A 53,538-nucleotide genomic window follows, 5' to 3' on the forward strand; every position below is an offset into this window, starting at 1 on the left:
CAAAGAAAAGACAAAAGTTATAACAACAAAAATTATAACTAGAAATGAGATTATTCAATTAATTTCTGAAAATCTTATAAACCTAAAGAGTATCTGGGAAGAAGGTAAACTATTTTTAAATCTTGAAGAAATAGAACAAAAACTTGATACTGTATGTTCAGAAGATCCTTTGGATAATCTGAAAAATACAAATCATGAACTTGTTACCATCAAATTACGAGATCCTAATAAGGAGATTAATGTAAAATATAAAATGCCTTATTCAGTGCAAGATAAATTAGAATTTCAAAAGGATATAAAAGAACTTCAAGAAAAGAAGTTAATTACTCCATCTGCAAGTCCACATTCAGCACCCGCTTTTTATGTGACAAATCACAATGAAATAAAAAGAGGAAAAGCTAGAATGGTGATAAATTATAAGAAACTCAATGATGCTACAATCGGAGATTCTTATAAATTACCACGAAAGGATTATATTTTGCAAAAAATAAAAGGATGTGATTGGTTTTCATCTTTTGATGCAAAATCAGGATACTATCAAATCAGACTTTCAGAAGGAACTAAACCTTTAACAGCTTTTTCATGTCCACAAGGACACTACCAATGGAATGTTCTTCCATTTGGACTAAAACAAGCACCATCTATATACCAAAGATTTATGGATAATGCTCTTAGAGGATTAGAACATATATGTTTGGCATATATTGATGACATTTTAGTTTTTACAAAAGGAACTAAAGAACAACATCTTAAAGATGTAGAAATTGTTTTAAATAGAATTTCAGAAAAGGGAATTGTTATTTCAAAAAAGAAATCACAATTAGCCAAAAAGGAAATCGAGTATTTAGGCCTTATTTTTAAAGAAAATGGCACCCTCGATCTATCTCCACATGTTCAGGAAAAGATTCAAGCTTTCCCTGATGAATTGAAAGATCGAAAACAAATTCAAAGATTTTTAGGATGTTTGAATTATATTGCCAATGAAGGATTTTTCAAAAACTTGGCAACTGAAAGAAAGATTTTACAGAAAAAGATATCTGAGAAAGTTCCATGGTCATGGACTGAAAAAGATACTCTAACTGTAAAAACTATTAAAAGGAAAATTAAAGTTTTACCCAGCTTATACAATCCAACAGAAAATGATTTTTTAATTGTTGAGATTGATGCTGATAAAACAACCTGGGCAGGTTGTATGAGAGCTCTACCTAATGGTAAAGCGATACTGAATCTTGATGATTCGGGAAACTATGTTGGTGATGTAACCCATCAACAAGGAATGAAAGATACTGGAGCAACCCAGTACGCTAAGTCTAGTAGCTCGAAAGAGAAATTGGACAAACTCTCTGATTCATCAGAAAAATTAGTATCAAAAGATACTAAGATTGATTATTCTTATGAAAATATTAAAAATAAGATAAAAGATGAAGATCTTTTACTTTGTAAATATGTTTCAGGATCATTTACAGATACCGAAACAAGATATCCAATTCATGAATTAGAAACATTGAGTTGTGTTAAAGTTTTAACAAAATGGCAAATGGAATTAATTCCAACCAGATTTTTACTAAGAACAGATTCCAAATATGTAACTGGATTTTGGAAATATGACCTTCGCGTCAATTATAAATATGGAAGACTTGTAAGATGGCAGATGAAACTCCAACCGTTTCACCCATATATTGAATATATAAAATCTGAAAAGAATTGCTTTGCAGATGCATTGACAAGAGAATGGAAGCAGCTATAAAGACATTACAGAATTCTCTCAGGCAAAAGCAGGAGCAAATTGCCTCTGCAAAAAATCGTCTAGAAACTCTTCTTTCTGAAGAGGGGGAGATGATATTAACAATTCAAAATCTTGAAAAACTTTGTAAAAAAGAAACATCAACAGTTTCAGAATCAAAAAACAGTGAAAACTGGGATCTGCTAGGTCAAGACTCTGGAAAATTCAACTACTATGTAAAATACTCAGCTCCAAAAGAGTCAAACATTCCAATTGAGTCAATAGAACCAAAAGGATGGAAATCTTCAACTACACCAACAACTGTTCTTGCAGATTTACCAAAAACATCTTGGGCTGATAAAGTCGAAGAAGATGAAAGAAAAAATGGAAAAGAAAAAGAATCCATTGATCAACAAACAAGCCAAAAGATTGACAGCCAACTTGGAGGCAAAAAGAAAGCTTATGTAATTTTTGATGGACCTATGAAAGGTATCTACCAAAACTGGGAAACCACAAAGTTACATACAAATGGCAAAAATGTCAGATACAAAGGGTATGAGACCCTTGAAGAAGCAAAAACAGCCTACAACGCTGTTTACAAGGAAGTTGCAACAGCAAACAATATAGTTCAGCCATCAAAAATGGAGACTAAGAAGAAAATATCTGTAGATAGAATTATCTATGGAGAAAGCAAATTTGTTAAAGAAGTCACCATTGGAGACTACTACAAAAACTGGAGATGGTTAACCAACTACTCAGAAGAGTTAAAAACAGAATGTTTTTATCCTAGCAACAACGGGATAGAAGTAAAAGCTGTAACAGTCCCAGGCGTGGGCAAAGAGTTAGTCAGGTCATTCTATGATTGTGGAATGATTAAAACAATGTATCTTCAAGAAGATGCAGGAAGAAAAATCCATGAACTAGAACTTCTTCCAAAAGATATAGGCGAAATCGCTTATAAGTTCAATAATAGCTTCGCAAAAGGTAAAGAGTTCTTTTTATCTTTTACTTCAACCTATCCATGGTTTGAAGATGATGAAGTTATTAAAGCCAGACACTTAATCAAGATTGGCATTTCAAATCATTCATATCCAACAAATGATGGAAGAAACGTAGACCCAAGACCAGAATGTTTTCTGCATCAAATGGAAAAATTCTACGATACTCTCATCAGATTTGGAGTAAAATTACCAAATTTCAGGGTAATAACTGCAAAAGAAAGTTTTCTAGTCTACAGTGACTCAAGAAAACAAGCAAGAGAAGAACACCTTCAGCAAATTCTAAAGTTCGAAGAAAACTTTAGTGGGCTTGAAGCAGACTTGGGCCGTCTACCCGACCCAATCCAACAAGAGTGCTGCCGACACTTTCAAAAATACAAGGGACACCAATGCAAGTGGTGTGCAAAAGACATAAATAACGTGGCAGACAAAGAATCGTTGTATGACAGTGACGTTTCACCAAACAACGAAGAAAATGTAGAAAATTAGTGGGCATGGGACCCATTTAGAGATAAGCCTTATCTCTAAGGCAATTATGTAATATAATTTTCTTTGTCGTTTTCTTTCTCTGTCATGTCATTTCTTTTCCGTGTGCTGTAAAGGAAAGAGACGTTGTGCCAACTATGAAGGCCAACTTGTGAGTCTCTCATCCTATAAATAAGAGCCTCGAAGCTCATTTGTAATCACCATGTTTTGAAGCAATATAAGTTATATCATTTGATATGAGCTTGCCTCTTAGTTTTTAAAACTAGTGGTCCTATAGTGGTAAAACACTATAGCTGAGAATTCTTGAGGTAATACTCTGGAGGAATTCGCCCTGAGTTGGGATAAACTCAACACAAGCAGAAAAAACTGCTGAAGAAGATCAGATTGCTGAAGCAAAACAACCCATATTTCTGAAGAAAAATCAGGTATGAATTTATCAAGAATTATTATAAAATATGTCTGAAGTTTCATATTTTGAAGGAACATCTAGTTATTATGCTGATAGCATAATAGATAATAAAATTGAAGAAGCAGATTTGTCTTTAACTGCTGAAGAAAATTTCAAAAGAAAGTTTAGTAAACTTAAGGAATTTCTGTCAAGAAAAAATATTCTAAAATTCGGAATAATGGTAGGAGAGGAAGCAATTCCTATTGAAACAACTAATGGAAAAATAGTTATATCAACTATAGATAAACAACAAATCGATAAAAGACTTGGAAAATTTTCTGAGAACGAGAGAAAAAAGATTGGTTATATTCATATATCAACCATTCAAATTCTAATCAAAAGTACCTTCATGAAAGGTATTGATTCACCTCTAGAAATAGCTCTAGAAGATTCTAGAATTAGAAATAAAAAACAAGCAGTAATTGCGAAAGGAAATTGTAACCTAAAATATGGAAAGATAAAATTTGATATAAATTTACAGATGGGATTATCCCTAAAAGATATAGATTTGAATAAATCTATAGTTTTTCATTATAAGCTAAAAGATTCAACATTTATGAAAGAAGGTAATCATCCTTTTACAATTTACTACAGAATTAATTATGCTTTGAGTAATTCACATCATAGCATAGAATTCATAGGAAAAGAAACAATTCATATTGATGAATTATTTACACCATTAATTACTTTGGAAACACCAATATTTAAAGATATCACGAGAAATAGTTTTTCTCTGATAGAAGCAGAAAAGAATATGTTTGAAGAAACAGAAAAACCGTTGTTTAGAAGCCAAAGTCTTCGAATAACATCACCGAACAAAGATCAAAAAGATTTTAGCAAATCATTAAGTTCTCAGACTATATTTGAAAATGATACTTCATCCTCATTCGAACCACCTAGAAAGGATTTCGAAATAAGCAGAGAAAAAGAGCTTAAGGATCTGCATGATTCTATAAAAACTCTATCAATACAGGTTAATAAGATTAATCAAAGACTATAAAAGTCAAAATGCCTGGATTAAATCTAAAAACAGAGTTACAACTCTATAAGCAAAGACTAGAAGAAATAATTTCTGAAATAAATTATCAAAATACAAGAATTATATTAAAACAAATTCTTTTTGCTTCACAAGATTTAATAATCTACCATGTAGGTTATATTTCTAATTTATTAGAAGAAATAGAAGACTCAAATACTCTTACAAATATTCAGCAAGAAAAAGCAAAAAGACTTTTAGAACCCTTTCAAGGTTTAGAAAAAATCGAAAAAATGTTAAAACAAATAAAAACTGATCAAATGTTAGAACAAGAAAACCTCCGCTGGAGAATCAACAATTAGATATGCCTGGATTAGATCTTATAACAGAATTAAGACTCTTCAAGAAAAGGCTAGAAGACATAGTCTCTGAAATAGAATTGTATTATGAAAAAATTGTTTTTAAACAAACTCTTTACAATTCTAGAGAATTTGTTATATATCATATAGAATATATTGAAGATTTATTAAGAGATACAGAAGATTTAGAAAATCTTACTCAGATACAAAAACAAAGAGCTAAAACACTCTTAAAACCTTTTCAAGGATTATTTAAAATCGAACAAATGTTAAAAGAAGTTCGAGAAAATTCCGCAGAAAACCCCACTTCAAACCTGGTATCAGAGCAGGAAACACAATCCTAAGGGATAAACATGAAAATAAAAATAAAAAAGAAATTAAAAAATATTTTTTATATAAAACAAAAGCTTTTTAAAATCGTTTTTCCAAATAACCGATTTAAAAAGACATCCACGTGGCACTCTCCTATTAAGTCACATAAGCGACTTTTCCAGAAAAGTCATAAAAACAACTGCACCATAGCAGTCCCCATTTTACAATCACATAAATGGTTTCACTAACCCAATCGTGATGGGTACAGGGGTACCATAACTCATAAAAAACCACTTCTAGAAGGAGAATTTAATCATATCCATCACTTGTTCAACATCCATAGCCTTCCCTATATACATTCATTCACTAAAGAAATCATATAGTATAATTGTATAAATTTAATTGGCTAAAATATGTTTTTGGTCCCTGCAAATATAGCGAGTTTGGGTTTTGATCCCTGGTAAATTTTTTTTTGAAATCCATCCCCACAAAATTTTTTGTTTTTTAAAATGGTCCTTGGGCCTATTTAAAGTGATAGGTGGCAGTCTGATGCTTACGTGGCACACACTGACTATGTACTAGTGTCCACGTGGCATTTTTTTAAATTAAAAATTACAAAAGAATTCAATTTTTTAAATTATTTTAAATATTTTATAAATCACTTTAATAAAAGTAAAATTAGTTTTTCAAAATAAAAAAAACATATAATTTTATTTAAATTAACAAAACTAGGAGAGAGAGGCACGTGACCCTATCTTCTCCCATCCCAGACCTGCATTTTTTCCATTTTTTCTTCAACCCATTTGATAAACACGTCACTCCACAAGTCAGTCTTAACAGCCAACGTATGAATTTGTTTAACCTCTGCAATACCAGAAAATCTAGCACATGATTTCAAAACTGTTGGGACAGTGTACACATCAAGGCACAAACCCGTTACCAACAACCCATCTATAAATCCGAATTGCAGCCCAAGGTAAGGGGTCAGTCAGCTCCATAGCCAGAAATTTTAAAATTGCAAGGGAAAGAGCTCAAGCTGCTTCAAGAAATTGCAAGGGTAACGAATATCAGTGACATGTTTCCCAAAAACGTTTGCCGCTTTGGTTACAACCAAGTCATATTGGCAACAAGGGTAGATCTCAAAAGTTGTGCGTGGATTTGTTTGAAGTATCTCAAATCATTGCACTTCTGAATGAAATCCAAAAGAACTAACAAATTCTGGAAAATCAACCTATTTGGGTTTGAAGAAGAAAACTAACAGAACGGACCACCAGGATGCTCATAACCACTTTCAATTACTCTACCTATGTTTAGATCTGGAGCTTTTGAGAACAAAGAATAAATTTTCGTTTGCTTTTGTCTCAGATTATGAGATTTGGGTTTGTGTGAATTTCGGTTAGGGTTGTGTGAATGAGTGATAAATATAGAGGCAGTTAAGATAGTGGAGGATGAAGGTGGTGGTCGTGGCAGCAGTGGCGGTTGTTTGAAGTTGATGAAGTGGGTTGAGGCCGGATTCTGTGATATGTGTTTGAGACCGGTAAACTGCTAAGTTCTTTAATTCTCTTCTTTGAATTTATGGGTTTGAGTCATTGAATTGATTGTTGAAGATGAAGATTGGGGTTTGAAGGGATGAAGATGATATAAACCTTAATTTTCAATTGAAAATTATAATTAAATAAAACAAAAAGTATTTTCTGTAATTTTAATTTTTTTAAAATCCATGTAAATGACACGTCAGCGCCACATGACAAAAGTTGCACAGTCAGCAACTACCACATCAACTTCAAACGGCCACATAAGTCTTTAAATGGGCTCAGGGACCATTTTAAAAAACAAAAAAATTTGCAGGGATGAATTTCAAAAAATTTATTACCAGGGACAAAAACCCAAACTCACTATATTTGCATGGACCAAAATCATATTTTTATCCAATTTAATTTTGAGCATGTCATCGTCATCCATCACAAAGATGATGCTTGAAATGCCAAAACACGCTATCCATTTTATTGCTCGAAGAAGACCCCAATTACGCCTCTCCTTCCATGCACGGGCGATTGCTTGTGTAATGAAGGGGTAGCTTTGGCTACCCCAAAATTTTTATTTTTATTGAATGGTTAGATATATTAATATAGTTAGCTACCCCAATAATATATTTTTAGCTACCTCAAATAAATTTATTTGCAAAAAAAATTAACAAATTATTACTTGATCAATAAACTTATTTGTCATATATTGACATTTCGGTCTCTTTTTTGGTGGTGGCCGGGGTTTGAACCCCGAACCTTGCATATATTATGCATTTTCTTTACCAATTGAGCTTAGATCACGAGGACAGACATTTCGGTCTCTACAACAACCATAGAGAGAACATTTTTAGTAATAAAAATTATCAATAGTCAAATATAATGGGCAATAGTTTAATGGAAATAGCTTCTTTGTTTACATTGAAAAAGAATTTGTTAGTCTATTTAGAAAATATTCATATGAATATATATTTGACTCTTTAAAGCTTAATTTTATAGATATTAAACATATTTGTTGGGTATTTGTGTTGGCTGCATTATTGCTAAAACAAATATCATTGTTCTGTAAGTTGGAACCAAAGTTCCAACATGTGGTTAGGCAACTCTGTAAGATGTTGGATACAATGTTCCAACATCCTGGCACGGTTCAGTGTGCCTGGGTTCATGCCTATATGTACGCGCGCCCTTTATTGTTTAAGGAAACAATATTTCCTTAACTTATTGATCAAGCAACGCGCATATCATTTAAGAATCAGCTGTGGAATATTTCTAAAGTAGATATTATATTTTAGGAAATATTTATTATTGTTTGGAACGCTCCTATAAATGTTCCGACATTTTAGGACTTTCCAGAACTGTTTCTGATTCTTGTTTTGCAGATTAGCTGAACCAATCTGCAGTGTGCTGAAGCCCAACGAATTATTTAGCCCAAGCTGCTTCAGTATAAAAGGAAGACTTCAAGACCTAATTGTTCATTCAAGTCGTCATTCTAAAAGTTTAGATTTTTAGGGTTTGAGTCTTTATGTATTCTGCTCTTGTATCGTTTGTGATGCAAATTTAGAATCTCTTATTGTGTGCCTTTCTTGTATCGCCTGCGATACTTGTTTAGGACTGTGTGTGTGAGTTTGATACTCTTGTGCACTACACCGAAGTTGTGAAACAATGTGCTAGTTGTTTGTGTTGGAAGGTAACTTCTACTTTTGTTTTGGTTTAGGTCTGATAGGTCACAGGGGCTGTGACTGACCATTAGGATAGTGAGATCGGATCTCAGATCTAGGAGTTCCTAGGTTGAAGTCTATACGGGTAGGTCCTAGGTCATATAGTGTAAACGAGGAGTTTGCTGAGAGCTATTGAATAAGTTTGCTGGTAGCCCCCAGATGTAGGTGAGTTGTGCCGAACTGGGTTAACAAATTCATTGTGTTCTTTACTTTCCTGTCATTTATTTTCTTGTTTTTTATTTCTGTTAATCACGAGATGATGGAACATTAAACGGAACATTGCAAACGTTAAAACATCTGCCAGAACATATTAAAACAAGTGCGCTAGAATTTCAATATTTAACCCTTAAATTTAATCTATAAAGTTTAAAAAAAGTTAATTTTTCTTTACTTCAAAAAATTCTTTGTATTTGGCCCCTTCATAAAAATTACGCTAGCTTCGCCGCTGCTTCCATGTGTTTCATATTTCATTTCCGCTATTCCGTTCCGTTGCAGCTACCAACACTTGAAGCAGCAGGTGGAAGAGTGATTGATTGGAATGGGAATCGTGTTTTAGGAGTACTCGCAACTTTCAGATCAATAGGTACGTACTGCATGCATACCAATAAAATTTATTCATGGATTTGATTCCACAAATTTTGAATAATACAATGCATGCATTTGATGAGATACTTAATATTGTCGATGATAGATTAATCATTTTATCTTAATGAGTAAAATCCTATATATGAATGCATGCATGATCCTACGAAATCATGAACAAAGGAAAATTATCAACATCACAAAACACTTATCTCACGATGAGAAGCAAAGATGTATAATTTGGCTAAACACTCCGTGATTTCCATCAAATATAGATGAAATAGTTTCCTATTTCTCCAAAAAAAAATTGCATGTTATTCTATTTCAATTTTTTACGGTGCATATATACTAGCAAATAACCATTTATTTCTCGTTACAAGGAGTTAAAATTTCTTGAAAAATTTTACAAAAAGTTTGTGAATGAAAAAACAAATATCAGCATTGTTATTTTAAGTCAAAACAAAACCTATGACCAATCAAAAACCGAGTGACAATACACAATAATTTGGATAAAAAGACAACCAATCAGATACATTCCCTCAAAAGAAAAGAAAAACTAATCAGATACATTTGCTTGTTTGTGTTGTATTAAACATTTTTCTATTTATTCACCAAAAAAAAAAAAACTTTTTTCTATTTACCAAAAAGAAGAGGACAACATTTTACTCACTTGCATAAGTCTTTTTTCAAAGTGACTTAGATCGAGAGTTCAGAATACATGGCGTAGATTGTGATAGACACAATTTTAAAAAATCAATATGTCAACTTTGATTAAGACTCAATTTTAACCAGCAATTACGCTGAGCGAGCATCTACAGACTATGGCGCTAGAACAAAATTTTTGTTCTTAGAGCATTTATATTCATGTCATCCATATGAGTGATATAAATGGGTCCCACATAATACATTATAGGTCAAATGCATCTAAAGGTCCTTTAAGTTTTTCGTTTTTCCCAAAGTGGTTATTTAAGTTTCAAAAGTCCCAAACAAGTCCTTTTAGTTTTTGAATCGTTTCAAACAAGTCCTATTGTAGATAGCATAGTTGGTAATTGCTTCCTTGAACTCATCTTTGGTACCAAATCTGGCTCCTAACACCCACTTAAAATTAGTCATCTTTTTAGGCATGGCAAATGGTGGATAATGCTCTTTGTTGCTATCATCTGAATCATCACCATCATCCTCTAAAAGGACTTGTTTGAAACGATTCAAAAACTAAAAGGACTTGTTTGGGACTTTTGAAACTTAAAGGACTTGTTTGGGACTTTTAAAACTTAAAGGACCACTCTGGGAAAAACGAAAAAACTTAAAGGACTTTTAGATACATTTGACCTACATTATATTATTTCACAGTATCTAATTAGTTAAACCACTCCTTTAAAAAAAATTATTTAAACCACTCAACTACATTTTCTAAATATACATATACAATTGTTCCAAAATTCTAAAATGGATCCCTTTTTTGTGGCATTATACTATAAAGGGGTCCCACTCATTCAAAAAGCTGTTGTACAAAAGAATAAAAAGCAAGCAAAGCACCTGTGCCTCATTTGGCAAATGTAGTTGTGCAATAATTGAAACCAATTATCGGGGATAGCAATTAGGTGACATTGTGGTTGGTAATATTGGCCAACTGTTACAAGTGGCTTTCTTCTTTCTCTCTTACAATGATGTTTTGTTTTTTTTATACACTTATGACATTGTGGTTGACCAATGTCACCAATATACCCAATTATCAGTTGACACTGAGACACAATGGCTTTAAACTTGAAATGCCACCCGCGATAATGGTGCTCTTAGCTGCTAAATTGTTGGTCCAAATATATCATGTAGGATTTAACAACCACTAAGGTTTTTTTTCTCCAGTACTAGAACTCAACACACTTCCTATTTTACTTTACTTAGGCCCCTCTATTTTTTCTCTCATTTTCCATGATAGCTCTTCTCTCTCTCCTTTTCTTACTTTTTTCCAATGCATGCATCCACTGCTAGAACGTGATCTAGTGGAGAACTGTTCTCCACAGTGTCATCCACCTTGTTGATCTCCAATGCATAGAACATAAAGATATTTTCTTGTTTGCTATGAACACTAAGAAAGAACAGGCGCCGGAGATGCTAACACCCTACCCGGACACTCCATCGACTTTTCAAAGTCAAAACTAATATTCTCTTACACCACCGACACTTAACTGCATTTAAAGTCTCATCTACTCTTTCCATTTAAAATTTCTCATTCTCCGCTTAACTTAACCATTTTTCTCATCGATCGATCGTTTAGCCATGGCGCAGAAAAGATTCATCATTGAGGTTGAAAAAGCGAAGGAAGCAACGGAAGATAAACCTTCAAGAGGACCTGCGTATCGTAGCATCTTCGCTAAAGATGGTTTTCCTCCTCCTATTCCTGGTCTTGATAGTTGCTGGGATGTTTTTCGGTTAGTTTCGATGCAAATCAATATTCATTTCAATTTTCCATGTCGATTTCATACTGTCATGACTTGAGTTGAATTTAATCTTCATTTCATTGTTTTTTATGTTCGTAATTAGTAGATTTAATTACACTAGATCAGATTCTGTTCATTTTATTTTAATTTAAATTTAATTTTCGTTGAACTTTGATGCTAATTTGCAAATCAGAGCTCTCTGATCTGAATCATAATATCATAACTAGTTGTAACATTTATAGTGAATAAATCAGATTTTGCTATTCAGTTTCTCGAATCAGAGCTCTCTGATCTGAATCATAATATCATAACTAGTTGTAACATTTATAGTGAATAAATCAGATTTTGCTATTCAGTTTCTCGAATTTTCTTTCTAACATTGGAGAAATATTGTTTACTTTTCTTTTTTTTTTGTGCGCATAGAGGACTTGAATATTTGAGTTAATTTTTGGCTCGATTTTGGACTATGTATGAGTCATGTATTACTTCACTTTAAGTTAATGTTAAAAGAAAATAAGTGTTGTTAATCGCAGATCACGACAAATGGAGGTTTGTTTAAATTCTGTCATAGCGTAGTATAGCCGCTATTTGACAAGATTTTGTAATAAATAGCTTATCATGGAATGATAACTATTTCTTCGAATTCTGTTATACTATAGTTTCGCTTTTTAACAACACTAGCAAAAATTTGGACCTGTATTGATAAGACATTAGCCGTTTCAGTTCTGATTGTATTAGTGCTTTTACAGATTGTCCGTTGAGAAATATCCAAATAATCCTATGCTTGGTAGCCGAGAGATTGTGGACGGGAAGGTAAAGTATTGGTTACTGTATAAATCTTTTGTTTTTTTGAAAATTTTCTTGCCATAGCTTGACCGGTCATGGATTTTGACTTATTTAACTGCTCGCATGTTATTATGAAACTTAACAGCATGGCAAGTACAAGTGGCAAACTTACAAAGAAGTATATGACATGGTGATCAAAGTCGGAAATTCTATCCGCAGCTGTGGTTATGGAGAAGTAAGTCTTATGTCTCTTCTCTTGATTACCAGAAAATGAAACCTTGTTTTGTTTTTGGTTATTTTGATAGCATTTTCTTCTATGTATGATATTCAAATTCTTGGATTTTCTGTACATGATGGGTTGTTCATTATTTAATAGCTACAATCAGCGCGGCGAAGCTAGCGTAATTTTTATGAAGGGGCCAAATACAAATAATTTTTTGAAGTAAAGAAAAATTAACTTTTTTTAAACTTTATATATTAAATTTAAGGGTTAAATATTGAAATTCTAGCACACTTGTTTTAATATGTTCTGGCAGATGTTTTAACGTTTGCAATGTTCCGTTTAATGTTCCAACATCTCGTGATTAACAGAAATAAAAAACAAGAAAATAAATGACAAGAAAGTAAAGAACACAATGAATTTGTTAACCCAGTTCGGCACAACTCACCTACATCTGGGGGCTACCAGCAAACTTATTCAATAACTCTCAGCAAACTCCTCGTTTACACTATATGACCTAGGACCTACCTGTATAGACTTCAACCTAGGAACTCCTAGATCTGAGATCCGATCTCACTATCCTAATGGTCAGTCACAGCCCATGTGACCTATCAGACCTAAACCAAAACAAAAGTAGAAGTTACCTTCCAACACAAACAACTAGCACCTTGTTTCACAACTTCGGTGTAGTGCACAAGAGTATCAAACTCACATGCACAGTCCTAAACAAGTATCACAGGCGATACAAGAAAGGCACACGGTAAGAGATTCTAAATTTGCATCACAAACGATACAAGAGCAGAATACATGAAGACTCAAACCCTAAAAATCTAAACTTTTAGAATGACGGCTTGAATGAACAATTAGGTCTTGAAGTCTTCCTTTTATACTGAAGCAGCTTGGGCTAAATAATTCGTTGGGCTTCAGCACACTGCAGATTGGTTCAGCTAATCTGCAAAACAAGAATCAGAAACAGTTCTGGAAAGTCCTAAAATGTCGGAACATTTATAGGAGCGTTCCAAACAATAATAAATATTTTCTAAAATATAATATCTACTTTAGAAATATTCCACAGCTGATTCTTAGATGATATGCGCGTTGCTTGATCAATAAGTTAAGGAAATATTGTTTCCTTAAACAATAAAGGGCGCGCATACATATAGGCATGAACCCAGGCACACTGAACCGTGCCAGGATGTTGGAACATTGTATCCAACATCTTACAGAGTTGCCTAACCACATGTTGGAACTTTGGTTCCAACTTACAAAACAAGGATATTTTTTTTTGCAATAATGCAGCCAACACAAATACCCAACAAATATGTTTAATCTCTATAAAATTAAGCTTTAAAGAGTCAAATATATATTCATATGAATATTTTCTAAAAAGACTAACAAATTCTTTTTCAATGTAAACAAAGAAGCTATTTCCATTAAACTATTTCCCATTATATTTGACTATTGATAATTTTTATTACTAAAAATGTTCTCTCTATAGCTGTTGTAGAGACCGAAATGTCTGTCCTCGTGATCTAAGCTCAATTGGTAAAGAAAATACATAATATATGCAAGGTTCGGGGTTCAAACCCCGGCCACCACCAAAAAAGAGACCGAAATGTCAATATATGACAAATGACAAATAAGTTTATTAATCAAGTAATAATTTGTTAATTTTTTTTGCAAATAAATTTATTTGAGGTAGCTAAAAATATATTATTGAGGTAGCTAACTATATTAATATGCCTAACCATTCAATAAAAATAAAAATTTTGGGGTAGCCAAAGCTACCCCTTCATTACACAAGCAATCGCCCCTGGGCTACAATGAGCATTGACGTGCAATTGGTAGCTTCAAATAAATACCTCTTACTTAATTTCTTTGAACATATATTATTGATAATGTTACTATCTGCATCATAAATAGTTCAATAGTTATTCACTTACCAAGAACATGTTCATGTGAGTTCAATTGCTTAACTCTTTGTCACATATTTTCCTGGTGAACTTAAGCTGGCAAAATTTGCGTGATATGATTTTGACATTTCACTTTCGCATGTAATAATTATTTATATTGATTAGTTTTTTTGAGCTTAATTCATATATTGCTGGTTTGCAGGGTGTAAAATGTGGTATTTATGGTGCCAATTCTGCAGAGTGGATTATGAGCATGGAGGTACATTTTATTTTGAATTTCTTTCGTCTTGGTTTTCTTTTAAACTTTTCTAATTCTAAGCCCTGTTTTGTTCCCCAATCTCTCTCTTGCCGCCTGATTGACTCATGCCTCCCATTGAAGGTCTTGTTTTGTGGTTTCAATCCCTTACGAGGCAGCAGGAAATTAGGTTTCAATCCCATCTGTGAGGCATTGTGATTTTTTCTTCCAAATATTGAGTCAGTTCAATGGACCCCAAGAGTCGAGACGTCATCCATGTTATGCACTCTCATTTGGAACCTTATTTCCGATTTAAGTCCCCCAAAAAGTATCCTAAGAGTTGTTCCTCTTGAACGACTCCATCTTGCACTTCGAAGTTCTACACATGCTCCTCCGCTGAGTCCGTCCAATCCAATGTGTCCAACTTTTTCCCTCTTGTTTCTCCCTAAACCTTCTAATCAAAGTCATTGTAGAGGCTTTGCAACCAGTTATAGGCTTTAATTGAGGAGCCAAAACTGAAATTAATTGTTGTCGCACTTCCCATTTTCTAGATATTAATTTGTAAGGCAAGTGCAGTTTCTCTGCCAAACTTTGCACCTCGAAGATTTTCTCCAACTCTGCAATCAACTCAATGGAATCTTTCCTTCTCCAAGGCTCCAACTTTGTCCACACCTTCCAGGATCCGATTTGTACTCTTCTAACCTCCTTTTCATTTATCTATCCTATTAACCGGTTCCTACACCATACATCTGTTTTTCAACTGTCCTTCCCTTACCTCTCCTAGAATACACTTTTAATCCCCTCTCTCCTTAATACAATACATTCATTCTGTTTGTTGCAGATTATGGTAATATTTGTTTTTTTTTTTTTTAGTTTTATACCCGTTCTTATTTATTTCTTTGTCTCCTATGTTTTCTTTTAGTTGTTCTTGTCTGTAAGTAGTCCTTGTTGAATATAAAGGGCAATAAGTTGTTTCCTTATTGAAACTCTGTTTCATCTTTTGAATGTCTACTTTCTACAGTGTTCTGCTTCTATTATTTATTGCTCTTATGCTTTCATGGTGCTGTTAGTGGCCATCCCTGGTCACCTTCTATAATATTCCTTTACTAGCTTCTTCCACTCGATTGTTATTAAGTTTTAAAATATATTCAAATAATTGCAGGCTTGCAATGCTCATGGACTTCATTGTGTTCCTTTATATGATACCTTAGGTATGCGTAAACGTTTAGCATGTTTGTACACAGTGATGGTGCTTTGACTGCAATTGGATTTTGGTTTCCAAACCTATTGTACATGAGATTTTACACTTTGATGTTGTTAGAAAAGTTGCAACGTTTTTGTCAATATGGCATTTTTTGCTAAATTTCACCCAAGCTTGCCAATTTATGCGAAAAACTTACCTGTTTTATTAACAAAGTTCCTTATATTTGATAAAAAAAAATATGCAAGTTCTAAATTCACACATTATTGAAAACTTTGATGTCTATCTAGTATATTTTTGTTTTTATCCCTTGTGATTTTATAAAAAAAAAAGTGATTTCATTGATCAATTTTTTGAAAATCTTACCTACTTTATGAGCAAAGTTTTTATTTTTTTTTTTACTGCTGAAAAATTACTAAACCTTCACTGAATTTTGTCAGTTGCCTAAAATTGTGATAAACTATCTCACAGCAATAATAACTTGTTTGAAATTTATTACTATGTAGGAAATTAGTGGTGCTCACACTTTGGAAATGAGTTATACATAAAGTGGTGGGACCCATGTGGATTTGACCCGATAAAAAGTGGGTGTTAAAAGAGAGTGTTTTTAGCATTTAATACTGGTTGAATGTCCCATAGTGTAGATATTGATAATCAGTACTCCCTCCGTTTCAAAATGAGTGTCGCTTTAGCAAAAATAATTTATTTTAAAATGAATGTCATTCTCACTTTTCAATGTACTATTAATTACTTTTTTCCAATAGTACCCTTAATTATTATTATCCACACAACTTCCAAAATATCATTTGTACTTTAATTTATAATGATGACAAATGCACCAATAACTAGCGAGACTATTTTAGTAAAAGTATCATATCTTTAGACAACATTACTCCATTCCTTAATATATGTGCAGTCAGCTAAAGCGACACTCATTTTGAAACGGAGAGAGTATTTTGGTAGGTTATTTTTCCACTTCGTCGAAAATAAATGCCATTCTAATACTTTCACATTCAGTTTTCTAATTTTGAATTTCCAATTATCATTGGTTTTGACACTCTCATACATATATGACTTAGGTTTTGGGGCAATAGAATTTATTATATGCCATGCAGAGGTCTCAATTGCATTTGCAGAAGAAAAGAAGATACCTGAGGTTCATCTATTGAAATAATCTATTTCTTAGTAGTTTATTTTTGGGAAGGATCAGAGAGTTAAGTACACTTTTCTTTGAACAGTCTGTCTGATCCCTATCTTTATTTTAAAAACTTTTCAGCTATTGAAGACTTTTCCAAATGCAACCAAATATCTCAAGAGTAAGTGTTTTTTATTATCTTCTTTCTTTGCTAAAATACATGTGCTTTAGAGAGAAGCAATGTCTTTTATGTTTCTATACAGCAATTGTGAGCTTCGGAAAGGTTACCCCTGAACAAAAGCAAGAAGTTGAAAAGCTTGGATTGGCAATATATTCATGGACTGAATTTTTACAATTGGTGAGTTATTCATTTCATGTATTATTACTCTTTCTACTCTTGTAAATTGGACATGAAAGCTGCTCCTCGTATAATTAATTGGCATTGCCTACAATTGCTCTGAGTCCCCTTTGCAGCATAAATAGTTGGTTGAGTTGTATCACTGTCTCGGTCCACCGGAAGTTAGTCTAAGTAATAGCGGAATGTGTGGAAAGAAATAAGTTGATATAATTGTTATGCAATTCAAATAAGAAAAATAAGGATGATATCAGGTCAATGGAAACTAATGCATTGTTTGAATAGTTGACTTGGGTCAATTTTTGTAGATACATATGCATTAGAAGTTATTTTTCTAAACCTCATTACCTAGCAGAAATTAATGTCTCTTTTGCATTCCTAATTTGGTTTTTTATACTTGCCACAGGGTGAAAGTCAGAGTTTTGATTTACCTGTAAAGAAAAGAAGCGATATCTGTACAATAATGTATACTAGCGGAACTACTGGTGACCCCAAGGGAGTATTGATATCCAATGAGAGTATTATTACCCTCTTAGCTGGGGTGAAGCGGCTATTGGAGAATGTCAATGATAAAGTAAGTATTTATGTTTATATTTCACTTGTAACTACATGAAATTGAATGCACTGAGCACTTCGTATGCACAATTTCTTTTCATTTAATTTATGCATATTATTATATATCTAATTTCAAAGCTCTGGATGTAGTTTTTTTTCTTTTTCTTTTCAGGTTTAAGATACTAAACGCTCAAGTGTCCTTTCTTTGACTTACAAAATCTCCCCTCTTTTTTCTTTGTTTACAGTTGACCGAGAAGGATGTGTACTTATCATACCTTCCTCTCGCACATACCTTTGATAGAGTCATTGAGGAGACATTTATATGGCATGGTGGTTCAATAGGCTTCTGGCGCGGGGTGAGTATATGTACTAAACTTGTCGTTAATTCATAGTGATAATTGAACTTCAGATTTAATTTTATCACCCCAACAAGTCAAAAATTGGAATTTTTTTTTTATTTGAATATGACCTTGTCCATCATTTGCACTATGGCTGCAGGATGTTAAGTTGTTAATTGAAGATCTCGGCGAGCTAAAACCAACATTTTTCTGTGCAGTACCTCGTGTACTTGATAGAGTGTACTCAGGTATGCTCTTCTGATTGTTGTACGACTGTTTTACCTTTGTAAATCATTTCTTGATAATTGGAGTGGGATTTTCCCCCCACATTTCTTACCTATATTAAGATTCTCAACTTCTGTATGCAGGTTTGACACAGAAAATTTCTTCTGGAGGCTTCCTGAAGAAGACATTATTCAACTTTGCTTATTCATAGTAAGTACTAATTAACTGTCATGAATCCTCTGTAAGATATTAGGAAACTGTGAGTGTTCCTTTGTCAAAGCACGCAGAAATTATCTTTTAGATTAGTTTTAATTTTCTTAATTAGGTTGTTAAATTTAACTATTGTTCGTCCCAGTAAGCATTGCAATATTCTAAACATAAGCTCTGAGAATTTATTGCAGTAAGTTGAATAACATGAAGATAGGACAAAACCATGCAGTAGCATCTCCACTTCTTGACAAAATTGTGTTCGATAAGGTAGTAAAGTTTACAAATATTAATTAATTACCAGCCGCAGTTTGACAGCAATGTATTTTCTCCTTTTGGCTGATTTGGTTTTGCAATTTTATTAGGTGAAGCAAGGTTTAGGGGGTAGTGTACGTCTTATTTTGTCTGGAGCAGCACCTCTATCTTTGCATGTGGAAAGTTACTTACGGGTGGTGACTTGTGCTCATGTCCTACAAGGATATGGTATGCTCTTTCTGTATTTGAAAACCAAAATTCACCCATGCAATTGTAAGAGAATGGAATCGTCGTTGTTCTCATTACTGAATAGTATGTATATATACAAGTGTAGGTCAACTATCTAATTATGTTACAGCATAATTACAGGGAAATCATTAAGACTAATTATGGCAAATATTCTATTCTATCACACCCCCGCAGTCGAAGCGGGAGGTTCACGGACGCTTAGACTGGTCCGAAAATCATCAAAAAGAATACGAGGGAGCCCTTTTGTGAAGATGTCTGCAATCTGATGTCTGGAGGGAACATGAAGTACGCGTGCCTGACCACGAGCTACTTTTTCCCGAACAAAATGAATGTCCATCTCAATATGTTTGGTACGCTGATGCTGCACAGGATTACCAGATAGATAGATGGCACTAACATTGTCACAGTATACCAGAGTGGCATGAGGAATAGGAAAATGGAGCTCCAGAAGAAGGTTGCGGATCCAACAGGATTCAGAGACAACATTAGCAACACCTCTATATTCAGCTTCAGCACTAGAACGAGAGAGAGTAGGCTGCCTTTTGGAAGACCAAGAGATAAGATTGTCACCGAGAAAAACACAGTACCCAGATGTGGAGCGTCTAGTATCAGGACATCCACCCCAATCAGCGTCGGTGTAAGAGATCAGCTTAGTAATGGGGGACGGTGATAAATGTAGACCAAGGTGTATGGTACCCTGTACATAACGAAGAATGCGCTTAAGAGCAATCATGTGTTCTGTGCTGGGTGCATGCATGTGAAGACAAATTTGTTGAACTGCATAGGAGATGTCAGGTCTAGTGAACGTGAGGTACTGTAAGGCTCCTGCAAGACTGCGATATAAAGAAGGATTCTCATAAGGTGTGCCGGAGGAGGTGCTGAGTTTCTGTTTGGTATCCACAGGTGTGGCAGACGGTTTACAGGATGTCATGCCAGCACGCTCGATGATCTCAGAAGCATAGGTGCTTTGACTAAGAAAAAGTCCATCAGGATGACGAGATACAGCAATACCCAAAAAATAACTCAGGGGGCCTAAGTCCTTCATCGCGAATTCAGATGCTAAGAGTGACATAATTGACTTGCGAAGGGCATGAGTAGAGGTGATAAGTATGATGTCGTCCACATAAAGAAGAATGTAGGCCATGTCAGACTGTTGTCGATATATGAAGAGAGAGTGGTCTGATGTGCTATGTTGGAAACCAATGGTGGATACATAGTCAGCAAAGCGTTGGTACCATGCTCTGGGTGCTTGCTTGAGACCATAAAGTGACTTCTTCAAGCGACACACATAATCTGGATGATGAAAATCACGGAAACCCAATGGCTGATGCATGTAAACAGTCTCATTAAGATCACCATGTAAAAAGGCATTCTGGACATCCAGTTGATGAATGGGCCAGGATTTGGAGAGAGCAATGGTGAGCACTGTTCTGATGGTAGCAGGTTTAACCACCGGGCTGAAAGTCTCATCACAGTCCACACCTGCAACCTGTGACCTGCCATCACCTACAAGACGAGCCTTATATCGCTCAAATGAGCCATCAGAATTTTTCTTATGTCTAAAAATCCACATACATCGAATAAGATTAGCATCACAAGGACGAGGAACTAAATCCCACGTCTTATTTCTAATAAGTGCATCAAATTCAGATTGCATTGCGGATTTCCAATTCGGATCGGATAAGGCTAGTTTGGGGTTTTTAGGTATGGGAGAGATGATGTGGTCGGAGTGAGAGATTGATAAGTTAAAAATCTTGCGGGGTTTTACAATGCCTTTCATGCTACGGGTAGTGATGGTTCGTGTAGGTGGAGGTGGATTCGGTTGGATTGGTGATGGTGGGGTAGAGGAAGGTGTAGTAGACGAGCTGGTCAGAGAGGCAGTATATGGGGACTGTTGGTTTATTGATGAGGTTGGTTGATCAATTGTGGTTGTTGGTGTTGATTGGTTGTGTGTGACAGGTGGTAATATTTGATTTTGCCACTGGTGTATAATGTACGGGTGTAGGTCATTATCTAGGAAGTGATAAGAGTTCGGCGAGTGGGAATGCATCTTGGTAAAGGGAAATTGAGTTTCATCAAAGATAACATGCCTCGAAATTATTAATTTTCTGTTTGACAAATCATAACACTTGTAACCTCTATGATTCAAGGGATAACCCAAGAAGACACACGGAGTAGAGCGGGGTTGTAACTTATGAATGGTGGATGACGGAAATAAGGGATAACATAGACAACCAAAAGCTCGTAGATGTGTGTAAGTGGGATCACGGCGATATAAGAGTTGTGTTGGTGACTGATTTTTAAGTGTTTTACATGGAAGTATGTTTAACAGATAAGTTGCCATGTGAAGAGCATGATGCCAAAATGACGGGGGAACAGAAGAATGAGCTAGCATAGTGCGTATCATATTATTAATGGTTCTTATTTTTCGTTCCGCTTTCCCATTTTGCGAGGATGTGTGGGGACAAGAGAAACGAAAAACAAGGCCATGATCAGTGCAATATTTTTGAAAAAGCTCATTGTTATATTCACCGCCATTGTCGCATTGAAATGTTTTGACTTTTTGCAAAAATTGAGTTTGAATGAGTTGAGTAAGTGACTTGAACGTTTCAAACACATGAGATTTTCTGCTAATAGGAAAAGTCCACAAGAAGTTTGTAAAATCATCTAAAAATAAGACATAATATTTATGACCAGCAGAACTTAAAATTGGAGACGTCCATAAATCACTATGTAAAATGTCAAAAGGCATCAATGTCGTAGTTTGAGAATTAAAAAATGGCAATTTAACATGTTTGCCTAAAACACAAGAGTCACAAACAACAGAAGAATTAAAAGGTTCACAACATATGAACTTATTTTTGCGAAGTGAATTCAAAACAGACATGCCAGGATGACCAAGACGACTATGCCAAAGACTGGATGTGAGACCGGCAAAACTGGAAGAAGTGGTAACTGGATAAAGATCTCCACGACTGTCACATCTGAGAAGGGTGATCCCCGTCTGAAAATCAGAGACAGTAAAACCAAAAGGGTCAAAGGAAACAGAAACATTGTTGTCAGTGGTGAGTCGTCTCACAGAAATTAAATTTTTAATAATTTTCGGGGCATGCAAGACATGGTTAAGGTGAAGGGGTTGGTGAGATGTGGTTATTTGTGTGTGTCCGGTGCCGTGAATTGGAATTCCATGGCCACTGCCAACAATAACTTTCTGATTTGAATTACTTACTGGAGAATAAGACGAGAGATTACCTTGTGATGCGGCTGTGTGAGATGTCGCGCCAGTATCCATGTACCATTGATTATCAGGAGTGTGGAGTGACATGGTGTGCATTGCTGTCTCAATGTCTGTCGGTATCTGAGATGAGGTAGATGCTGCATACACCTGAGGACGCTGTCCTAGAATGCCTGGCTGCTTAGGAGGACCGGTAGGACGTGTCCATTGAGACGTGGGATATGGACACGGAGGCATAGTCCATGGTGGTGGAGTCCAACCCCATTGTTGCCAGGTTGGATACTGTTGTTGCTGCTGCTGCCAAGGAGGAGCGGACCAAGGTGGGGGGACGTTGGGAGCTCCAGACTGAGGTGCACTGCGGTTACCACGTCCCCCTCCACGACCCTGGTTGCCACGAGAGCGAGAACGGTTGCCGGGGCGGCGGTTGCCACGCTGAGAGGTGTCTTCAGTAGGTTTCGGTTGACTGGTGTGCATGGCAGCATGAGAGCCTGTGTTTGCCATCTTAGCCATACCGGCTTCTTCCAAAGTGAGCATGGAGCGAGCTTGATAGAATGCAGGAAGAGGATTACTCTGGCGAATCAAGGTGGCAACACTGCGGTAAGCTTCTGGAAGACCAGATATCAGTTGAAGAACCAAACGGTGATTGTTGACAGGAGAGCCGACATTTCTTAACTGGTCAGATAGCATCTTAAGACGCTGGCAGTAAGCAGAGACATTGGGAAAATCCTCCATGCGAGTGTTGGAGAACTCTTGCTCAAGAGTCACAGCACGAGCATTTTGATTATCCTGAAAAATGTCCTCCAAACGATTCCATGCTTCCATTGCAGTGGAGTTGGGTTCCAGAATAGTGGTCAACAAATCAGTAGAAATAGTGGAATAAATCCACTGAAGGACGGTGGCATCAAGAGTGGTCCATTGTTCATGTTCTGCGTCGGTAGGGGCTGGTGGTTCTTTTCCTGTAGAGGGAACAATATGATGAAGGACTCGATGCGAGCGAGCATGAATGCGGAACAATTCAGCCCATGTTCCATATTGATCCTTTTCCATCTCAAGAATAATAGGAATGTGGTTCCTAATATTGGAGACGGCAAGGGCAGGATGAAATTCTGATTTTGAACCTTTGAGCATGGTGACCTTGGGCTGGCCGGAACCACCGGTGGCAGCGGCTGAACTGGCATCGTCGGAATCAGACATGATTGGCAGCAAAATCAATTAGGAACAGTAAACCTGGTGCAGAGACAAATTGAACACAAATAACAAAAACTGTTACGAACAGAATTTCGAAACAGTAACTGTCACGGCACGAAGCAGAATTTCGAAACAACAAGAGTTTGGTTCCGAATCAGAGAAGCTACGGCGTGGAGGAAGGAAGGCACGGCGTGGTGGTTTCGTCGGAAGTGTCGAAACAGAGGCCGGAGTCGCGAACGGTGATCGGAAACGCGTGGGTCGCGGCGGCGGCGGCGCGAACAGGACAGATGGTGAGAGACACAATTGTCTTCGTGTTCGGCGGCGGCGGACGGTGAGGACAGAGGTCCTGTTGCGGCAAGGATTGCTTCAAGGAAGGAGAAGAAGCACGCGTTTCTGGTTTTGGTATTTTTTTTTTTTTAGAGAGAGGGATCGATTAGGGTTGATACCATGTAAGAGAATGGAATCGTCGTTGTTCTCATTACTGAATAGTATGTATATATACAAGTGTAGGTCAACTATCTAATTATGTTACAGCATAATTACAGGGAAATCATTAAGACTAATTATGGCAAATATTCTATTCTATCAGCAATAAGCACATATATATATAGTTGAATCTTTATCTGTGTTTAGCCAAGTCTAGTTTTGTATTTCAATTGCTGAGTATATGGATATAAACTGTTGATTAATTTGAGATGAGCTGTGACAATTAGCAAATTAATTTTAGTTTTAATGTATGTTTATAAAAATATAAATAGTCTAACTGAAATCTATGTGGAAATTATTCTGATGCTTCTTCACTCCAATGCAGCATATGTAATAATGTAGATATCAGCATATGTACTATGGACTTCACTAATGTGTCTTTGTTGAAATGAAAACAGGTCTGACTGAAACTTGTGCGGGAACCTTTGTCTCATTACCAAATGAACTAGATATGCTTGGAACAGTGGGTCCTCCTGTACCAAATGTGGATGCGTGCCTGGAATCTGTTCCTGAAATGGGTTACGATGCCCTTGCAAGCACACCAAGAGGAGAAATTTGTGTAAAGGGCGATACCTTGTTTTCGGGGTACTACAAACGTGAAGACCTCACAAAAGAGGTTCTGGTTGATGGATGGTTCCATACAGGTTATTGGTGTTTTCCAAAATTGAACTATATAGATACTATTTAAATTGGCTTTTGGATCACATTTTGAAGTTTATACTCTTTCAAATTGCGTGATTTATTCAACAGGGGACATTGGAGAGTGGCAACCTAATGGAAGTATGAAGATTATTGATCGGAAGAAGAATATATTCAAGCTTTCACAAGGAGAATATGTTGCTGTTGAAAACCTGGAGAATATTTATAGCCAAGTTCCTTCTGTTGAATCTGTATGTCTTGAGAGCCCTTCCGATGGTTTTAGTGTCCTAGCTTGTAGTGAAATTATTCCCCATATAAAGTTGAAAAAAATATCTTTTTACTCATTCTACGTGAATTGATGAACTCATTGGTTCATTATAGAACTATAGAAACCGTGCCCTTGATGGGCTTGGGACAAATGGGGCCAATCATGAGCAGCTAATATTTTTAGTTCAGTTTGATAATTTTTAATTACGGAATTCAAAATATAAGCAGACTTTAGACTGATACACCTATCTCTAGGCTGGGATATTTTTCTCGCTTGCCTTAACATAATCCAAATTGCATTCTTATTTCTAGCTGGACATATAGTTCTATAACTGTACTGAGCTTTAAATTTTCACCAGTAGCATGTGTATGTTGCCCATAGTCCTATGTGCTGTTGTGCACAGATTGTGGTCCATATTGGTATACTTTACATTAGTGTCCACATTCTATATTTCATTATGATCGTTTGTCTAATAGACAGGGCCATTCTTGTTGCATGTAGTAGATGTACATTATTCATTGTGACATCCATATGTGTCAGCTCATAAACACACAAAAAAAGTCTACTTTCAGTTTCAGCTTCATTTCATGAGTTAAAATTGTTCTGTTCCGTGCTGATTTGAACTTTTATTCTTCCTGTCTCAGATATGGGTTTATGGAAACAGTTTTGAGGCCTTCCTTGTTGCTGTTGTTAACCCCAGCAAACCAGTACTTGAACATTGGGCAGAAGAAAATGGTATATCTGTGGACTTCAATTCTCTCTGTGGAGATTCTAGGGCAAAAAGTTACATACTTGAAGAGCTCTCAAAGATTGGAAAGGAAAAGAAGGTTCTATCTAATTTAAATTTCTTATTTTTGTTCTAATTTGTTATGTATGGAGTGTATGTATGCGTATATCATGCTGATAAAATTTCACATTAATTTAAAGGGGGTTTTCTACAATTATCACGACTATTAATAATTCCCACACAACATACTTTTTTAGAAAGTAGCCTTTTCAACGTAATATAAAAACCAGCCATCTAATCATATACTTTTAGTTTCAAATACTAGTAAAAAAAAGTTTGTATTAATATTTAACACGAATTATTAGCTTAGTTAATTAAGATTCAATGACTGGATTGCCCAAAATAATTTTGTTCAGAGAATATTTTAAGTGGTCTGTGTACGGTCTTATGCTTGCACCAATTGATTCTATTCTACATGTACTTGTGTTTGCATGCATTAGTACATCTCCTGAAAATTTATGTGATGATGGATATGTTTTTGACAGTTGAAAGGATTTGAGTTCATAAAAGCGGTCCATCTTGACCCAGTTCCATTTGATATGGAACGTGACCTTATCACTCCGACATACAAGAAGAAGAGGCCTCAGTTGCTCAAATACTATCAGGTAAAAGTTGTCAAATTCTCAGGATTTAATTTCTGCTTCAAAATAAAATTCTGCTTTATTATATGAATGATAGAATGAGCTGTATTTGTATATAGAACTTTTTTTTTTTTCTTCCCGGATATTTTCTTTCCACTGAGCGTATAACTGAAAACAGGTATAGATGTGAATAATAGTGCAACTGATGTGCCCTGTTTCTCTGCTTTAATATCATATTAGTTATGAATTAGTTACTAAACACTCGACATGGTAGTTGAATCCTAAGTAATTTGGAATACCTAAGGTGAATGTGTAAGTAAATGTGTAAAATGTTTTCAAGTGATTATACTCTAATTAATAGTTGTGAGCATACAATTCTTTTTCCACTTCACTTTCAACTGCATTTTTCCATTGCACTTTTAACGTTTCAAAGCCTGTTTTATGGACTTGATAATTTCTGTATTCTGAAAGCACTGACACTGCAATTCTATTTGTGTGCTCAGAATGTGGTCGATGACATGTACAAAAGTGGAAATAAACCCCGTGCCTGAGAAATGCATTTGGAGTTGGTGTCATGTCATGTAGATAATTTATTTTCTGCATGTGATTGTATTGTACTTGCCTTTGCTCATTTATTTCCTTTTGGTTACTGTCTGTACATATGATTATGAAGAGACGGCAGATCATCTGCCTCACTCAACTGTGAAAGATACGATAATACAAAGTTTAAACAAATTGTTTTCTTCACCTCTGACAATATTCGTTGCAAACTTTTGTGGAAAATAAAATATTATTCCATTCCTGGGCAAAATTAACAATGGTGTAGTTCTTGTTTTTTTACTTAGAGATGTTTTCAAAGATTTATTCAATAAGCTGTGAATGTGAATTATAACTGTTTGTTTTAATGTTTACAATTGATTAGTTGGACACTCCTTAGTCCTTACTCTTTCTTGTTAGTCAATTCTTTTGAAAGCTGTTCTAAATCTCACCATTCATATATAATGGAGATTATGTTTTTAAAACTAGAGTATCTCAATCATCTTATAATGGCAGTGGAGTTGTATTCTTCGTAGTGAGCAGTGATAATTTTTCTCGCGTTACTCATTTGTGGGATTTTCTCTTTTGTAGTAACGCGATAAAAAAAGACGAAATGCCTCGTGGGCCACAGTGACGTATCAAACAGGTTACTGGACAAAATCATCTATTAGGGAATAAAGGAAAAAGATTCATGAACACCCCTTTTCATACCACTCCTCTATACACCTCCTAGCTGGCAGGTATTTTTGTAATATCAAAAAAGAAAAATCTTTTAAACCAGTTCTTCAAAAAACCAGTTTAAAAAGTCTAAAACAAAAACACAACAATAGAAGGAAAAAAACACAGCAACATTCTTTCTCTTTCCCTTCTCTCATCTCTATCCCCACATATCACTCACCAGCGCTACCGCCCCCATTCTCAAGCCTTCTCCGTCCTCTTGCTCGCGCCTCTGACCCACTCTCACACCCGTCTCCGACCTTAACACCACCACAATCACCACCTCTTCTCTTCAAAACGATTTGACTGCAACACAACCTCACCGCCTCCTCTTCTTCTTCACAACCGCCTTCCTCGTCAATATCGTCGTTGTCTCTTGAAATCTGTTCAGATCTAAAAACTACGGCGTCGACAACCCGACCTCCCGCCGCCGTGTCCCTCACTCCCTCCGCCGGCATCTCCTTCAAATCTAACAGACATTCAGATTCGCTTTTAAAACAATCACCGTTTCTGCTTAGATCCGGCTCCGACGTCGATGAGAGAGTAACGGTGGTGAGAGATGATTTCTTTGAATTTGGGTAGATTTGAGAGGAGGATGAGGAAGAGTAACAGTTTCACTCTGCCCCCACCTCCGTCGCGTCCTCTTTGAATTTTGAATGCAGGGAAAAAATGGTTACGCCTTTGACAAATTATGGTTATATTGTTCGTTTATTTGGTTATCTGTAACTTACATGTGCAAAAAAAAAAAATCAATTCAAGCCAATTGTCACTGAGACAGTATATGTAAAAATGTGGTCATACAGACCATATATTTGGCTAGTTTTTCTTTCCCAGATGTAAATAATATCGTTTTAGGCGAATCGAACGCATGATCTATTTGATCACTGCACTAAAAGCATTTCCAACCATAAATAACCTGTTTTACAATCGGCAAGTTTGTCACGCCTAAGGACGGACAAGTTCAAATTTATGAAAAAATAGTGGTCACGTATTTGTAAAAATGTGGTCATACAGACCATATATTTGGTTAGTTTTTCTTTCCCAGATGTAAATAATATCGTTTTAGGCGAATCGAACGCATGATCTCATTTGATCACTGCACTAAAAGCATTTCCAACCATAAATAACCTGTTTTACAATCGGCAAGTTTGTCACGCCTAAGGACGGACAAGTTCTAATTTATGAAAAAATAGTGGTCACGTATTTGTAAAAATGTGGTCATACAGACCATATATTTGGCTAGTTTTTCTTTTCCAGATGTAAATAATATCGTTTTAGGCGAATCGAACGCATGATCTCATTTGATCACTGCACTAAAAGCATTTCCAATCATAAATAACCTGTTTTACGATCGGCAAGTTTGTCACGCCTAAGGACGGACAAGTTCTAATTTATGGAAAAATAGTGGTCACGTATTTGTAAAACTGTGGTCATACAGACCATATATTTGGCTAGTTTTTCTTTCCCAGATGTAAATAATATCGTTTTAGGCGAATCGAACGCATGATCTCATTTGATCACTGCACTAAAAGCATTTCCAACCATAAATAACCTGTTTTACAATCGGCAAGTTTATCACGCCTAAGGACGGACAAGTTCTAATTTATGAAAAAATAGTGGTCACGTATTTGTAAAAATGTGGTCATACAAAACATATTCATATTTATACTCTGTCAATATCTATCTTAAGAACCATAAAACCATACATAGTGCGATTAGAAGGAATAGTACATTACAAGCTTAGTGAGGACCATACTATAGTATTGTTCAAGAAAGTTAGTAAAAGAAGGAATAGTACATTACAAGCTTAAAAGAGCATAAAAAAATTTACATTAAATTTTGATTACGCCACTACATTATTTTTATTCTTCCTCGTATCACTCTTCACCCACGGTGTTCCAAAAACCCCGCTCTTGACACGATTTCTTGACTTGTCTTTTATTCGAGTGAACACGGTTGATGCTTGGTGATCTTCATCGTCTGATACATTTGATGATCTTCATCGTGTGGATACCCGAACCTTTGCTTGGTATTATATTGTAGAATTCCCAAGCTTCACATTTGGTATTCTTGCACCCATCTTGTTCAAGTTATCATCAATTTTCTTTGGCATGTTAGCATGTTAAAAATCCAGCCATAAAAGGCCATCGTACTCTGGCCAAATAGAAGAATCACAACACCAACCATATACTCTAGCCAATTAACTCTCTCCCAAGCTCAATATGACAACATTAGAGGCCATCATTTCAACACTAACACCTGCATAACAGTCCCACAATACAACACCAGAAACTGAACCAGAACACAAGCTTACTGAACCACAACATTCGGATCACGCAAATGTGTCCATGACAGAGTTTTCAGACAACAATTCAGCTTCAAAATTCAGCTCATTGTTCATTAATGATCAAGGGAAAGAAAGCAATTCAAGCAATAGCTCAAATATGAGTTTAAATGAACTATTATAACTTAATAATATATAGGAAAATCAATTTTTACAACCTTATAAAATAATGAAAATGGTAAATGAAACAAAATAGCATTAAATTTGAAATAATATGCTTATTCAGCTATGATTTTTTTTTTAAAGATCTGAAATGTATCGGTGCTACATTAGCATGTTGAAGATGCAATTATTGATGAAATTTTGTTATTTGAATTCTCCTCAATATTGGAGGATTGATATTCATTAAGTTTAACCCGTCACCCATCTTTTGAGTTGTTTATTGTTTTATGATGCATATATAAGTCCTAAAAGCAAGCCTCAATTGTAGCTATCACATGATTTGAATAATGTAGATAAGTAGACACATCAGTTGCAAGATTGGAGTTGGGCTAGCTTGAGAGGAATGCACAATATAATTCTGCAAACCTGAATTCTGCACAACAAAATGCTGCAGACCAAAATTATGTAAACTGCAGAAACAATGCAGAGGAGTCTCAATGGCACAGATATCTAGGCACTTTAAAATGCAACATAGTCTGTGCTTTTTTCCAGCAGCAATAGAAGATTAGATGTGCATCAGTGCTACGTAACCATCATGACTGTTTTAGTATGGCCCGAACAACATGGACTTCTAGTTTTAGAACACAATAATTCTTTCAGTGCTAATTGCAGAACTAATTGCTTTATCCCCCATTCAAATTAACGACACTGATCACTTCTTTCGTTTCCTCCACATTAGATGCAACAACAAATTTAGATCATACGGTAAACCGATAACAAAAATAACTATTGCAAGAGAACGAATTTTGTAAGAGAAAGATAAATTAGAGAATCAAGGATGAAACATAAAGATAAGATACCTAAAAAGGATCCTCTGTTTCTCACTTTCTCTTCCTCTGGTAAGGCATTCCTTTCCATATCATTTCATTCCAATATCCAGTTGATTATCACTGCATAGACATCGTGGACGATAAAAGAGCATCTGAGAAAGAAAGAAAAAAAAGATGAATCCTAGTTCTATTATAGACACATATATGAAATATTTAATTCTTTTGTTGTAGATGAATCCTATTTCTATTATAGACACTTATACATACCAAAGCATCTACAGCAATGGAACCAAAGTGAACCTTCTACAAACTACATATGAAAATGGTAGAGAACCAAAGATATATTAAAGAAGGATGATATCAGTCACCAATATATATTGAAATTTAAATGCTAATTGAAAAAGAACAGTGCACATAACTTGCCTATTTTATTCCTTTAATTGGACAGTCTAAACAATAATTCATTTCATATGTAGTATGAGAAACTCTCAACCTTTATTGCATTGATTCCAAACCTGAATATTCAAGTAATAAACTTTTTTAACATATTACACAAATCAAAATCTCCAAATAGAAAATTCAAAAATAAAAAATTGAAGAAAAAGAAAACAATGCCAAGGCTTGAGTGAAGTTGAATGACTTTGTACAAATTATATATGAATGAAATCATACAAAAGGATTTGTACAACATTTGAAACGCGAATGAGTAGTAAGAGATCAATTTAAAATGTATAACAACACAGTTCTAGATTCAATTACCATTTTTTTATCATAACATGAAGATAAAACATATTATAACAACTTTTATACCCCTGGTTGTAGCAATGCAAGAGACGTTGTGCTACTTATTCTAAAATTAATTGGCCATATTCTTATTCCTTTAGATAAAAATTACTTGCTGAATTTTGACCTATGAGTGAAAATTTAGATCTATGAGGCTATTCAAATTCCTTCTTGCTCATAAATTACTAAATAGTGTCTTCTATTACATGATAAACTTACATTCATAGGAACAAAAGGTACATAATAGCTACTTGGTGCCAAACCCCAACTTGGTTGCAGAAAAATATCTATACTTTTGGATGAACCAACTAATTTTGCAGACTTACAACTTGTGTTTTTAGGGGATGATATCATGTAACTAAGTGTATTTGATATGATATAGTTGTTTTCTTCTTTTTGCTTAGATAATTTGTGAAACTTGGGTTTGCCTTTTGCCATAAAGCGGAATTCGTCAATCAATATGTTTTACAGTACAACTCATAGAAATTTTATGCGACATGCACTCAATGACAACCAAAAGAGAGCCCTAGAAAAAAAACTCACCAAATCTTACTAAAAACCCAAAATAGAAATTGAAATTATGAACAAAAATCTGAAATCCTGAAAACCCATAAAATCTTACTGTAAACTAAACATACCATGCTGGGTTGATGCGTCCCTCCTTTAGTAAACCGCAGAACACCAGTCATGGTAAAAGACCTCCTTTGGCGCTCCATCGAAAGTACAATGCTTCTGATCGCATCAGCTTCATTGCAGTTCCTCCGTTAGTGAATAATAATGCGTTTTTCACTGGTTCGTTGATGCTGCATACTGTTCCTTACCAAGAAGAATTTATTCGCAGAAGCAAAAAGGATTCACGCTGAAGAGATATGGCGGTGGTTGCGATGGAGGTTTGGTCGGAAGTGGTCAATGGGTTTCTGCAAAATAATAACCTCAATCAGACCAAAATACTTCACCTACAATAATAATAAGGTTGTCTTGAAACCATGACTACATCTTCAATCCCTAATCAGAAATCAAATCTAGAATATACCTTTTTTTTAGCCAAGACTACATGTTATTTTCATATTAAATATCCAGCTTTTGGTTGTGCTACATCTAAATTGAAGGCCATCGATAAAAGCATCAGAAGTCAGAACATAAAAAATGAGGCAGAACCTTGTTACCTTTCCTTGGCCATCTGCAAATCGAAAGCAGTATAACAATCAGAAGTATAAAAATATCAATTACTCATGCCAGATAGCTAAAAGGGTCGTTACAACTTACCTAACAACAAAATAAAATGCCTAAAGGATTCATATTTGAATGAAGAGAAGTAGAATTCAAAATGTTTTTCAGCATAGAGTTATAAAAATCGATTTTACCATGAAAAAACTCTTATCATAAAAAGAACTAAAATCCAGAAATTCAACATCAACTTATGCTCTTCCAATTGTTTATCCAATCAACTAAAAAAATATAAACATTTTTTCTTAAATAGTAAGAGAATGAAATTATAGAAAATACCTTTCCTTTATCGCCATCTACACACAACTCATCAGACTTAGATGGAAAATTATTCACACATTTAACTTGATTTTATTGATCACCATCGAGAACCACACATTTTTTTGACGAATAGCCGGCACCACAGATGTTCTCGCCTTCACCGTCAAGTTAATCATTTGGTGAGGTTAGATTCATCGGAAGTCAATAAGGTGAAGATTTGAGAGATATAAAACTGACAGAGAAGGAAATGGTTGCCGACGAGAAAGAAAGAGGGAGTGGTGGTGGTTAAGGAGTGTGGTGGTGAGATAGAGAGAAGTGAGAGAGATCTGTTTGGAGATGAAAAGAGAGTGGTTGTGTGATGAAATTTCTAAAATGTCCCTTGCCACATGTCATTTTTTTATGTGGGTGTAGGAGTGGTAGTGCCACCTATGGTGGTATACCTATCAGGACTCGGGAATAAATTGAGAACTACAAGCACCTTCATTTGATATTTTACAATTACGTAAATGGGGTGGCGTTTAGCCTGGGACAGTTAACTTCTTTCCCACCATGGGAAAGTTGAAATTTTCCTGCCAGCTGACGGTATAACAGGTTGTTTCAATTATATTAAATTTATATTTTAATTATTATAATATCAAAATAGAATTACTTTTTTACACCTCCCATTCCACACACCAAAACATCTACTCCTCTCTCATCTACTCGGCTTTATTCCCTTTTTCATATGCAGGAAAAAACAAAGTTAAATCACATCTATCTCTTAGCTTCTCTTTGTTTTATTTTTTTTACAGATTTAGCTTATGTGTTAAACTCCATTTATTGTGTGTATATTACTTCATCTCTTTGAAATTATCCCATTGAAAATCATTTCTATTGAACCCTTAATCGAAGCTCCATGTTAATCCTGTCTTGAGGAGCAGTTTGTTCAGATCTAGAATAGAAGCTATTTATTTGATGTCAAAAATCAGCTCACAGATTGCTATTTGAGAAAAGGCAACAACTTCATATAGATCTTAACCCATTTGAGAAGAGTGTTATGCTGATACAACCAAAGTATTGTATTGAGATCGAAGGGATTATCAATACCAAAATGGAAACACCGTTTCTCTGAGGAGGAAGAAGAGGGAAAATTTGCTTTGCTGCTGTTCCCAGATGACTTTTTTTACTCATTTTTTGCATTGTTTTCTTTGTTTTGTTGAAGGCTAATTGGGTGACACAAAAGATATCTTATTAAAAAAAACAAAAGATATTGGTAAAAAAAAAAACGTTATGCTATCATTTTAATATATCTTATTAAAAATACCACATCATTTTTAAAAATAAACACAAGAAAAAAAATGGTACGTACTTTTTAAATAAAATAATATATGCTTCAAGAAATAAAAATATGTCACTTACTAATATTCAACAAATTTATTTTATGTCAAAGGCCCATGATTTAATAAAAAAAAACAGTATATCAAACAAATGAAAAAATGTTATTTAATCATTTAGTGGGGTCCACGTTTTTGTCTCACAATACTCAGCAGAAGGTAACAGCCATTACCAGGTAATTGATCCTAGCCATCCAATAAAAATAATGTTAAATCTATGGCTGTAAAGGAAACTTCCCCATCATGGGAAAAAAGAGTCCATTCCCATGCTAAACGTCACCACGTAAATGGTATTGTAGCTTCTTTTGATACATGGTGGATGTAAAAAAGACGTTAATAAGAAAATAAAAAAATCTACAACTTGAGAGCTGGAAATATATACTCATAGTCATAAAGCAGGTTTTTCAAGCTAGCACCTTCACGTGTAGCTTTATTGATGGAATCATCATTCATCACCCATCGTACACGAGCTTAGATTGAGATTTTGTATCACTTTAACGATACTTAAGAAGAATCTAAGAAAACAAGAACTGTCATTACACAAAATGGTTTCACTAGCCAAACTCTTAAAAAAAAAAATAAAAAAAAAACCACCGCCTTCCCTATGTACATTCATTCACTAAAGAAATCATATAGTATAGTATAAATTTAATTTTGAGCATGTCATCATCAACAACTTGTTTGCAATCCATCACAATGGTGATGCTTGAAATGCCAAAATAAGCTATCCACTTTATTGCTCGAAGAAGACTCCAATTAAGCCTCTCCTTCCATGTGTTTCATATTCTATTTTCGCTACTCCTTTGCAGCTACCAACACTTGTCCTTGTCCAGCTGAATTATGCATGCAAAAATCAATTCAAACACAACCAACGTCATCAAAATTTGCTCCATCAAGGTTTCATTTCACATAGTCACCAATAGGATTGAGCTGATGTATCACACATGTCCTTACTTGAACTTAGATTTCACTTCTTCCAAATGCTCCACGCCATGACAAAAAAATATGGCAGTTGGTCTAAATTAATTAATTGATATTTCATGACAATAATTTAATTTAAAAAACCGTGCGTATAATTTAATATAACTCAAAGGCTAATTGTGTAAACTGGAAAAAAATTGTTGGGTGGAAATCTTACCTTCCAACAAATGAAATTGACATATAACAAATACAAGGATCAATTCGAAAAGAAACAAGAACTTGAAGGACCAAACCGGGAAATAGGTCAAACATAAAAGTAAAGCAAACGTAATTTTGACTCAATTATTTAATGATTCATGAGATGGTGATTTTAATGTGATTCTCACATGAAGATGCAATGGGAGACAGTTTTAATGTGTTTCTCACAAGTAAGACAAGTACAAGAAACTGAAATTCCTAACCCTTTCAACACAGCTCAAACGAGGAGTATAGAAGCATGGCACATTTACCAGAAAAAGAACTTTCGCATTGAATTTAGAGTAAAGATATTGACATCCTTGGTAGAGTATGTGTTAAACGGAAAATTCTATGGTATACTCAAAAGAGATTGAATATACTGTTACATCAAATCTTTAAATTAATAACTAAATTAAATTATCGTTTTGGACTTCCTGTTATTGTCAACCTCAGGGCAACTTTGAGAAAACGAAAAACTAAATCTTATTTATCGAAAGTATTAGTTGAATAAAGTTTATTTTTTTCTAAATTTTTACTATTCATAGTAGAGAATATTGATTATTTCTTACGATAAAATGTAAAAATAATAATATGATTGTTATAAGAGATTATTCTTACATCCAACCAATAAAAATATGACACATGTTATTAACTTTAAAAAAATGTGATTTTAATTAAGGAAATGGAAACAATAAATGGTGGTGGGTGGTTTTTGTTGGTTAAAGAAATTGAAAAACGAAGAGAGAAATATTAAAAATAATGAGAAAAAATTATGATATTATTTATTTTTATTATTTTAATGAGATGTTTGATTTTAATTGGTTGAATGTAAGAATGATCTCTTAGGTAAGAGTTCAGGTAAGAATTTCTCTTGTTATAAACAATGAAATGATATTTTTGCTAATGAAATGATTTTTTCTAAGAAGTTCCCGTTTCCTACACATTCTATGCTATTTTCTTTTTATCACATCACCAAACTATGGCATCTATTATGTCACTTTTTTTCTCTTTCTCTCTCTTTAATTCTAGTTTTATACACCGACGACATGAATGTACACAAAAACATTTTCCTAAATAGAGTGCTTTCTAGTCTAAACATCATGAACTCTTTCCATAACGTAAATTTGAGTGACCAATTAAATTTCTCAATTCATACAACTTCGAACCAAAACGCCGATTTACTACCAAAATTAAACTAATTAAAAAATGTCGAAATGAAAATCATTAGAAAATGAAACACTAATAATAATAAAATAAAGAAATTTCCCCAACCCTCCCAGCATGTCAAAAGCATGATATTCTGAATAGGACGCCACGTATTAACAACACAAATCCAAACCATCCACGTTTGCCTCGAATTATCCAACATCCTTAGACATATGTACGATTAAGATTTCACTTTCATTTCCAAACGTGTGCTGCCTCAACCATTTACATGCTTCGTGTCATCCCAATCTCATATTCATATACGTATACAAAAAGCAACCATATGCCATCGATAGTTTCCTCCTTCAAGAAGATAACTCAAACTCTCAAACTATATACAAACATTCATATCAATATTTCATAAATTTGCTTAGATATGTGTTTTAGACCAATATATACACACTATGTCACATGTAACATCGGATTCTGGTAGTAAAAACAATAACATATGTAGTAGTAGCAAAAGTGGTAAGAGGAAGTTGTCAAATATTATGGATGATGATACTAATAATATTGTTGCCGACAATATTAACAAATCTAAAGAAATTGAGCGGCGTTACGATGATTATAGAAGGAAGAGAAAACGTCCATGCAAAGTGGCGGTGGTTCCTACGATGGAATCAACCACCGGAGAAACCGCCACGGCGTCACACGGTTTTATATCGGTGATTGGGCGGAGGAGGGTGATGGAAGATGCTATTAAGGTGATTCCACATTTTGTTGCGGCAGAACAACAACCGTGTGGTTATGATTTCTTTGCAGTTTATGACGGTCATGGTGGTATGACGGTGGCGAATGCTTGCCGTGATAGGTTGCACTTGTTGTTGGCGGAGGAAGTGAAGGAGGGTAGGAGGAATCATGGATTGGATTGGTGTAAAGCTATGTGTTCTTGTTTTATGAAGATGGATCGTGAAATTGGAGTCGGTGGAAGTTGTGGTGATGAGGTTGATGGGAATACCGTGGGTTCTACGGCAGCTGTGGTGGTGGTGGGGAAGGAGGAGATCGTGGTGGCGAATTGTGGTGACTCAAGGGCGGTGCTTTTTAGTGGCGGTGTAGCGGTGCCACTTTCACGTGATCATAAGGTGATGGTTTATTAATGATGACTCATGAGATATAAAGGAATTTACAATTAAGCAACTAAACATGTACACTTAATTCTCATAAAAAAATATGTACACTGAATTGGTTAATTTGTTTAGTTCATATATCATATATCACTGGAGAGGATCCTTTCCCGTATATATGCATATTGCTTATCTAATAAGTAATTAACTAGAATAATGAGTTGTTTTTTTTAAGAGGCAAAATAGATTTATAGTATACATAGTTTGGTATTAGGAGTTATTTTATATATATATTTATAATAAATTATATAGAGAAAAAAATGAACACAAAATTGTGTCGCTAATTCTTTTTAGATGATGAAATCAATCTTCTTAAATACAAAGTTCATAGATATAGAAGACACGGCATTTCAAATGGTTTTATTGACATTCAATCATTCAATGTGATGATATTTTTTTATGTTTGATCATTTTAATATAAATCAAATTTTTAACTAATTTCGGTACCTTATCCAACAAAACTTAGGGTGCCAAATTCTTTGTAATTATTCTAAAAAAAAGGTTAGGTTTTGTAATTTGTTTTGGCTGAATTATTATTATTTAATGATGATCAGCCAGATCTTCCGGATGAAAGAGAAAGGATTGAAGCAGCAGGTGGAAGAGTAATTGATTGGAATGGGAATCGTGTTTTAGGAGTACTCGCAACTTCCAGATCAATAGGTACGTACTTCATGCATGCTAATAATATTTATTACTCCGTGATAGATACTTATATTGATTCCACAGATTTAGAAATTTAATACAATGCATGCATTTGATGATATACTTAATATTGTCCGTGATAGATTAATCATTTTATCTTTGTGAGAAAAATCCTATACATATGCATGCGTGCATGATCCCACACGATATCATGGTCAAAGGAAAATGATCAACATCATCACAAAACACTTATCTCACGATGAGAAGCAATGTTGTATAATTGGCTAAACACTCCATGATTTACATCAAATACAGATGAATATTAGTTTCGTATTTCTTCGAAAAAATTGCATGTGATTCTATTTGTCATTTTCTTACGGTGCATATATAGCAATGCTCACGAGCAAATAACAACTCATTTCTCGTTACAAGGAGTTAAAATTTCTTGAAAAATTAACAAAAAGTTTGTGAATAAAAAAACAAATATCAGCATTGTTATTTATAGTACGATCAATTTTAAGTCAAAACAAAACCTATGACCAATCAAAAAGCTCCTAACATGATAGGAACCAGAAACTATCACTAACAAACTATGATAAGGCTAGGGTTCTAAGCTAAAAGATAAAGAAGAATAAAACTAACTAAGATAAAATGAAATAACTTTTTATTCGTTTTTCTTCATTCCTTTCTAATGGAATAATAAAATGTTTATATAGGTTGATGCTTACACATTTCTAATGGCATAATACAATGTTTATATAGGTTGATGCATACACATGGTAAGATAAGTGCATCAGCCACACAATAACAATACTATCAAACAAACTAATATAATATGCTTAAAGACCCCTTTCTAGAATAAACTAGAAGAAATCATTATTCTAGCCTCCATGATCATACATAACAATACACTATAATTTGATAAAAAAGACAACCAATCAGATACATTCCCTCAAAAGAAAAGAAAAAACCAATCAGATATATTTGTTTGTTTGTTTGTGTTGTACTAAACAACATTTTTCTATTCACCAAAAAGAAGAGGACAACATTTTACTTGCACTTTTTCTCTCAAAAAAAAAAAAACATTTTCCTTGCACTTGCATAAGTCTTTTTTCAACGTGACTTAGATCGAGAGTTCAGAATACATGGTATAGACACAATTTTGACACCATTGCATTGCATTGCATATGCAGGGGATCACTGCATGAAGCCATTTGTGATATCTCAACCAGAGATCAACGTGTACGGACGAACAAAATCAGACGAGTTTGTTGTGGTGGCAAGTGATGGTCTTTGGGATGTAGTATCAAATAATTTTGTTTGTGAAGTGGTTAGAAGTTGCCTCCAAGGTCATATGAGGAGGCATAATATGAAAGAAGATCACACTATTAAAAGCTATGCAGCAGAGGCTGCGGCAATCTTAGCTGAATTGGCAATGGCTAAGGGAAGTAAAGACAACATAAGTGTTATAGTCATCCAGCTCAACACTAACATTTGATCCAATCCCATTGTTTGTTTTTTTTTCTTTCTCTTGGTTTGTTTCTTTTTACTTTTTGGTTCCTAATTGTCTCTTTGCAAAAGTGTTGTATTGGATAGTTGGGATATACGTTTTTGAAATTTCTCAAAAGAGTCAAGGTGCTTTTTTTTCCTTTCAATATTTACAGTGGGTTATTAAATAGAGTAATATTGTTTACGATTATTCTTTGAGCAAATTGATCCAATCTATCTTTTATAGTGATTCTTAAAACATCAACCGTCTCCATTGCAATTGCACTCAAAAGTGACAACATGCAACCAATTTCCATCGCTGACACCATGAGATTTTCATTCGTAATAGACAGTGGCGGAGCTAGAAAATATTCTGGGGGTGGGCCAAATTATTTTTTATCCATTCAAGTGACCAATTATTTCATGTGCTAATTTACCGCGTAAAGGAGTTTTATTTTTGGATCAACCAAAACCTAAAATCGACATAAAATTGTATAAAATCTCGCAAAATAGACCTATAATTGAATTATTTAAATTTTTTGGGTGAGCCACTACACCACTTTACGGGAATTTGGATCAACCGAAACCTAAAACCGACACAAAATTGTATAAAATCTCGCAAAGTACACATATAATCGTTGATTTTTTAATTTTTCGGGGTGGGCCGTGGCCCACCTCAGCCCATGAAGGGCTCCGCCACTGGTAATAGAGAAATGATAGATACATTGACAAAATTTATCAAGAAAATTTTAAGATAGTGTATTTGCTAATACATTTCCTTAATTACACACTATTACCCCCCTTTATTTCCGCCAAATAACAAATTTAATTGGTTGAGAACTTTTCTTGATAAAAACTTTCTAAACATGGACATCATTGCTTGCATGGAATACGGATTTGTGATTATTAGAAATTAACTTATTTCAATTATGATATATATGTGTTGGGAATTGCTTGTTATCTTGATCAATAGTTCTGTGAAACACAACAAACTAATACTATTGGCCCAATTTCAACACTTTCTCCCTGATTTTCGTTGTCCAACCACTTGAATGTTTGATCAGCATATAAAAAACCAAACATGTGTTTGTTTTTGGGATGTTCGCGATAGAGTGGATTTACTAGATATAATAATGCTCTTATGTATTGGATATTGTGTCGTGATAGAATATTAGAACCTCAAGTGACAATTAGTGGTACCTAAGGTTAGGTGTTTATGGTTTGGGTCTTGTTAACGAGTGTTTCCGGGGCACTCTTTAAGCATTCAAAAATAAGTAATTATTCTAAAATAAGCACTAGTTAACATTTCCCTTATGGTTTTTATAGGTTTAAAAATTGTTTGACGATTTTCTCTTTGGTTCTCATACTCTTTAATTATACTAGTCGAGTATTTTAGGTTCATCGGCTAAGGTTTTTTGAAAGTGAAGATACTCTCTGAAATTGACCCACACATATTCATGTAATTGACCCAATCAAAATTATTAAATAACCATTGAATGATGGAGTTTGACATTAGACTATATCTAATGAATTTTTCACCAGAGAAAATCGCCATCCGTTTTTTGAACCTCTTACATACTTGAGTCCTTCCCCGACTTATGTTGCTAAAAGTCAGTTATTAGAGTCTTGGGAGATTGAACCAAGTAATTAGGTAGCTAGGACCAAGTCTTTCTAGTAACCATAACTTGGCCCATTGAAGATTGAATTATGCTCTTCTCCCAACACATTTTGCTTGCGTCCAATTGAAATACCGAAAATACCCCTGTGTTAGTTAAGTAACGCAAGTGTTAAAATCTACGCATCTTAACATGCGCTGCGCAACTTAACTCACGCTGAAATTAACACTTGCCTGAGTTAACTCACACTGGAAATTAACACTTGCGTGAGTTAACTCACGCAAGGGTATTTTAGGAAATTCAGTTGGGCGCGAGCAAAATGTGTTGGGAGAAGAGCAGAATTCTTGAAGATTAATCTCTTGGGCTTATTTTATTCCAAATCATAAAGAATATTTAACTACTATGCACAACTCTCCTAGCATGATGTATATAAGGTAGAAATGCTGAAATGGCGTGACTCGATTAATAAACCATATATTATTAACTACTATGCACAACTCTCCTAGCATGATGTATATAAGGTAGAAATGCTTAAATGGCGTGACTCCATATAATGAAATGTATGTTATTAACTATTAATTAATAACTACTATGCACAACACCCCTAGCATGATGTATATAAGGTAGAAATGCTTAAATGGTGTGACTCGATTTAATGAACTATATATTAACTAGATAGTATATAACGTGCTTTGATCAGATAAAAGAAAGAGTTAGAAATAATGTAAAGTTATAATAGTCCACGAAAACTAATAATAAGGTTTGAATAATGTAAAGCAAAATCAATTCAATTTCATATATCTTAAACTATTCAAATCGCCATTATTCTTTCTTTCTTTTTTATAAGAAAATGTTAATCATCATTATTCTGTCGAACATTATCCTCAATGATGCATGTAGCGATTAACTATTCAATTTGGGGTCTTATTAGGGGCGGAGCCAGTAAAAGTGAGGGTTTCATATGAACCCCTGAGTTTTTAAAATTACCCCCAATAATCTTATTTACTTACTATTTGAACCTCCTGAATTTACAGAATCGCACCTCAGTTATGCACCTATGTGTTTCTAAGAGATCTGCAACAAGGATGACCAACTATTGACACTGCATTTGTATCATTATATACTTTTTGTGATGGAATAACTTAATTTTTTTCTTCATTTTCTTATTATTAAATTATATTTTATACGGTATTATTATTACTACTACTTGAAGAACTTTGAAATTCTAAAAATGCAAAAAAGACTAGCCACATATCAAAAACATGTTTTAGATGTCCACTTGAGTGTGCCATTACCACCAAAGAGTTGGTAAATCAATCCAAATATTAATATGTAATGTAATAATTTATAATTTTGAACTATACTGTATACACTTCATCCGTCTCTATTTACAAGACCCTACGACATATTTTACACGTATTAAGAAAACAAATTAGTAGTATTAACAATAAATTATATTTTTGAAAGAAAATAATAATAAATGTATTTAGAAATTTGTAAAAGATCTTATACTAAAAGAGATGTGTATGACGTCATTGATAACTAGTTGATTATTCAATGATTTCGGAACATGAAACCGCATAGAAAGAATTGTAAAATCAGTATGTCATTTTCTTAAAATATTTAAACCCCTAACCCAGGTTCTGACAACGCCATTGGGGTCATTACCCTTGTATGCAACATTTTTATTGATATCATATCAACTATATACATTTATTTAAAATGCACGAAGTAGATTTAATAATCTATATTAACTTTAAGAGTTATTATCATGATATCTAATATTTTGAAGACTATGTCATTCACCTCGAGTGCTGCCAAAATTTGACATTATTTTTAAAAGTGAAAACAATTGTTTTGATTTTTTGATGCTGTCTTTGTGACGTTTCTTCAAAAAAAAAAATTGTATTCGACTTGATAAGGAAAAAACTTACTCTGATATATATGTAGAAATAAGAAGTAAAAAAAACAATATCACATCGAAAAAAAAGGAGAATGTGCCTTGAAATCTCATATGAAGAAATGACTGAAAAATGAAAACATGATCATCAGTAATAGGCACGGTTAGGCAACCGGTTGAACACTGTTATTTCGTTTGTGGATGGGGATGCAGGTTTGGGCGCGACACACTTAAGGGGCAGGTGCTTGACACTTTTGTTTTCACTCTATTTAACAAAAAAAGTTGTTTGTTATAAAGCATTGGTCTCTTTTAGAAAGATTCTAATATTGAGAAATAGATAAACAACACCTTACACCTTAGACATTGAAATTGAGGGGTTGAAAGAGCACGAAAAGAGAAATGTATGGAATGTTGGGGAAAACATTGAAATCCAAATATAGTAATACATTGCGCACAACATAGGAAAATGGCAGAAATTAAGTTTTCTCTAATAAAACTTGTGAACAATTAATTATTCGTGTGTTCGTTATTCTATTATTTTTGTCATGTTCTTTCTGCTTCAACCTTGGTTTTGTTTTACACTTTGTCGCTTCTTATTGTATTAAGTATCAATTGTTTGATTGTTGGTTGTATGTCATTGATACATACTCCACACGTCTAAATTTACTGGTGTAATTGAGTTCTAATTCATAACAATAACAAAACATGATAAGAAAACAAGAGATGTGAAATATACAAAGACATACTAGTAAAAAAAATAGGGTTAATATGTATTTACCCCCCTGTAATATAGGCGAGTTCCGGTTTCCCCCTGTAAAAAAGATTCTTTCGATTCCAACCCTGAAATATGAAGATTCTTTCGTGACGTGACGTGGCGCGCTGAGTCACCCTTTTCACCCTTTTCTGCTGATGTGGCGTGTTGACTGTATAATTAATTTTATTTTTTTATAGGGTACACGTGGCATTTGTCATTTTTTTATGTCTTTACCCCCCTGTAATTTAGGCGAGTTCCAGTTTTCCCCCCTATAAAAATTTTAAAAATAAAAAATAAAATCTGGAAAATTTTAAAAAATAATTATTTTTTTAAAAAAAATGCTGGAAAATTAATAAAAGTTGAAAATAATGAAAAAAATACTGAAAAAATTTAAAATAATTAAAAATCTGGAAAAAAAAATTCGCATGACATGTGTGTATATACATACCACATCATTAAATCATTTTAATAATAAAAATTAAAAACTGAAAATCTTTTAAAAATAAAAAAATCAGATTATTTTTTTTAAAAAATAAAAGATTGATTTTTTTTTTAAATTTTAAAAATAACAAAAAATCAGATTATTTTTTTCGAAAAATAAAATAAAAAAGCAGAAAAGACATTTAGATTTTTTTCGAAATTTAAAAAATTGGAAAAAAGTTCGGATTTTTTTTTGAAATTTAGAAGATATTTAAAAATACTGGAATTTAATTTTCAAAATAAAAAAAGTTTAGATTTTTTTGTGAAATAAAAAAACTGGAAAATATTTAAAATTTTAAAAATCAGGATATATATTTTTTTTAAAATCCAATTACAATATGAAAATTAAATTTTAAAAATCATATAATCTGAAGAAAAAAAAATCGATTTTAGTTTAATTAAAAATTTAGGATAAAAATCTGAGAAGCTTGAATTACATAAGAATATTTTTGTAAAAAGAATTATTAATGCGTGTAAAATTTTAAAAAGTGTCTTATTTAAGAGACATTAAAATTTTAAAAGTGAGTACCTCAAGTTGCTCTTCCAATGTCTTTTGAACTTCAATTTGTTGCCTCAACGCGTCTGCTATTGGGATTTCTCTGTGAATTTATAGTTAAACTAGTTAGGAAATATAATAAGTTGCATTTACCTAAAATTAAAATGCTAATTAAATTCCAGTATTTTTAAATATCTTCTAAATTTCAAAAAAAATCCAAACTTTTTTATAATTTTTAAAATTTCAAAAAAAAATCTATTTTTTCATTTTTATTAATTTTTTATATTTTTTCGGAATTTTTTCATTATTTTCAATTTTTATTAATTTTCCAGAATTTTTTTTAAAAAATAATTATTTTTTTAAATTTTCCAGATTTTATTTTTTATTTTTAAAATTTTTATAGGGGGGAAAACTGGAACTCGCCTAAATTACAGGGGATAAAGACATAAAAAATGACAAATGCCACGTGTACCCTATAAAAAAATAAAAAATAAAAATAATTATACAGTCAGCACGCCACATCAGCAGGAAAGGGTGACTCAGCGCGCCACGTCATCAGCTGGGGGGTCCAATATTCGACCAGGGGGTTTTCGACGGAATCTTCATATTTCAGGGTTGGAATCGAAAGAATCTTTTTTACAGGGGGAAAACCGGAACTCGCCTATATTACAGGGGGTAAAGACATATTAACCCAAAAAAATAAAGTGATGTAAGCAATGAGAACGAGTGAGATGAACACTTGAAATAAGAATCCGTGGAAATTTAGATGTTGTGGTGGAAAACATATTAAAATGCTAAAAACTCACCATAAATCCAACAAAGTCCATCGAAATCCGATTTATTTAACAATCTATCAAAATTAGTTTTATTATTTTTTAAATCAAAGAGACTTTTTTTTTAAGTTAAAAAAAAATCTTAGATTAAATGCAGCGGGATTTTTATACTCAGTTTAAAAAATTCCAATTATTCTATTTGGATACCAAAACTTATTTATATATAAATATAAATAAATTTTAATCAAATACCTCGTGACTTTTCATTAAAAAAATAAAATTTTAACATCCTAGTTTCTTTATTAACGAAAATCCTTGTTGAATATACCCCTTAAAATTACTATCTACCAAAAATAACTTACAATTAGATCAAAATATTTTTTGGGATTGCAAGCTTCAAATTCCACAAGGTAAATTTATAATCATTAGTTTACTTGACAAAGAAAAAATTAACTTTCGGCTTTTGGTAATTCCAACAAGTTTCAAACAAGATATATAATTAGCATTAGCAAGTTTTTCTCTTCTTTTTTCTTCAAGAGCAATGCTTTTTTTTTTTTGAGAGACCTTCAAGAGCAATGCTATTTATCAAGAAAGATTTTATCAAGAAATTGTCCCGAAATTAATGTTAGCCAATAAAATCTCAGTCTGGCCGGAAATCATGGGGTGGTGGGTGTTATATATATATTTTTTATGAAACTTTAATAAATAAGATTAAAATCTAAGGGTGATTATTCTGCCATGTCATTCTTGAATTCATCAAGAAAATTCATTCTTGATATCTAGCATTTTCCTTTCTTCAAAGAAAATCCAACAACAAAGAAAAGGGTCAGATGGAGTAAACAAAAATAATGATTGATATAAAAATTAAAAGCGAATTTTTTCTCTCACAAACTTCTCTCGTTCAACTTCTGAAACTCATTTTGCCACAATTCAGAAGTTGGAATTCGAAGCTTGTTTTTACTGTTTTGGATTTTTAAACACACTTGACTTCAATATAATGACATGGTTCAAGCTCTATTCTCCAAACACGTAAAATACTTGATCGGTTTATAGAACCCAATATGTAACAAACCTCCAATTAACCCGTTTTCGAACACACTTGGCTTCAACATATTGACATGTTTCAAATTCTATAATCAAAATACGTATACTTCTCCGACTTATAGAATTTGAACCTAAAAAAACAAAGGAGTTTAGTTTATATAATATAACCTCTTAACATGTGCTCTAAGACAATATCAACACACTTCAAAAAAACTTTTTAAGGAAAACAAGGTCTCAACATTGATGTATTCTAGCAATTTCCCTTAAAAAAATGGCACAATGTAGCAAGATTTCAATGTGAGGGAGTTTGAGTGTTTTAGGGCAAAAAAACGAAAACAAAGAAATCAGGGAAAGAGGCTGGACGTGACTTATATTTTAGCCCACACGGTTGAAATTTTAACCATTGTTTCTGGAATACTATTTAAGACTTTTAAATGTTAACTTTTTATAAACAACATATAATCTTGTTTTAAACTAGCTTAGCTCAGTTGGTAGGGACAACATATAGTATATGCAAGGTCCAGAGTTCAAACTCCGACCACCACCAAAAAAACTAAAAAAAAATGTAAAAAAAATGTATTTTTTCCCATTAAAAACAAGGGTTTTGCTAACCAGTGTCATCAGGGCAATGGTTAAAGAATCTATAAATATAAATTTTGTCCTAAAAATTTAAGATGTTACTTTTGATCAAGTAATTGCTACACAACTTTTTCATAAAAATTTACTTGTTTTGAGTGCTTAATGATGTCCTTAGGACACTAGTTAGCATTCTCCTAAAAACAAACATATTATCTTTGCGGAAACTGCAGTTAGGAAGTAATCGTTCTCAAGAACAAGTAACAACCCACGTGACGTCGGCGTTGGCCATGGGCCACATATGTATGACTTGTTCATACTTCAAAAGTCAGCTTGCCCCCATATGGGGATGCAATAAGGTCACAACATATAATATTAAATTAGTAAATAATTTATAAAATGTTTCAACGCAAAATCCAAATTTTGATATACAAATAAATTCCTCTGTGGTTGTTAGCATATCTCCAGCAATGATTATTTAATTCCATACTCAAATAATCAATTATGGTTTAGATTTGAATTAAAGCATTGTATTAGAGAGAGAAAAAATATATAATTATCACTACACAAAATACCATATAAAATTTGACAAAAATTATATTTTTTTCAGAAGTTAAAATAAAATATATTAATTAAACTTCTTAATTGATCTCGCATAAGGAATGCAAGAAAATAATGTTTCAAAGAAATACAATTATAAAGAAAAACAAAATGAATGTTTAAGGAAAACAAAATGAATGTTTCATGGTATATTTATTTATTTATTTATAGATTTTTTTACAGAAATTATTCTATTTGAGACATGTCAAATATTAAATATTTATAGCATCCGCAATTAGAATTCAAATATAAGTTTGTTATGTAGTGAGTCCAACCATTTTCTAGATCTAATCATCATTGGTGTTATGGTGTCATTGTTTCTCATTTAGAAAGTATTCTCAAAATTAAAAATAGGATGTCGAAACACACTTGATTTCTGTATTATTATTATTATTATTATTATTATTATTTTTTTAAGTTTTGATTCCCATATTTTCATTCCCTCTTCACTCAGTTCTCGTGCAAACTCATCGATGCCATCCTCTAGCCCGAAAACCCTTCACTTCCGCTATGCATATATCTGAAACAAATGAACAAAAGAAACCAACGATAAAAGAAACAAAATCTAAACCTCTTTCATCTTCAACAAAGTTGAAAAAAGAAAAAGTGAGGACGAGGAAGCGAGTCACACAACATCGGCTTGATTATCTCGGTTGGGTTAATGGGGTTTTGTGACTCGGTGTTGTTGTGATGGTGGTAGAAAAGGGTGAAAGTAATGAATGATGTATTGATTTTATAAATTAATAAATAATTTAAAGTAATTAAATATTTCAAATAAGACACATAATACAATTAAGAGGAATCAATAATTTGAAATTTTACAATAGTATAGACTTTTGATAATTTCTAAATAGATTTAATTGGTATGGATATATAGTTACAAGGTTTTTTCAGGTTGCATTTGAAGAATTATGGATAATTTATCCATTATCCAACGAAATTTAACCACATGAGTAATTTTGTAAGTGAAGTAAAAATTAGTTTGCAGATGTCACTTGTAAATTTATTTTTGTGACTATTTTTCATTGCTTAGATAAAACCCCTAAAAAAACATAACATAGATAAAAATTGAAGTTTAATCCAACATTATGATGTTCTAATCATAAAGAACTAATTTGACAAGCCATAATTACTAATTTGACAGGAGACAAATATAAAGGAACTCTTTGAAATTTAAAATCGAGGTAAAAGATTTCTTGTGTAGTTTGGCCTTTATTATATTAGTTCAGAGAAAACATCTTTATATGAAAAAATTAGAATTAAAAACAAATAAGGTGATAATTTTATAATAACTGGAAGTTAAAATTAAACCAAACATAAATTAAGAGTTTTATACTCTATTTTTATTTTCAAAATTTATATATCAAATAATGAAAATAAATACTTCTAAAAAATTATTTCATAGTAGCATTTTTCTGTTATTTACCAAAATCATAAATAGGAAAAAAAATAAAAAGGATTTTTTTTCTCGGTTATATCTGAAGGTGAGAAAAACACAAGAAGGGGGGTTGAATTGTGTTTTGAAAAATTCTTCGTTTCTCTAAATAACTGAATACACTGATCAGAAGCTAAGTGAGACAGCTTCTGAAGTGATGATCAGAATCTAAATGCAGCGGAATAAAACAGAGAGAGAGAAGAAGAACGACACAAAGCAATTATACTGGTTCCTTCCACAATCCGGAAGTAGTCCAGTCCCCCTTGCACTTCCAAGGAGATTTCACTATGAGTAATATCTGATTACAAATGCTCAAGCACACAAGCAAGAGACTTCCAATGCTCAAGCACACAAGCAAGAGACTTCCTTTGCTCAAGAACACAATCAAGAGACTTCCTGCTCAAGCACAACTGCAAGAGACTTCCTAACTAAACAAAATTACACAGAAAATTGTTTAAGGTTGAACACTTGATATACAATCAGAGGTGCTCACAATACAAATCAGATACAGACTCAATGGACTTAAGAATTTCTAAGATATGACTTTGAGACACAGAAATTCTAAGTGAATGCAGAACAATTTCAGCAGAGGTTTGGTACTTGTGAAAATCTTGTGAGTCTTTCGTTCAGCGTTCTTGCATTACCAATTCTCTAGGTCTTCACTCCTTTATATAGAGGTGTGAAAGAGACGTTGTGAAATTGCCAGCACACCAAAGAGTCGTTGTTGAAGCTTGATCTTTCACCAATGATCTTTTGCCTGATTTGGTTGTTGTCCTATGAAGAACAAATTTGAAATCCATTCCTTATCCAAAGGAACATCTATGCAGGCGAGACCGTATTCTGGAGCTGTTTTCTTGTCTTGAAGTGCAGACACAAAACAGAGTAGTGGAGAACGTGGTTGTACAATTCGTACAAAGTACAATGTCAACGCTTTCGTCCAAATTGCAAACACATGCCTTCAAACACCTTTGAAATGACCGTTGCAAACTCCACTAATCCTTTGTTTGTGTTTTCGAATCCAATAGACAGCTTTTGCATTGATAATTCTTCAATTCTTGATTCTTTGCAAATCCAGTTGATATTCAGCTTCTGGTGAAATGGCTTCTGATGAAGCAGCTTCTGATGAGGCAGCTTCTGATGATGCAGCTTCTGATGATGCAGCTTCTGATGATGTGACTTCTGGACCTCTTGTCTTCAGGAGCACTATTCTTCAGGAGCAGCTATTTCTTCAGGAGCAGCTTGACTTCAGGAGCGCTTTTTCTTCAGGAGCAAGTTGCCTTCAGGAGCGTCCAAGCTTCAAATTTTTGTTGTTTCCATAGCTCTTTATTTGCTCATTCAGAACCAATGATGATGTAACTTTATAATTATGGTCCTGTACACTTGAACAAATATTAGCTAATCCAATTTACAATTTTTAATACCTTGTTATCATCAAAACTCTTTAAGGTTTATTGTTAAACACATTTTGTTCCAACAATCTCCCCCTTTTTGATGATGACAAACAAAAGTATTTAAAATTGATCAATTGTTGTTAATCTAATTAACAAGTTGACTTTGGGGTTCTGAGGTTTGTAAGCTCAGAATCTGAGGTTTGTAAGCTCAAACTCCCCCTGAGTCTGATAGTCTTTAAGGTGAGGTTTGTAAGCTCCCCCTAAGTTCTATCCAGGTTAATTAAATTCATTTTGCGCGCAATAATTATTATCAGAGCTTAAAAGCAAAATGGAATCATTGAAAGAATTTACTTATAGATAAGAAGAATGGTTCAATTAACTTTACTTGAAATTTTGATACTCCTTTGTTCATTCATAGCTTATACCAATAAGGTAAAAAGATAGAAGTTTTTCAAAAATTTCAAATGCCATTAATGGGGCTCAGAGCCTTTAAATACTTGTCACATATACTCCCCCTTTTGTCATTATCAAAAAAATAAAATAAATCTAAGCACAAAAGACAAAAAGATATGAGAAAAACTCAAACGTGAGAGAGTATACTAAGCAATGAACTAAATAAATCAGAGCAAAAAAAATCATGTATATTCAATTGTCAGAAGCAGCTAAACAGTCAGAATCAGTAAGCATTCAGAGGCAAAGAGAATTAAAACAGAATGGTTTCAGAAGCAAGGACTAGGAATTCAAAACAAACAACAAACAAAAAGAAAAACACAAGGGTGTGCAACTAAGTGTTGGTTTGATGTTGTTTCTTCATCTCCTCCATTTCTTCAATCTTCTTCTGCAACAGTTCTTCAAGCTGTTGTTGCCTCTGGAGAAGAGCCTGTTCCCTTTCCTTAGCTTCTTGCTGCTGCTGTGCCATCTGTTTCTTCAGAAGCTTACACAACCTTGCTTCTCTGGTCAAGTAATCCGTTTCTAAGAAGAAAGGCTGATTTGCCAGGAGCAGTGTAGAACTTCTTACTCTGAGACTCTGATTCAGATGCTCCATTAACTTCCTGACAGAAACTTCCTTGCTTCTGATGCACTTAGCCCTTAAGCTTTCAATTAGCTCAGTTGCCCGGTTCTGAAGTGATGCCCAGGAATCTTCATATGCACTTGTGAGATCAATTGTCCTTCGTTGATCCACAAGATTAAGCAATAGACTAAGGATTGTCTGAAGCTCAGAATTGATATATCCAGATTCCAGGATGTTTGTGGGTGGATGTTCAAGGATTTCAAGATCAGAATCACTGATTTCTAAGTCTTGAATAGGGTTAGGAACTGGAATGGTAAGGTGTGTTTGTGTGTTAGAAGATGAGGGCTGGTCAGAATCAATGTGTGTGGTGGAGGTTGAGGCTTGAACATTGACTAGAGAGATGTCAACATCCATGGGAGTTGGTTCAGGAGAGTGTTCAGGTAAAGGTTGAAATTCAGTTTCAGATGGTGGTTGTTGTGGTGAAGTTGATGTTTGAGTGTTGAGTTGGGGGTCAATGATGGCTATTGGTGATTGTGGGGGTGTTGTGGGTTTATGTGGTTCAGGTGTTTGTTGATGGGGGTTTTCTGAAACAACGTTTTCAGAAGCAGCTGCTTCTGGAGTTGCTTCAGAGGCTTTTTCTGAGGTGGACTCAACATTTTCAGGAGGAATCATGTTGAGAGGTTGAATGCAAAGGGGTTGAGGGTTAAGGCGAAAGATAGAATCAATGACTCTTTCTCTCTGCACAGCCAGTTCAGCTAACTTCTCATTAACTATGTGGCCAACTGGTTCATAAGAAGTTGACGAAGAGGGCTTATCGTTGGTTTTGGTTGATGTTGATTGGCTTTTTACTGGTTTTTGAAAAAGTTGAGCTAAGGGTACATCATCATCAGAATCATCAGAATCTGATAATGATGCGGATGCGGAATCTGAAGATATATTAATTACCTTTTCTGGTTCAGGATCAGAATCCTCTTTAGCAGATTCACTGGACACCTGCAACAGTTGCTTGGCTTCTGAAACTACAGACTCTCGTAGCTCAGCAGCAATTTCCAGAACTTTTTCAGCGGCTGCTTTCTTCTCTTGTAACTCTTTTAACTTCAAATCAGAAGCAGCTTGAGCTCTTAAGGTGATATGAGGAAAATCCTTGGTTCTCCTCAAGGCTGGCTTTCTCTTCCTCTTTGGTATAGCAGGTTGATCAAGAGGAATGTCAACACCCATGATCATCCTGGAGTCCATGTCTTCAATGGC

At 33.9% G+C, this 53,538-nt stretch overlaps 2 protein-coding genes and 2 long non-coding RNA genes across 8 annotated transcripts; 3 read left to right on the forward strand and 1 right to left on the reverse strand.

Annotated features, from left to right (window-relative positions):
- The first annotated feature begins 10,674 nt into the window (after positions 1-10,674).
- On the forward strand, positions 10,675-27,644 carry LOC146919171 (long chain acyl-CoA synthetase 4-like). 4 transcript variants are annotated; one of them, XM_085712415.1, is made up of 19 exons: positions 10,675-11,554; positions 12,313-12,376; positions 12,495-12,584; positions 14,685-14,741; positions 15,880-15,928; positions 16,998-17,074; positions 17,195-17,234; positions 17,317-17,411; positions 17,815-17,982; positions 18,209-18,319; positions 18,462-18,549; positions 18,670-18,736; positions 18,928-19,003; positions 19,099-19,216; positions 24,545-24,790; positions 24,897-25,036; positions 25,698-25,880; positions 26,326-26,445; positions 26,925-27,232. In XM_085712415.1, exons 1-19 carry the CDS (start codon positions 11,403-11,405, stop codon positions 26,970-26,972), a joined length of 1,989 nt encoding a protein of 662 aa, XP_085568541.1. In that variant the 5' UTR covers positions 10,675-11,402; the 3' UTR covers positions 26,973-27,232. The 4 variants fall into 4 exon arrangements, with proteins under 4 accessions (XP_085568541.1, XP_085568542.1, XP_085568543.1 ...); XM_085712416.1 differs by lacking the exon at positions 26,925-27,232 and adding an exon at positions 27,550-27,644 and having other exon boundaries at positions 10,921-11,554; positions 17,317-17,429; XM_085712417.1 differs by lacking the exon at positions 26,925-27,232 and adding an exon at positions 27,550-27,644 and having other exon boundaries at positions 10,921-11,554.
- Positions 27,645-29,360: 1,716 nt separating this feature from the next.
- On the reverse strand, positions 29,361-33,530 carry LOC146919172 (uncharacterized). Of its 2 annotated transcripts, none has more exons than XR_015011361.1 (6): positions 33,241-33,530; positions 32,768-32,914; positions 32,373-32,651; positions 31,375-31,466; positions 30,982-31,103; positions 29,361-30,839 (listed from the first exon to the last, which is right to left on the reverse strand). It is a non-coding gene; the product is annotated as an uncharacterized LOC146919172 (long non-coding RNA). The 2 variants fall into 2 exon arrangements; XR_015011360.1 differs by having other exon boundaries at positions 29,361-30,849.
- A 201-nt stretch (positions 33,531-33,731) lies between these two features.
- Positions 33,732-34,391, forward strand: LOC146919173 (uncharacterized). Its single transcript, XR_015011362.1, has 2 exons — positions 33,732-33,813; positions 34,114-34,391. It is a non-coding gene; the product is annotated as an uncharacterized LOC146919173 (long non-coding RNA).
- Positions 34,392-37,142: 2,751 nt separating this feature from the next.
- On the forward strand, positions 37,143-40,424 carry LOC146919174 (putative protein phosphatase 2C 8). The gene is made up of 3 exons (XM_085712419.1): positions 37,143-38,041; positions 38,638-38,743; positions 39,919-40,424. Exons 1-3 carry the CDS (start codon positions 37,364-37,366, stop codon positions 40,221-40,223), a joined length of 1,089 nt encoding a protein of 362 aa, XP_085568545.1. The 5' UTR covers positions 37,143-37,363; the 3' UTR covers positions 40,224-40,424.
- Positions 40,425-53,538: the final 13,114 nt, after the last annotated feature.

Source organism: Medicago sativa, chromosome 5 (assembly GCF_051527215.1).
Source record: "Medicago sativa cultivar Bolivia chromosome 5, Bolivia_mono, whole genome shotgun sequence".
NCBI lineage: Eukaryota > Viridiplantae > Streptophyta > Magnoliopsida > Fabales > Fabaceae > Medicago > Medicago sativa.

Bases quoted from the DNA above. Each gene is read 5' to 3' on its own strand.
- LOC146919171 (XM_085712414.1), top strand. From the start codon at position 11,403: ATGGCGCAGAAAAGATTCATCATTGAGGTTGAAAAAGCGAAGGAAGCA. The intron at 11,555-12,312 runs GTTAGTTTCGAT...GTGCTTTTACAG, and splicing joins AGTTGCTGGGATGTTTTTCG to ATTGTCCGTTGAGAAATATC. The intron at 18,550-18,669 runs GTATGCTCTTCT...TTCTGTATGCAG, and splicing joins ACTTGATAGAGTGTACTCAG to GTTTGACACAGAAAATTTCT.
- LOC146919174 (XM_085712419.1), top strand. From the start codon at position 37,364: ATGTCACATGTAACATCGGATTCTGGTAGTAAAAACAATAACATATGT. The intron at 38,042-38,637 runs GTGATGGTTTAT...AATGATGATCAG, and splicing joins CACTTTCACGTGATCATAAG to CCAGATCTTCCGGATGAAAG. The intron at 38,744-39,918 runs GTACGTACTTCA...TTGCATATGCAG, and splicing joins CGCAACTTCCAGATCAATAG to GGGATCACTGCATGAAGCCA.